This window comes from Mesocricetus auratus, unplaced genomic scaffold (genome assembly GCF_017639785.1).
Source record: "Mesocricetus auratus isolate SY011 unplaced genomic scaffold, BCM_Maur_2.0 Super-Scaffold_100029, whole genome shotgun sequence".
In the NCBI taxonomy this organism is placed as follows: Eukaryota; Metazoa; Chordata; class Mammalia; order Rodentia; family Cricetidae; genus Mesocricetus; species Mesocricetus auratus.
This window is the reverse complement of record NW_024429210.1, coordinates 3,299,592-3,371,680: the sequence shown is the minus strand read 5'-3', so window position 1 is coordinate 3,371,680 and position 72,089 is coordinate 3,299,592.

Here is a 72,089-nt window from a genome sequence, read left to right as displayed (position 1 = left end):
ACTAATGGATGATCTCTGGTTTTGTTTTTCTGAAGCCTATGATCTATATAAACTACTGATACACAGCTGGATATGAGATGCTGCAAGCTGCTGACTGTGTTCACACTCAAACCCATCACAGGCCCCTCATCCTTTCCTTACTTTACTTAAACTTAAAATGTGATGCTTCTTCTTCTACTTTTCCAAGTGAAGAAAATATAAGTCTTATCTTATCACTTTCTTGAAATCCATTCTGCTCTTCTGAAACAAGGAAGTGTTTCATGAAAATCTTTTTTACTCCAAAAAATATGAAATGTTTCCAAACAATTTATGTTGCTGATCTTCCTACTTTGCTATTGATTGTTATGTGTAATCACAAAGGGTTTTTGTTATAATGTTATCATATGAGTGATAGAATCCCAATGTCTGAAATTTAAATTCAGAAATAAAATTATATATAGTCCTGTATACTCAGCCATCAGTCCTCTTCTCTATTAACACTTTTGTCTTTCATATGTACATCTGGTACTCAGATTCCAGATTTCCTCACTTCTCTTCTTTTCTAGGCATGTATCATAATTAATCTCTTTATCTGAAAGTCTCTTGAACAACTTTCCCCTTTTAACAACAGGAAAATCTTATTCCACAGCATATAGTATCCATGCCCTTAGTACTTTTACATTGATGTGACTCAAATAAATAAGAGTATATTTAAGAAGTTAGCATATTTTGCTCATTGTGAGCCCCTAAAATATAATGTTCAAATTAAACAAGGAGATTATTTTCTACAGAATAAAAAGTTATAAATATGGGAAAGAATTATATTGACACACAAGTATGTACATTTAGTTTTATAATTTTTCTGTCATAAAACATTAACTGTCAACTAAAATTTAAAATTTTAGGAATCTTCAGAGAGATTAAATATCTTTGAAATATTTTACAACATTGAAATTTGGAATATCTGAAATATTGAATATATAGAAAATGTACCTTTCATCTTACATATATCATTGTGCTAATATTTTGCAACATTTTAATACCTAAACTATCTAAGTATCTAATAAAAAGTCAATTTAAATATTACAGATTCCTTGGAAAATAAGTATCTCCTGCTATAAAAATTAACATATTTAAATGAGTTTAATGATATATACTTCTATTCAAATGCTCCAAATATTTTGCAAAATTTTCATTAACTAATGTAATAACTATATTTGTGAATGTAGAAATTATAAGCATAGTAGCATTTTATTCTATTATAAGCATCCTTTTCAATAGAGGGTTTTCTTTTGATATCATCTTTGGCTCACACCACTTGGAGAGGGCAATTTATTCCTGTGTGTTTTAGGAAGAATATCCATGGAAAAGAGAAGATGTCCTTCGAAACTTATAGTAGTTTTTGCAGTTAACATTCTTATTTAATTTCATTTTCTTAGACACATTTATTTGTAGTAAATAGTGGTGCATTTTATCTGTCTCATTCTTCATATGGACAAAGGGTGATTCCAAAAACCTGTCAGTATAACAAACCAAAACACTGAGTGTCACCTTGTCTGTCACTATAAACATTTTTTCCATAATTTGATTGAAGTGGAAGATTTTGATGACCTGAGTCTATTTTTCTTCTTCTCCTATTTACATTGCAAATAGTAGCCTCAAAACAAATAAACAAATAAAACCCATGGTTTTACTAAATAAAACTTCATAAACTGCAAGATACCTGCTATGCTACAGGTGTCTTTTCACAGCAATAAAGTAGTTTCTGGCTATTACTATTTACAAATATCTGATCAATTAGAATTACATCACCATACAATAGGTTAGATTCCCCATGGCTTGTGACTTATATAAACTCACATAATAACATCTTTTGTGGTCAAACATTATATCTAACTATAGTAAATTTAGCTTTCTCCAAAATACTATTTGTATTGAAAAATATTTTTAAATGTATGACTTGAGTGTAGGTGAAATGAAGTTATTTATTCACAAAATAGTAGCATGAGTTAGCTTCAAGGTTTCAGCATCCCCAGGGTTTTAAGCAACCTGTATTTGGAGATGTTCTTTTCACTAATGACATAGTGGTTCCTTGCTATTTGTCATTTATACTTAACAAATAGTAATATTTGTAGGAATAACTGTATATCAATGACAATACCAAGCAAAAATGCAATAAATATTTGGTTAATTAGATTAAATGCTTAATTTTTGAAAACTCAGAGTACACAAATTCTTGTTGTAAGATACATAGTACATTTGGAGCATAATTAGAAATTGAAATAAGTTAGATGAGAAATAGTAAAATTAGATAATTTCACTCATCTATAGCAAATATCTAAAAACAACAACAAAAGAAAACAGAAGGCACATTTTTGTCAACTGAAAACTGATGTCTAATGTCAACTTGAACCTGACTCTAACAGTGTGCACTACATCTTAGAGAATCATAATTTCCTCCTCTAGCTGCCAGGCAGGATTTCCCTGTAACCTTCAAGTTTCTGCACCCTTGCCAATATGCCCAGAGTTCCCCATTATTAAATATATTTGTGAATTGTGAATGTACTAAATAAGTGTGCTAAATATTGATCTTGTCTTTTAATTTGCTTTGAATTATTTTATTTTTGGAATTCCCATAGAGGAGAACTGTATCTCTATCACTTCCGCACCACTGACACACACCATGTTGAAACTCCTTGTGTGGGTTACCATTTTCAAAATGATTACCTCTTCTTAAATTATTATGGAGACATGTGTTTTGTGTGTGTGTGTGTAAAATGTTTATTCATGTACAGATTTGGTGGTTTGAATAAGAATATCCCCCATAGTTCCATGTTTTAGAATGCTTGGCCCACAAGGTGGAACCCTATTAAGAAGTTGCAATAGATGTGACCTTGTTAGAGCCAGTGTGTTACTGGGGGTGATCTGTAAGATTTCAGAATCTCAAGCCAGGCCTAGTGTGTTTCAGTCTCTTCTTGAGAGATTCAGATCCAAATATAGAATGCTTATCTCCTTCTCTAGTACCATGTCAGCATGCCACCATGCTTCCTGCCTTGATAATGGACTATATATCTGAGTTGTAATCCAGCCCCGTTTAAATGATTTCCTTTACAAGAGTTTCTGTGGTCATGGTGTCTCTCCACAGCAATGAAATCTTCAGTAAGGCAATATGGTTATGACTGAATATATGTGTCTTCCTGATCGCTCATGTTCTCCTTTCCCCTCCTCTTCCAAGTTGAGGGAGGAACATAGGAGAGCAAGAAGAGAAACAGTTTAGTAGAAGAAGCCATTTTTACATTTAAAGTGTAGTCCGGTAATAGGGAAATGTTCTGAGATCACAAAGAAGACCCCAAATAAGAATCTAGTACCTAGAGGAGAGACTGCCTTAGATTCCTTTCCTCTATAATGATATTGATGACTACATTAAATGCCACCCTAGAGGCATTATCCAGTAGCTGATGGAAGCAGAAGCAGGTACCTACACCTAAGCAATGAGCCACATTCCATGAGTCCAACTGTAGAGAAGGAAAGGGGTCAAGTCTGTGTTGGACAAACTCACAGAAATAGCTGACCTGACCTACTGAGAGCACAGAGACGCCAGTTGTAAGCTGGAGAACCAGTATTGAACAAAACCAAAACTTCTAAATGTGGGTGCCAGTTAGGAGGTCTGTGCAGGCTATGGGACCTCAGATAGTAGAACCAGTATGTAACCCTAGTGTTTAAATGGACCTTGGGAGCCCATTCCCTATGGAAGCATACTCTTTCATCCCTTCTACAAATGATGTGTCAGACTTTGATGATACCCTATGGAAGGACTCACCAATCCTTGGTGAGTGAGTGGGTGGTGGGATGAGGCATTGGGGGGGTCATAGGAGGATAATAGGAACAGGGAACTGGGATGATATTTAAAATAATATTGTTTCTAAAATAAATGAATGATTTTTTAAGTGACTGAATGACGCTCCAAATGACACTGTAGCGATAAACGGCACACTTACTGAAAGTAAAACTAAGTATTTATTGTAGAAATTACTCACAAGATACCAAACAAGTAACCCAGATGAGCCCAGTAGTTTTCCGCTGCTGAACTGGAAGCCGAAATCCGGGAAAAGAGAGACCAAGACTTCCGTTGTTCAGTCTTTTATGCCTTCCCCCATAATGCCCCCTAGCCATGCCCAAAAGTGGGCCTGGCTAGTGACGTAGCTCACTGCCTATGTACGTATACGTCTTTGCATCTGTCTGTATATGTCTTTAGTCATGCCTAAAATGGGTGTGGTTAGCAGTGTGGTAAACTGCTCTTTTATTACCTCATGTGTATGTGCCTCTAGTAAGTCACATGGTTAATGGCGACATACAGGCTTCCTCCTACAACTGAATACATGTGAAAATGCAGTTTCTGTCCAGCCTGGTCTCACAGTTTTTAGCCCCAAATAAACACATGGAGGATTCTATAAATTAGAAATTGTTTGGCTGATGTTTCAGGTTTCTTATTGGCTAGCTCTCTCTTAATTATTGACCTGTAACCACTAATCCATGGTCTTATCTTACCATTGACCACCCAGTGGGAACTATCTTCTCAGTATCTACATGGTGTCTCTCTCACTGCTTCTCTCTGCCTCCTTTCCCCATCATTCTCCTTATCTATTTGTTCCTCCTATACTCCCTGCCTGGCCAATCAGTCAATTAATGCTATATTCATCAACCAGTAAGAGAAACATATATACAGAAGGACAACCCCATCAGCTTTTTTCTGTCTAAGTAAAAAGAAAGGCTTTAGCTTTTAACTTAGTAAAATTGTAAATAAAAACAGCTATCATGCAAGAACTATAGTTTTTGTGAAGTCCATATCATGTGGTGAGATGCCTTGGTCAGTCTTAATGTGGGGTGATGGGGGGTGGCATTGGTCCTGAATCACCTAAATGTGCCAGAATTTGTTGACTCTGCACTGGATGTCTTGTCCTTTCTAATGAGTGGATGAGTATGTGTTTGAGGGAGAAAAAGGATAGGGGGAGGAGAAGAGGGATAGAACTGTGTTTGGTATATAAAATGAATAAAATAATAAAATAAAATATAAAAGTAATTCATTATTTGAAATTTAGTGTCAAGTGTATTTATTTGAGAAGGTTATAACTTTCAGAGCTTATTCAATATAGTGATATATACAAACTGTGGTTATGAGTATATGATCATTTCACATTCAAATATATGAAAAACTAACAAGGAAATTTTAAGTATTTTGTTTGTTCCACCTTTAAAAGGGAAAGTAATATGTGCAGCACAATTATTTATTGTCTCTTGTTTTCTATTTCAGAAATGTATTAGTAGAAGTTCAGCAGTATATCATTTGAAAAGGTAATATTTGAAAAGAAAGTATTTAATGGAAAAAATAAAGTCTTAAATAATATAAATGAGTGATGAAATTGATAAAATTAGCTACATTAAATATTAATAGTTTGTTTTAAAGATACAGTATTAGTACATGAAAAAACATACTACTGAATAAAAAGTGATGCTAGCAATATGGAGAAACAGCAATAGTGGTTTATTCAGACTATAAAAATTACCCGTCAAGCTGATAATAATTCTAAAAATGATAGAAAAATGATGGAAGATTTGGATAGGTATTTTATACTGGTATATACTGAAATATACCAAAGTATGCTGACGTGTTCATGAAACATCAGTGAAGATAACCTCATTTTTCATTTTATTGTCTCAAATGTTGGTTGTGTATCCTTTAAAATCATGCTGTTTGACCTTCACACAATTCTCAGAATAGCACAAGGTAGAAGCAGGATGGCACTGAGTGTTAAGAAAGTAAAGGGCTTCTGGAAGGCACACATTTTTTTTTCTGTCAAGACTGTGTGTCAGTGTACATACTATGGGAGACTGACAATCTTTTGAGGATATACATGTAATATGAAACTAACTTTCTCTAATTCTTATACTAAACAATAATATGTTTATGGATACTGTATTCACAATAGTCTCCTATCACAGAAAAGTTAATAGGTCACAATTATAACATATGGCTATAAAGCTACATTTATAGTGGATAATACCAAGAATCAGCCCTGTAAGCTGGGTGTTGGTGGAGTATGCCTTTAATCCCCACATTTGGGAGGAACAGACGGGTAGATCTCTGTGAGTTCGAGTCTAGCCTGGTCGACAGAGAAAGTTCCAGGACAGGCTCCAAAACAATACAGAGAAACCCTGTTTCAAAAAACCAAAAAAGAAAAAAGAGAAAAGAAATGTACCTATACATTTAAATTAATGATAGTTGTAAAATTTAATAATTGTTAAAGCAATAATGAAGATTTTTAATTATCTTTAAATTTATATGCTTACAAATTATTCTGTTGTATTTCTTCTAAGTTAAGTAGGTCATGAAATATATTTTCAGGAAATATAAGACAAGATCCCCCATAAGTAAATTCTTCATATAATGTGTTACAGTACATCTTTATCATTTCAATCAGATCAAATATAATTCCAGAAAAAAATAACAGAATCCATACCTAGTTAACTAAGAGCATCTAACAACTGCTTTCTAAGCAGTCCATAGCATCCAAGTGTCTTAAATACATTACACTTCTAAATTAATGCAATATTATGACAAGATTACTTCAAAATTACTTGTGGGATCATCAGAGTTAAATCTCAGCCTGTCACACGAAGCAATATGTTTCTTCTCTGACAAACTCAATTTGTTCTAAAATTAAACAGCTCCTTATATAAATTCATCAAGTGAAAATTCTCTTTTTATAGAGACACCTGTCTTTGAAATCCCAGTCACTAAGAATAAAATTACTTATGCCTGAAATGGAGAATTTAACATTTTATCAATACAAAACTATGTGGCACAATTAGAAATAAGCATTAGCATTGTGTTTTAAATAAAGAATTGATATTTGTTTATACAAAGTTCTTTATCATTTATCATGTCACCTTCCTGATTAAAGTTAAAAGTTGTGATACCTATTTTCCTCAGAAATGCTTGTTAAACTAAAGATTGCATTGCATATAATTAAGAATTTCAGAGTTGCTTTTTTGTCTTAGTTATCAGTGAACACACACCATGACAAGGCCAACTCATATAAAGGAAAAATTTCAATTGCATTGGCTTACTTACAGTTCAGATGTTCACTCCATTAACAACATGGCAGAAAGCAAGGCAGCATGCAGGTAGACGTGATTCTAGAGGAGGAACTGGGAGTTCTTGTATATGGACTCACAGGCAACAGGATGTGTTCTGAGACCATGGTTGTGGCTTTACGATATATAAGACCTAAAAGCCCATTTCCACATTGACACACTACCTCTGTAGAGAGCTGCAAGGCACCGCACCCTAATAATGGCATCTACTTCTGCCTTCTGCTAGCCCGACAGCAAGAGCTCTCTGTGATAAACAACTCCTTATTTGGACAAGGCTGGATATCAGGCTCGCTTCCACATATGTGGACCTATCTACATGTCCCACGTGGCTTACCAGGGTTGGCTACCCAATGTCCATTTAAGCTGTGGGTTGGCATTCCCCGGGGTCAGAAGATTTGTTCAAGGTTCCTGAATAAACTGCTTCGAGTGTTATGTCTTCCTTGCTGGTCGAGGTTGGACGTGACATACCTCAAACAGGTTATATCCACTGCTACAAAGCCACAGTTTCTAATATTGAAATTCCTTTGGGGGAACATTTTCTTCTAAGCCATCACATTTGTAATAGGACCCTGTATTGTGGACATGAGCATTGTGAATACCGTAACAATGATTTTGATTCTACTGAAGTAGCAATCAAATTCAGGTTCTGTAAAAGACCCCAACCACTCTGACATTTCAGCATCTTCCTGACACAGAAGAATAACTTGTACTTCAGAATATATCATATGTTTTTCTTTAACATATATTTTCTAAACAAATTATATAAACTGATAAATGTGTGTTGGTAAATACATAAGTATAAATAGTGAAGTAAAAGTAAGCCATTATAGTTTACACAGTAATTAATAATGAAGTAATTGTTGGAGTTATCACAAAGTATAAAAATTACATGTATCACACATATTGTTATATAATGACAAAAATACCTTAGCAGTATAATTTGATTTGCTCAAGTATTTTATTCAATTTCTGAATAAATAATATCAGAAAATTCAAATATTAAAAGAGTAATTAATGTCATTAATTAAATGCAATTACAAATTCATTAAGCTTTAATAATTCACTAGGCCGTTAAACCTTTAATATTTCATTTTAAAATGTTAAAATCACATATATTTCAGTACTATTGAATATGACAAATAATTTATTACTATTTATGAAAAGAATGTGGCATATAATCAACTTTTATACTAATATTCAGAAAGTACTTGAGCTCATAAGATACCGTTTGGACTTGATTGTCATTATTACTATAATCATTATTTTACTAACTAACATTGCCATGTCACTTGAATACAAGCTGTGAAAGGCCCCTAATATATTAAGATATGATTAATAATAAGTAGGATATAAAAGTAAATAATGATGGTGAGATATTATATGCCACAAAGCAATCTGTGAACACTGAAAATATATATTGTTCTCATTATTAATTAAAAAGGTGACTGACTGATGGATACGCAGAATTTTCAGGGCAGACAACATGCTTGAAAGAAGGAAGACAGAGGCAGAGGAGTGTTAAGCCGCAACTGAAAGGAAGCAGAATATGCAAGAGAGGAAATAGTCATGAGCCTCAAGGTTAATCTAAATTGTAAGAGATCATTAGTAATAAGCCTGAGCTATCTGCTGAGAATTTATAATTAATAATTAGTCTCAGCCGACAGTTGGTGGCACACGCTTTAATCCCAGCACTCAGGAGGCAGAGACAGGCGGATCTCTGTGTGTGCGAGTCCAGACTGGTCTACAGAGTGAGTTCCAGGACAGGCTCCAAAGCAATACATTGAAACCCTATCATGAAAAAACAAATAAATGAATAAATAACTAGTCTCTGAACAGTCATTTGAAAAGTGACTCGAAAACAGAAGTGATTGTGTTCTTTATGAAAAACTGCCTTAAAATGGCACACAATTACCCAACCACATATGTCCACATAAAACCTGAAAAAGCTTTTAAAAGTTTCTACACACACAAAAATGGAGACAAAAGCATGTTTCCAGTCTCATGTCTCTCATGTTGGCCACTCTACAAACACACATCACCTGGAAGTTTCCAGAAAACCATAGCTAATCTCACATAGGCTGCAGTACAGACGGGTGTCTCCCAGACACTGCCCGTTGGGATTGAGAAGCAAGCATGAGATCCAGGATGCCAACGTATGACAGGTTTGAATTTTTGCTCATGCAGACAGAAAAGATTACAAATATTTAGTAAAGAGAGATCCAGTTGGGAAAAGAAACCTCTAAATGTGCTACAGTGTATTTTAAAAAGTACAATGACTTGTGTGAGAAAAGTAAAAAGGGCATAAACAATCATAAAACATATAGTTCTGAAATTATAAAGACCTTAAAAGTGGAATAAAATAATATAACATAAAAAAGACATATGAAGATGAGAAATACAGAAAGTATGGATCCTATATGTTATTGTGTTGTCTTTACTTTTTTTCACTTCTCACAACTGAGCAATAACTGATAAGAAACATTGGATTAAAGAAATTCCTGGATTAAATCCACCTATATATTTTAAATTTATCTTGACTTCAAAATGGAAGTCAAATGTTGGGCAGCTTTAGGAGAGAGATTTCTTGTGCTTTTATTTCCCCAAGAAATGAAAAGTTGTGAATTCATTCCCAGTTAATGATGATCAGGATTGATAAAGGAAGACCACCTGAAAATCCTGACTATTGCGATAAAGAAATAATCTTAAAAATACTACAAAACATACAATGTATATTTTACTTGCTCAAACATAAAACAAAAAAAAAACAACTTTGGCTAACTTGTACACAACAAAGAGTCTGTAATTGTACTGATACAGATATGTATGTTACCTTTAAAGCTTTAAGTATTTTCAGACCAAGGGAACCGGAAATCAAGGAAAACAGCTAGCCCGTGTGATCCAGTATCACAAAATGCCTTTGTTACAGTTTCCTTTGAGGTATGCATATAAAACAAATTTGAGGATGAATTCTGGCTGAGATTGTTCACCCTCACAAGCTGCTCCAGTTAAAACAACCATTATCCTAAATTATCTCAAGTTCCCCAAAAGATCCTAATGCCCTCAAACAACAGGAAGTAGCCTAGAGAATAGTGCCCACATTTCCAAAAGCCAGATTATTGATATTTATAATTATTTAAGTAAGATGGGTAACAACATTTTATTTGTCTTTGTATAAAAGAAAAATTAACAGAAAGTTAAATTCAATGATATGAAAAATGGTAGATTATTGAATCTACTTTAATAAAAACAATTATTAATCAAAAGATAATTTTCAGTGGTATAGATTTTGGCTCATTGATACAAATTTAAAGTTATACTTGCTATGCTATATATATGTTTCTCTTCTTGTTTGGGGTATTGCACTTATATAACCCTTGAAAAATATAATGCATACTTAAGAAATGTAAATAAGTAGTTAGTCATTCTTAACAACCAAACTTATAGTCATATTAGGCATGTTTTTAGGCTTAAACAGATGTATTTAAGAGGGAGATGATATTCAAACACTTTAAGACCTACAAAATATGACATTTAAAATGTCTTAATGACATAAGTCTTTCTTGACAGTGAGACATAACTGCTATTGTCAGCAACAATTTACTTCAGAGAAGAAAATGGATACTGAAGAATCTCCCTGTGGAAATTGCTTTCTTTAAAGCAATATCTAGCCATTTGGGAAAAATGTAATTGCCTCGAATGCTGACTATATGTTGTCCAAACTACACCAGCAGGACACACAAAAATAGACTGCCAAACTTTGACAAGACAAGATATGACGGTCCTTCAAAATTCACCAATTCCAGAAATGTCTGACAAATATACTAGGCCTGGAGGCAAAAGATGACTGCTCCAATGTTAAAGAATAACTTGGGTGACTGTCAAGGCAGGGAAATGTCCTTATCTTTAGTTAACATTTCATCCCTCTGCTGTCTTTCATAGAGTTGAATACTGGATAGTCACAGTTAATTTTTCTCAGACAAGTTGTGGTTAAAGGTAAATTAGGTATAAAACTTTAGACTCACAGTGATAAGATAATTGAGTATTTTCCCTAATTTTGCAAATACTAATGGACTGGGTTCTGTAATTGTAATTCTTTTTTTTTTTTTTTTGGTTTTACAAGACTGGGTTTCTCTGTATTATTTTGGAGGCTGTCGGTCCAGCCCGGCCTCGAACTCACAGAGATCTGCCTGCCTCTGCCTCCCGAGTCCTGGGATTAAAGGCCTGCACCACCACTGCCCGGCTGTAACTGTAATTCTTACTTGATAACTATTTTGCTGTATATAATTTTGCTATTTTAAAGTTTAAAAAAGTCTTATTTTGAAAAATTTGGGAAATGCTGTGGAACAATCTTTGAACAATGTAAATTTTTATACTCTGTTGTTTTGTTTTGTTTGTTTTTTGAGACAGGGTTTTTCTGTGGCTTTGGAAGATATCCTAGAACTTGCTATTGTAAGCCAGGCTGGTCTCAAAATCACAGAGATCTGTCTCCCTCTGCGTCTGCCTCCTGAGTGCTGGGATTAAAGGCATGCACCATCACTGCTTGCCATGTATATTGTTATTGTTAATAAAAAGATGATTGTCTGATGGCTAGGCAAGATTTCAGGGGCAAAGAGAATGCTGGGGAAAAGAAGGATGGAGTTAATGGAGTTGGTAGCCAGACAGAAAAGTAGTAGGACATGCAGGAGAGTTAAAAGCCTGAACCTCAGGGGAACACCTAGATTAATAAAAATGGGTTAGTTTGAGCGTAACCACTTGTTAGTAAGAAGCCTAAGCTATCAGGCAAATATTTATAATTCATAATAATTCTATGAATGGCTATTTGGGTAGCAGTTGACAAAACCGAGCTGATCATATTCCTTATAATAAACTCTACCTATATTTATAAACATAGGTTTCTCTTACAGCATGCTGCAGTGTAAGTGTTACATTTACACCCACCCCAAACAATGTGTTAGAGGGCTAGCTAACAATTTGTGAATCAATTAATTGATAAGTGATTGGATATTAAGTGAGTTGTCCTGGTAAATGGAAATATCCCTCAATTGCTCCATTATATGATAGACGCTTCTGGTATCAGATTCTAAATAGAGGTAGCATATCTTTGAAGACATGTCCCACAAAAGGCCTTTCTTCTGGTGCATTCCTCTCTGTGTCAACATATTTCTGCTTCCAAAACACTCTGCCTCATTACAGCGTAGGAACAATAGTGCCAGATAATTATGGATGACCATGATACTATAACTCACCATAGCTCAAGAATGAAAATGTCAAATAACCTAGGCCAAAACATCTGAAACAATGAGCAGGATCTTTTATATGGTTTCTGTCTGTCATTGGTCACAATGACCACAATATTATTATACAGGTTAGAATCAATAATTTTAGAAGAAATCAGGACCCAAGAGTAGAAATAAAAGTAATCTGGGATAACATTTTTTTAAGTTACCCTAAATAATGGTATGAAAGATAATATCCAGACTAACATGAGACAGACATTCAAAACTTCTTCCTGTAAATAAACCTTTACTAAAACACTGTCACTATTAGAAAATTGTGACTTGTCTGTGGAAGAAGAAGGAGCTGAAAAATTTTCCACATGGCCTATACAAATGTAAATTCACAATTTTGCTCTTCCTAAATATGTTAACAAAGATTAAGAAAAAAAACTAAGTTTCACTGAGGATTAATGAAATTAATGATTTTTCTGACTTAAAGATGGTAACGTATAAATTCCTGCACATGTGAAGGCAAGCTGAAGAAGGGAATCTAAGTTTCCTGAATAAACCTGCATACAATTTCTCATATGAGTTCTCATGGACTTCACATCAACTACGTTAAAAAATGAAAATGGTGAATTATTTTTCAAACTCTGATTAAATTGTACAGTAGCTTCAATTAAGATTAAATTATTCCATTTCCAAATGGTTAGCTTAATGTTTAAATGGATATAAATTTGAAGGAAGTTAATCAAAGGATCACATCAAATAATAGTTTAATGTTTAACAATGACTTTATAATGATGTCTGTAATTGAGCTGCACAAAGTGATGATTCATTCATCAAGCTGAAGAAATGCCTTAAATTGTGTAAATACAACATACTTTAGACTGAATAAAATTAAGGTTCATCTTTCCCATAGACTGCTTGTCATGTGCTACCCTAAAATCTTCTGCAGAGTAGATCTGAAAAATATCAATTAGATATTAATTTATTAATACATATTTGTAAACTGAAATGGAGAAACCTTAGTTTCTTTTCTTACCAGTATTGTTTCTGCTTGTTCTAAAACTTACAGATTTTCTTAATTTTCACCATGACTGATTCATTAACTTGTTAAGTGAGAAAAAAAGTAAATCTTGTTTAGTTATAATAAATTTGGTTGGGAGCATTTTTAAAGACTTTTTGTTGTAAATGCATCAAATGTCAAAATGGAACTCATGATAGGATTAAAAGGCTGACAGAGGAATAGATCAAGGCTTTGTATTTGAGATCTCTGAAGAAAGGGAAAGCAGCCATCAGCATTTTCACCAAGAATGCATTTATTTTTTTTCAAAATTTATTTATTTTTTTAACATTTTTTAAATTTTAAATAACTTGTTTTACATGTCAATCCCAGTTCCCTTTTCTGTCTCCCCAGTATTACAATGATTGTCTTCACTTTTCAGCAGAATATTTATTTATTCTTTGCTTTAGCTACAGCAAGTTAAGTTAATTCTATGCATAGGGTTAACTGACAGTGTTTAGAAGAGTTTAAAGCTTGTTTAAAATAGAGATTTGTGTGTCATCCATGATTTTACTCAGGTCTTTCCTGAAATGTGGCTTTTATAGGAATCAATTTATTTCATTAACATTCAATACAGATGAAACACAGCAGTCTTACTCAACCTCATTTTATAGTTTTCTTTCTGTAACTGTGGAATATTTATTTATTTTAATTATTTTCAAAATATTTACTAGTAAATTGTAAATTCTTCTAGCCACACAGCAAAAGAATAACTAATAAGTGGATAACTAATAATAAGTGAAATCCTAGACAAAGATATCTGTGTTGGTATATGTACATCCTGACATGGTTATGATAACTGATCAACCATGCTGTGGATGAATTTCTGTTCCTTCTTTACTTTATGACACTAAACGTTATCTTTTGTTTGGTTACTCTGTGTATGACTGAAGAATAATTTACATTTTGTGTAATAAGCAATAAAAGATAATATATACTTATATGTGTTAGTTATTTCTATCTGAAAGTCTACATATTAATGGGTAAATTTCCATCCATTTTTCTACTATACTCTCATTTGTAGAATTCTTTGTGTACTCCCAAAACTAACTTTCCTATGAATTAAACTATGTCAAGCTGATATCATTTATTGATATATTATCATAATGTCTTTTCATATTCAGTTATACTTCATGATTTTTATATAATTTTGAAAAAGACTTCTTCCATTGTGACAATTGAAATACTTGAAGCATTTCCTATGTTTTTCTAAAGTATGTTAATATTTCTTTCATATAAATTAGTATAACAGAAACACATTTTGAATAATATATAATTTTTGCAGTATGTCACAGTATTAATATTTTACAGAAGTTTTTAGGTTAGGTTTATTTTTTTACAGTTATGTGCTTACTTGGGTCATGCATTGGAGTGTGACTATGTGTGTGGACATGCACGCATGAGATGTTTCAGATGATAAAGTGCATGCATGAAATCTGTTCTCTCTTCTACTGTGATGGTTGTGGGATCAAACACATGATTAAACTTGTTGGCAAGATCCCTTGAGTGTTGAGCCATTTTCTTATTTATTTATTTATTTACTATTGGTTTTCTTGTGTATGTATGAGTAATGCACATTCTTCCTGTCAGCTTGTTCCCAGAGCTGTGTCAGTCCCAAATAAACACACAGGACACTATATTAATTATGAAGTTGCTGTCTGTTTGCTTGGTTTCTTATTGGCTAGCTCTGACTTAGTTATTAACCAATAACTACTAATCTGAGTATTTCCATGTTGTCTTCTCTTACCATAGAAAGGGTCTAGACCTCTTACTCTTCTGGCATCCTACATCATGACTCACTGTATATCTCTGTTCCAGCATCCTCCTCGAATCCTAGTCCCACCTATCTTGCTTCACTATTGGCCAACATTGCTTTATTAATCAACCAGTAGAACAACATATACACAGAAGTACTTCCCACATCATGTATGTATACCTGCATGCTTGTATTTGTACCATACGTGCAGGAATTCATGGAAGCCAAAAGTGCACATTTGATGTCATGGAGTTAGAAGCCCTTGTGACCTGCTGTGAGGGTGCATGGAGCTGTAATGGAGTCCTCTGCAAAATCTGTCAATTGACTTGAAGACTGAGCTACTTTTCAGCATCCAGTTTTCTTTTATTTTTAAACATATGGAGGATTTTATATGTAGATGTGACTATTTTAAAATGTTTTCTACTAAATGGTCTATACATATTGAAAATAATACTTTCTCATTTTTGTAAAATCATGACAATAAATGTCTTTTGGAGAGATGGCTAAATGTTTAGGAATACTTTCTGAGACTAAAAAGAACTTGAATTTGGTTCCCAGTACCTACATGAAGTACCCATGGTAGCTGAAAACTGCCTGAAATTCCATTTCCTGGGGATTTCACCCTGACTTCTGGACTCCACTGGAACAGGACAAGCACATTGCATGCATACACATAAACAAAAAAAACATAAAATATGAATGAATAAGGTTAAAGATAAAATAATTGCCTATTTTATTCTCTGCAACAGAAAGAAATGCTTTTTGGAGGACAGGGATTTTGAGACAGGCTTTCTCTATGGCTTTTGAGGTTTTCCTGGAACTAGTTCTTGTAGACAAGGCTGGTCTTAAAATCAAAGCGATCTGCCTACCTCTGCCTACTGAGTGCTAGGATTAAAGGCATGTGCCACCACCACTTGGCCAAAACAAAATATCTTAACATACACATGTATAAGTTCATGTACCCATAATTATGAGTCCAATGATACATATGAAACAGAAAATATATTTTGTTTGAACTAATTGTATATATTCCTGAGTGACCATGTAACTCTAAAACTAATTTTGGAGAATTTTGAGTTGATTTGCATAAAAAATAAATAAACCAATTACTAAAGCAATAAAAAATAACAAACTGAAATCTCATACACATTTAAATAATACATTCACTAACTTATTTAAATATCTTAATGATTAATACATTATTTTACTTATTGAATTGCTAGATTATGATAGATTATTTAATTTTTATAATCAGTTTCACATACATAATATTTTGCATTTTTTGCAATAGTAATATACTAATCTCTACTTTTATAACTCTAAAAACTGTTCCATTTTAAAATAACATAAAATCATAATTTATGAATATTGAACTTAAAGTTTTCTATGAAATTATATTTCTCTTTACTCTCTTGGCTCATTTGAAATATTAAGTTATTACTTTGATTTTATTGTGACTTGGAACACATGCAATTATTCATTGCTGCAATTTGCCAGATTTTAAAATAGATAAATATTGCAGTCATTACACATTCTTTTAATATTCCTTCATGAGGCATTTATTTTCTCTGTTCTTTGATTTTTTGCTCATTTATTTTGTTTCATTTTGATATGGAATTGTTGATGAAGTATATTCAAACAAAATGGAAAAAGGAATATATCTAGAGAATTGGTTCTGCATTTGGACCACCACATAATTTCTGGTGTAAATCATTCTCATTTCCTGTGTTTGTGGTTTGTGTAGAGATAAGTCACATTATTGCTAGTTTTCTTTTTTCTTTTCTTTTTTTTTCTGGTCTTACGAGAGAGGGTTCCTCCGTATTGATATGGAGGCTGTCTGTCCAGCCTGGCCTCAAACTCACAGAGATCTGCCTGCCACTGCCTCCCAAGTGCTGGGATTAAAGGCGTGCACCAGCACGACCTGGCTTATTGCTGGTTTTCTAAGAGGCCTGAAGTCATTCAATCAATGGGAGCTGCAGTTGTATTTGCTTTTAAACTTCTGAACCTGGTTACTGGAAAACAAACACAGATCCTTTTCAAAAGCAGTTTGTTCTCTTACTCACCAGGTCCTTTCTCCAGTTCTGACATATATTTTAAACCATGTTTAATTCTATGATGTGTTTTCTATTAAAAGAAGAATTTTCCTGGAGATTCACATTACCTGTAAGTTCCAGTATAATCAGACCTTTTAATTCTGTGCATTTTCTTTACTCTGTTTCTACAAAAAATGAATGTTCTCACTTGAATTTGGTTTCTAATTCACTGTGATTAATTTTTTGTGATTTTGACATTTGTGGCACCACTGATTTATATAGTCATTCACCATTTCTATGGAGAGCAAGATATGTTCCTCGTTTCCTTCTCTCTACCCTTCTGCTATCCATTTCTTTCAGTCTCTTAAAAATAATTTCTCTTCTGTAATATGCTTTTTCAGTAGTTACTTCTCTGCTTTTTATTTCATTTCTCTTTTAAAATTTATACACTCTCATTGAATTTAGTTAATAAATATTGAAAGATTCACAAAATGTCTTCTAAACTCATTTCTGCTTTTTAAATTCTTTGGCACACATTTTATAGGCTGAAAGTATGACTGCAATATGCTATGGTTAAGGGTAGGCTCTTTTTACTGTAGATATGAGAGAAAGAACAGCCAGAAGCATTTGCAAAAGTCCAAAGGAAAGAAAGAAAAATAGTAGATAGCATGGCTATCAGAGTGAAGTTGGCCAGGGGCAAAGCAGGAAGAGAACAGAGTGAAATAGAAAGGGTACATGGAAACACAGGGACAGAGAGGAAGAAAAGAACACCTAGAAGGAAAGACAAAACCTCGGGGGCAAAGAGTGAGTATATCTGAAATAACAGTTGCATAGGGAAAACTGAGTAGATGCTGGAAGGGAAGTCTATGAGTCAGAGAAGTTCAGGTTAGGGTGAGAAGATCTTGGATTCAGACTTGGACTCTGAAATGTACATCAGAAACTTGTGAAACTGAAGGAACCTGGAAATCTGCATGTGTTTGATATGTTAATAGGCACCATGGAAAGACATTTTGCGCTTATATCAGTGGTAAAGAAAATGTCTTCTTTCAGTATACAGAGACTAGTTTCACAAGTTGTTGAGGAATTCTGGCCTTTATATAACCACCAGAAGATAGGAAAATGGAGTTTCCTTTGAAACTGAAACTCATGACTTTTGCTATAGATAAAATAAATAAATAGATAAATAGATAAATAAATAAAATTAACATGTTGATCACCTAACAATGAGGTTTTTTTGGGGGGACACCTGTGAGTCATTACTGTGATTTTCAAATTTTGATTTTGGCACTGTGAAAACCACAGGAAACAAAAAGAGTTTTCATGGACTGATTCTGCTCTACAAGATTTTAGTTGTGGATAAAGTTTTTATTCAGTTACCTATCACATTTTACCCTCCCCCTCAAAAATTAATTAACCTTTTAAAATACAAAAATAAAATTTGGTTTGATAGAGATATCCCTTTGAATAAGCATGTGTTGATTTATGATAATTACTCTATTACAAAGTCTCCTCACACATGACTGTGTCTCATCCTTCTACTTCCTCAGGAGTAGAAAGTTGATTTTGTGTTAGGTAAGGAACTTGTGTTCTGACTTGTCTATTTCTTGGTATTTCCTTTAAAAGGCACTGATATATTTAGTATTTAGTATTCATTTATACATTTATATGTTTATACATTAAAAAACAGTTTGTAGGATGCTATATTTATTTGGTAACACCCAGAATCATTGATAAGTTAACCTGTTTTCCTTGTGATTACATGTAAATGAATAATACCATCACTGATTATTCATTTACTTTTTTAAATTGAAAATTATAATACAATTAAATAATTTATCCTATCCTCTTTTGTCCATTCAAACCCATCCTTGTATTTCTTCTTTTTATTAAATGCATAACATATTTACCTATGTGCATATTACATCTTTTTTTACTTCACAATAACATATTAATTTACTTATGTATTGTATTATTTTAATTTGAAATAGCTTGTTTTACATTTCAATCCCAGTTCCCTCTCCCTCCCCTCCTCCTGCACCCCCCCCACCATCCCACCCAGCCTCCCACCCTATGGCCATTTCCTTCCACATAGGGGATATCTAGAGTCTGTCATTTCACTCAGGGCAGGGTCCAGGCACTCCCCTAAGAGTCCGGGCTGAGAAAGCATCCCTCTTTTTGTTACGGACACACAATGTCTGTTTGTATGCCAGGGATAAACACTGATCCACTGCCCAGGGCCCAATAGGTTGCCCAGGCCTCCTCACTGACTCTCAAACTCAGGGGGTCTGGTTCAATCCCATGTTGGCCTCCCAGCTGTTGGTCTAAGGTCCAAAAGAAGAGGAATGGAGCAAGATCTTCTGAACAAATTGGGAACATGACAAGGGGTGTGGGGAGAGTGGGAGCTGGGAAAAAGAGAGGGGGAGGAAAGGAAGAGAGAGTAGGTAATGGGGGAAAAGGAAGGTTGAGTGGGGGTAGAATAGGGGGAAGATGGCGTCATAGGTTAGAAGACAGACCTGGCACCAGTGAGACCTTCAGTGATCTAAAGTGATGACACCAACTGGCAAGCTAAGCAATAGTGGAGAGACCACCTTAAATGCCCATTCCTGATAATGAACTTGATGTCTATAGCCATCCTAGGACCTTCATCCAGTAACTGATGGAAGCAGAGGCAAACACCCATAGTTAAACACTGAACTGAGTCCATGGAACCCAGTGATAGAGAGAGGATCAATGAGAAAATTGGCAAAGAATGGCCTTGCAAAACCAGCAGAGACAGCTGATCTGAACAAGGGGGGGCTCTTGGACACCAGATGGACAGCTGCAAGGCCAGCATGTGACTGACCCTGACCCCCTGAGGTGAGAGTCAGTGAGGAGGCCTGGACAACCTATGGGGCCCTGGGCAGTAGATCAGTGTTTATCCCTGGCATACAAACAGACATTGTGTGTCCATAACAAAAAGAGGGATGCTCTCTTAGCCGGGACACTTAGGGGAGTGCCTGGACCCTGCCCTGCATAGAATATTAAAGTATGATTGAAGACAAGCAAAGAGTCAAGGATCCTGCTTAGTGTTCACAGTACTATCCATAATTTAAATTGTGGTCAAATTGAATTGCATCATATTATATTGTATTATATATAAATTTGTGTTATTTAAGTTCTGTCTAAATTTGATGTGATTATAGTCAGAATAATAAAAAATATGAAAATGAGACAGTCATTGGGGATCAAGCTGAAGATCAGAGAAATAAAGCAGCCAACCAGTAGAAATATCTCACCTTTACCAATGCTCAGACAAAAAGGGAATTCTGCTGAACCTCAGATTGCATCTCAAGGCTGCAATGCTCTCCACCAAATCTCAGAACCACAGGCTGTTCTGTGAGACTGAACTGACCTCCTGATATACTCTCTGGTGCTGTGATTAAAGGTGTGAGCTTTTTTAGACTGATTTACTGTTATATAGCCAAGGGTAGTCTTGAACTCACAGAGACCCATTTTCCTCTGTCTCTTGAGCCCTGGGATTAAAAGTGTATGCCATCACTGCCAAGCTTCTATAGTTAGCTAGTGTGGTTACTTTGTATTCTGATCTTCACTGACTTTCTCAGATTATAAACTATATGTCAACAAAATGTTTCTGTTTTGTCTAGTACCAAAAGAAAGGCTACAATTAACATAAGAAACACTATATAAAACGAGGCATTGGTGGGTACATGCCTTTAATCCCAGCACTTGGGAGGCAGAGGCAGGCAGATCACTGTGAGTTCGAGGCCAGCCTGTTCTACAGAGCGAGTTCCAGGAGAAACCCTGTCTCAAAAACTAAAAAAAAAAAAAAAAAAAACAGAAACAGTATATATACCAATACATTTGGATTTGACAAATTCAGAGAAAAAAGCACCATTATTAGTCCAAAGTCTTGTAATTAATTTACTTTCTCTTCTAATTTTAATTATCAATTTATCTTTTAATGTTTCTCAACCTTTTATACTTTACACCTCTTTAGTGAGTTTCTTTTCTCAGTTTAGTAAACAAGAAAAATTATAAATGCACTACATAGAATTCAAGTCCCTCAGAGATCTGAGAATCAAAAAAAAATTAACTGCCAGCAAGTGATTTCCAAATAATGTGGAATTTTTTTTGACATAAACAAGTGGCTTCTTAGACAGTCACCAAGGTTCTTATGCAATATTCTGGCATTCTTCTTTGACCTGTATGCCTAGCATAACTGACAGACTAACAGACTTTTTCTGTGAAGCAGAATTTTTGAAGGACTTTCCTTCCTTGTCTTGGCAAGGTCTACAATCTCTCTCTTTGTGTCCTGTTTGTTCAAATTAGACAGCACATTGTCAGCAGTTGTGGAAATGGAACTTTCTTGCTAGTTGGCTTACTTTTGCTTCAAAGAAAATAAACACCATCTAGAGTTTCTTCAATATCCATAATGTTCTCTGAAGTAGATTGTTGCTTCCAGGAGAACCAATAAATAGAGCCTATGCTCATAAAAAGTCTTAAATGCTATATTCTGAAGCTGTCTGAATTGTTTGAAGACAACCTATTTTCCTAAAATATACCTCAATTTGAATTGTTGATATACCTAACATGATTACAACTTTGATTGTAATAGGACACTAATTACTAAACTGCATTTTCTTATTATCCTACATAGTTGGCAATAACATTCAATGACTAGAAATTTATATTACACTGTTAAATGAGCTCTCTAGGTTCAATGACTTGAACAAGTTTAGAAATGTATTTAAAGTATGTTTTAACAAAGTAATCTCAAAGTTGTATCAATACATAATATTTGTGTACAATATTCCAAGGTCCAACCAATGTAAAGTATTTAAAACTTGTAGTTCCTTTTTAAAATAGATTCAGCCTTCTATCTTATCACTTATATCTATACCCTCTCTTTTTCTCTTCAGAGTACATTCAATAATCTACCCTTTCATCCTACCATATCTGTATAAGCCCTTTTATTTTGAACACAAGAACTTTGAATATAATCTCCTTTGTTTACAATTATTGTTGGTGACCATTGCAAATAACCGCTTGTAACCAGTTTCCAAAAGAATGACAAATAACCATAACCCAACAAAAGGCCAATAACCACTTACCCCACCTTTTTGGAATGTGGCCATTGTGTTCTTCAAGTTACTTCCTGCTGTCTGGGGGTGAGATAAGCTTTAGAGGATCGTGAAAAAAATTGGGCTAATTCTTTAACCCTGGAACAGATAAATATATCATTTTTCCAGTCTCTTCATAATGGGAAAGTATGAGTCTTGTCTCAAGTGTTGGCTAGAGTAGTCTGAGGCTGAATCTTATCTAGCCACCTAAAAATATTTCTGAACAGTGTAGATAAGACTGGGTCATCTCATCAAGCTGAAATTGTTATGAACAGTTTTTAATCCAAGGCCAATCTTTAGTTGGTGTTGTTCAGCTTTATGATGTTATCATAGTCCTGGTGGAATTATCATCTGTGGGTTTCATCTTCTTTTTGGAGACTTCAGAGACTGCAATAGGTAACATTAGTCTTTTTCTTAATAATATTTTCCACGTACTTTTCCTACTTCTGTGGATACTTAATTGTCAAAAGATCTTTACATTCCTTATGATGTTTGTTTTTATTTTCCTGAAAAGACAGAAACAAATTCCTTCACCAATCCTAACTTTTGGAGGTGTTCCTAATATAGTCTTTAACAATTTTGATTAATGATTTCCCCTGAAATACTTGTTTTATCTTCTAAAGCTCTTCTGTCATCCAGAGTAATATGGTTTCTTACAGCAGGCATGTTCTGTGAAAAAGTGTTCAGGTTGATGGGAAGTAACCAACCTAGATTTGGCATAGGGGCCTGTGAGAAGCCGTTCAGAGAGTTTCCTGATGGTAAATGTTTGCCTTGAATGTCTCTTTTTTACCTACATTCATTAGTCCATTGCTAGCCATACTTTCTGCATAACCCAGAAGTAAGAGGAATTCTTTTTGGATTATTAAAAAAAGCATTTTTCTAGTAATTATATGTTTACAAGCTCATTTAAAGTGACCTACTTTGCTACAAGTAAAACATTTTTTCCTCAAAATCTCTTGAAATCAATTCTCCTATCCTAGCATCATCATTATCATGGCATTCAATATTGATTGTATCTTCGATCCATTCCTCCTATGGTGAAGATCATTCCTTAAATGGATTGTGGCTTCGGAATCTGGTACTATTGTATTTACTTCTGAAGCCAGTCTTTGTAAGAAATCCTTGAAGGCATCCTAGGTCCCTGTATAGCTTTTGTAAATGATTCAATTTTCTTTCTGATTTCTCCAATTCTATTCTATGTATCCAAAGCTGCTGCGTGGAATAAAGTCATAGCATGGACATTGCACAGAGATTGTCTCTCTATAGTAGCACATTCTTCTTTAAAAATTTCATCCTGGCAGATTTCAATCCCTCTAGCTCTAAAGCATTGGTCAATATTCTTAGTTTCTTCTTTCAACAAGATAACCCATTGTAATTGTGAACAAGGCTCTACGAAATCATAAACCAAGTCTATCCAGTCTTTAGCGAGAATTATATTACAAATTGACCACAAGTCTAATATGTGCTTCACAAATTATGAATGCATGCTATATGAGAATACTGCTTCCTAAGATTGCCTAAATATAACATTGTCACAGGTATCAACTTAAATCTTACAGAACCTCTATCATTTGGCACTCCTTGTAAGGTTACTATATATATTAAGATTGATTTTCTTAAGATGATAGACTGTTACTTTTTAATATTTTAATGCAATACTGAATTTGGTTCTCCATTAAATTCCTATGTCTGGATTTGAATATCTTAACCACTAAGTCATCTCTTCACATGCAAGTATTTGAATATTTTCATGATCTGCTTTAATAAATTTTTCTGAGGACTGTGTTTTGGCATGGATATCAACAAATAATTTTATAAATAAACCAAGAATTATCAAAGAGAAAGCAAAGAGTATCAAAATGATAATTAAGAGTATGACAATCCTGGTTATATTTTTAATTCCTTCTATTAATTGTTTCATTTTCAAATTATGCATTGTGTAATCATACAGAAACCTAATGCTTTCCATTGTAATCATATTTCCCATTTTAAGTGGGAAAAACTATCTTATAATGAATTCCTTCCTTTAAGAATTCCCATTGATTTACAAAATCTGCTGACAGTGTTAGTGAACTATGAGGCATAGAACTTCTGATTCATGAACTAGCATGTGTCTGTGAGCTGAGTGGCAGCAGCCTTGGGAGAGGGCCTTTAAGGAAAGCCTGCAACCAATTGTTGTAAAAGGGAGAGGGAGAGGGAGATTGAGGGAGAGGGAGAGGGAGAGAGAGACAGAGACAGAGGCAGAGACAGAGAGACAGAGAGAGAGACAGAGCAGAGAGAGAGAGAATGATGGATCTCTAAAAACCAAACACAGGATCGTGTGAAAATACAGTGATCTCCACCAAGCCTGAAAATCCTAGACAGTTCTCTGAGACTGCACTGATCTCCTTACACATTTTCTCGTCCAGGGGTTAAAAGCATGAACCCTTTTGGATTGATTCAATCTCATATAGCCCAGGGTGCTATTGGACTCACAGAATTTCTTCTTCCTCTGTCTCCAGTGTGGTGAGACTAAAGGTGTCTGTCACCAACACCCACCTTCCATAGATAACTAGTGTGGTTGACTTTGCATTCTGATCTCCAGTAGCATTATTAGATCATAAGCAATATGTCTCCACATGGAATTAAGTTTAAAAATACTTAACAAATACTGAAAATAACATTGACTTACCCATGATATGTTTGTGCTGTAGTCCAAACAATATACTGAGCCCTATATTTTCCAGCTGCATTGTTGTACTCAGAGGACTCCTCTCCTTCCAAGATGGCCTGTCGTCATAAACATACTGTACCTACCAGGAAAGCAGCAAAACCAAAGAGTACTATCTCTCCACAGATTTCTCATAATTGAACCTTTAAATTTAGCCAATGATTCTTATATGAGTTTGATACCATTTTGAGCTACCATTTGTTTTTTTGACTAATGTTTAACTTTGAAAACTAATACCAAATTCAGTAACCACTATGATCATTAAAATGCATAATGTAGAGATAATATAATGTGTATTTTCATATATACATATATATGTATGTATATAATTTGTTCTTGCCATATGGTACCAGCAAAATGACCTATGTAATGGAAACATTGGGAAAATCATTTTTCCTGTCTTGACGAAGAACTCTGTTATTTCGTATCATAACAATTGGATATGGCACAAGGATAAGTTTGTAATGAGGTTATTCATTTCATTTTGTTTCATTGACATCCCATGCAGTGCAACATGTAATGTGCCCTGGCTTACCTTCCATAACAGAGTATACATGCCATGTTCATGATGTTGTACTACTATCTGCTTCAAAATGATTGGTTCTTATGGATGGTTTATTAGTGTTTCTCAATCTTTGGATAGGGAGCCCTTTGAGGTTCACATATCAGATGTTCTGTAAATCTAATATTTATTGTGTTCCATATCAATAGCAAAATTATTGTTATGAAGTAGCAACAAATTAATTTTGAGATTGCGGATCACTACAACATGAGGAAATTAATTAAGGGGTCACAACATTAGGAAGGTTGATAACAACCAGATCCTACACACAGGTATTATATATCAAAGAACAATTTGTGATATAAAGATGCTCTTTTATACCTCAGGAAGTAAAGCAAAATGTATAGAGATCTTCAGCATTTTGTAAGGTGTCATAATGTGACAAATACAGAAAAAAAAAACAACTTTCTCTAATGATCTGTCCGAATTTGCTTCTCCTGTGAAAGCAAAAGTTGCTCTTTAGGAATAATGTCAGAGACACTGTGGAAACATGTATTCAGTCTACACATTACTGGGTGTCTATAGATAGAACAATAAAAACTTACCTATTACTGCTGAAGTGCCTGTATGAAATACCCAAAAAAATGAAATTCCTTCTTTACTGTAGTGAAGAAGAGTGTAGAGAACAGAAGAACATGAGCCTACTGGGAATTCTATGGGTAGAAGAGAAGGTGCACTATACATCTGCATATGTCAGAAACAGAGATGTTAAAACACCAAGGTTCACACTGAACACTTCACATGTATATACATTTTACCACAAGAAAACAAAATAAACAAAAAAGTGTCTGTGCTAAACAATTAAACCATTCTTTCTCCCACAATGTGAAATCTATACAGTTACTATTTTAAGAAATACCAGTAAGTATTATAAATGTGCTGCTTTGGTTTGCATGAGGAGAGATGGATGTTCTCTTATGGGACTCAGGATTGATTTTCTGCATCCACATTGCTGGTTCAAAACAATCTGTACTTCCAGTTCCAGGTGATTATATACACTCTCCTGGCCTCTAAATACAGTAGGCATACACACAGTACAGAAATATCTATTTTGAAAAAAAAAACCTCTGTAAGCAATGATCTTTCATGATGTCTGCTTCATTTCTCACCCTCAGTTCCTGACATGTCTGTCTTCTTTCTGTGATACATTGTAACCTGAAATTTATAAGATGAAACAACATTTTGACTCTTAAATTGTTTCTGGTCATGGTATTTTATCACAGCAATGGAAATCCTAATAAAAATATTTTCTGAGGTGACAGCCAGGTGTTGATGGCACACACCTTTAATCTCAGCACTCGGGAGGCAAAGGAAGGTGGATCTTTAAGTTCGAGGCCAGCCTGGTTTACAGAGCTAGTTCCAGGATAGCTTCCAAAACAATACAGAGAAACCCTGTCTCGAAAAACCAAAAATATATTTTCTGAGGAGTGAATATTCTGGCCAACTGAGAGCCTTGCAAGTTGCAAGACGAGATTCAGGTACAGAAATGTCATGAATCATCTCGTGTGCTGGAGTGCTGTCTAAACAACCCTTCATTCATGCTGCTGTAAGTAACTCCAGTAAACTCACTGGCATGCTAAGCCAAGCTCGTGTAGAACTGCCTCTTTAATTTATAATTGGTGTATTTCCTGAATTAAGAGATGTTTGTCTAAAGTTTCATAGGAAGAGTCACAGATGAAATTTTATTTCTCCACTTCTCCAGGCAACAACAATAGAAAACTGCTTTCACATTATCAGATCGAGAGGAGCAGATTGTAAAGGCCACACCAAGGAGAATGTAACACGCAGCTCTCACAAGTTAGATAGATCATAACTGGTTTTACAGTCTCTGAGGCCCACTTATCTCCTCATGATAATTGCCTCCTATAAGAGTAGACCTCCATGATGTCATAATCTGATTTGGTAGTTCTGTGGTATTTCATTTGTTACTGGTATTGTGTCAATACTCTTGGGAAATGAAAGTGTTTACTTACTGAGCAGGGTTCTCCTGATATGGTCAGTGGAAACTGAAACCAGCTTGGGTTTGAGAGAACTCAGCAAGACTACCTTTATTGCAATCAATTAGACTTTTTATACCCTTATCAGAAACTGAATACAATGGTGTTTGGCAGGAAGAATACAATTCCCATAATACAGTGTTGTTTGCAAGCTATTCAGAGGATATAAGATGAAAGTCTAAGAAAATTTTTTTCTGCCAGTTTTATATACACAACCCTGACTTCTCAGGAATGCAGAAATATTCAGGCTGCATGAATGCCCTACTGTTTGAGGAAGTGCTTTGATTTGTCAGGAACAGAAAGGCACAAAGTGACCCAGGAGCCCTCAATTCTAAGCTGAAAAACTTTTGACTCATGCTTTTTAAGGAGATTATCATCATGGTCTTGGTTGTTTAAGGTTTCCAGTAAGTTCCTAATTCAATTCACTAATTTACTTAAAAAAGACATTTATTATAGATGTATGTTTATCCATCTTTAAGAGCTGAACAAGATAGCAGTTTCAAGGGGAAATAAAATATTGAATATAGAAGATAAGTTATATTCTTTTGTTTGTGTGTATGAATGTCAGTGTTTTCCATAAAAACAAAATGAAGGTATTAGCACATTTTAAAGATTATTAAGTCACTAGTGAAAAACAAGAAAGGTATTGAGTATATAACTTAGGCAAACATATTTGACATTTTTGTGTAAATAAAATTCCATAAATATAGAAAGCAGAACTTAGTCAATATTGTTCTATACAAATTACCTTATACTAATACTTATATTGTTATTAGGAATTCAAAGAACATTCTAGAGTGTGAGAACCAATCCACACAAAAGCACTTCAAAGTAAATGGTAGGAAGCTGTTTGTGTGGGGTGGGGGTGGGTGTGCATAAGTAAACAAGCATGTGCTTCCTAGAGTATATTTTATGAAGGCATTTACAGATATAATCTTGAGCAAGTGCAAGCTTTTTTTTTATTGTCGAGGCAAATGAAGCATGCCTTCAATTAGAAACTTCTGAAAATACACTGTGATAACCTACTGAGAATGGAATTGCTTTTCTTCACAGCATCACACCCACCTCTCTTTAGAAGCACATAGCATTGGGTATAAGTGTTATAAGTGCAATATGCTCTTCTTGAGTCATTTTAGTTCATTAAATGCATTTTATACTTCAAATACCATCTCGAGATTTTACATTTGATATCTCAAAACATATGCATGCTACATTTAGAGTTCAGCATGTGGAATCACAGGAGCTCAAAAGTCTTAGAAGTCATGTGCTATGCAAATGAATATGCAAAATGTCACATTATGACTTTCTGAAACACCTGAAACATTACAAGCCCCACTTCCCGAATCGGGGATTATTCTGGTTTCAGGAACTATTGTTTAATTTTCTGTGACCCATTGAAAAGAAAGGAAAAGTCATCCCATGCCTTATATTAAATATAAAAATGAAAATATTTCCTCATGAGAACACACAAGACTGAGCATGCATTTTAGAGATAGTTATATAATAAAATTTTAATCAACATCTTACATTCACAACTTCTTAGTTTGATGCTATCAAAAACCATACAGTTTTTACAAAATTCTGTATTCACATTTGAATCACTAACATTTTGACTTAGGGTTTATTTTTAACATATGATTCATGTACCCTGGAATTTAAGCAAAGCTTAATTGTTGCTTGTTAATGCTTTGCTGTTTTCTGGAAACAGAAGGAAAACCTTTACTGGTCCAGTGTCATACAATTAATTTGTATGTTCTTTCCTCATTGCACACTATTGCTGATTTTGTGACAATTTCTCTTTAGAATTATTACACATAAGGCAATCCTCATTTGCATCTGCCTTTACTTAATTCTAATACTTTATTTTATTGGTGAGTTCACATCTTATTTTATTACTATATGGAACATTTTTTGAACATTTATTAGATGATAGCATTCTTGTCAATGAATCAGCTCAATGCTTGATGATGCCAAACAGTCTATTTTAGAAAACTACTTGTGTTTGTTGAGGGATACTGATCCCATGCTTTTCCCTAATCTGCCTATCACAAAATATCAGGAGTCATGGGTAGAATTAGAAATCATATAACTCATTATTGTCAAAACCGACAACAGGAAAAATCTTTGCTTCTCACAGATATGGATATTGTTTTTCTGGTTTTTTTTAACAAAAAGAAGAATGCTTCTACCAGCAGAACCTACAATAATTGCGTTGGTTTAGATAGTCAGACTAGCATGCTATTGTGTAACCTCTCAGCCAGTTAAAAATGGAGTTGCATCTTTTGAGATGACTGATTCTAAATACATAGAGAAATTTAAATACTACTCACCATTGGAGGCAATAAAGACTCTGGCTGGAGCACACCAAGTCCTTGGAGGAATTGAGTGATTAAAGTCAATCTACAATCACAAGAATCATGTTCTGGCTGATCTACCACAGTCAAGACTGATTTCAGGTGAACAAGTGGATCAACTTGAAAAGTTAAGAAACTTGACATTGAAAAGGTAAAGAAAAATGAATATAGAAGTAATTTATGGATACTGTCCAAATCCATGAAAAAATTGCAGAAACAATGGTTATAATTTGCATGAGCACATTCTCCTTAGTTGTTAAAGCACATATTCGTGTGAGTATAACTTGTGTTTATTCCTTTCTCATCTGTCCCTTTCTGGAAAAGAGATGAATGTATTTTTAGCTGTGTTCAGGGTAGTTGTTCATCTTAAATGATATTATGAATGTGTTATTCACTACAGCCCATTAAATGCAATTAGTGCTGCCCATATGTGCATTGGTATGGGTACATTAATACCTACCATGGCCTATATCCCCAATGAAGAGTTTTTCTCCATCAGTTTTGATTGACATAAATACTATATATTTTATATACATGTGCTGTCATGCTAAAATACATTTTCACTTAGGTAATATTATTTACTTTCTCATTCTATGAAAATTTCTTAATAATTTTTCAAATTTTAATTGTTATTCATACTCTGCCATAATATATTGAGACAAAATAATTTTATTATTCTGTGTGTGTGTGTTTACAAGCTTAATTTTAAGCCAAGAAACTTTAAGAACAGAATAATAATAATGGTATGTTAAATACCATTAAATAAAAACTTGACTTTATTACTCAAAGAAATTAAGTCAATAATAAGAAAAATTACCAGTCATGAAAGCCTTGCAATGAAAAATACAGATGTGCAAATGATTTCTCAGATATGATCTAAATTTCCTGTGACTTGCTACTGTGTATACTCTCATAAGAACAGTGAGGACAACATGTTTCCCTACCAAGACAGTCCTAAGGCTACTTCATGATTTTCAGTCGTTTCTATGAAAGCTCATAATTTTACTATTTTGCTTTTTATCAAATACTTTCTGGACAATGTCATTGGCATGGGTAATAAATGTAATATATACCTATATGTTGTGAATGGTGCCATAATTTCAGCTGTTTGTAGATTCATTGACCATATATTATATCAATGGTCAGTTAAAATGATTCTCTTGTTATACAAAAGCTTTTCTTTTTGTTACATTTTAGTTCATGGTATTTACTTGTTCTCTTTGTCAGTGGAACTAAATCCTCCAAACTTAAGCTAGTTTTAAAAATAATTCTCATAGATTTATTCCTAGATAAATCCACTCTTAATATTTCCCTAATTTTTCATTGACTTTCATTTACTTGCTTGCTGAATACATGCATAGATTACTATTTTTTCTTCTAAATAAGTAGAGAAACTATACATCAGTTCATCCATTTAAGTACCTCTGTCGATAGTTAATCTTTTGTTGTAGCAAGCAAAGGAAGCTGAGCGAATGAGTTGCTCAGAGAATATGTGCTGTTGTTGAAATTGGCACAGCAAATCAAAGACCATAGACTTGAGAACTTGGAAATATGTCAGAGTCCCTCCCACACCAAATAAGGATCAGAGAAATGACAAAGCCTTTTTAGTGGGACTAATTTGGATTTTGATATGGTATACACAAAAAATCTGCCATAGCTTTCTCACTCCAGGTATTTACGGCTGGAAGACTGCTACACTACAGAGATTAACAAAACTTGTCACCTTCATCCAGATAGAAACCCTAAATTCTGCCTCCTAGTTGATCAGTGTTTAAAATCCTGCTACAGGCTGTAATTCTCTATAGCTTTTCCATGTGAGAGTCCAGTGCACCAAGTTCAAGCTCTTCTGTGTATCTGTTTGTATTTTACATTCTTTAATCCTTTTATTTTCAAAAGGTGTCAATGGCTCAAGACAGTCTTGGATAGGACGTTTTTAATTGTTTTGTAATTCAAATAGGAACTACATAAAATAATTGCTAATCACAGCTCCTGAGTTTCCTTTGCTACTTGCAGGTTTTAGACTCTCTTTGGCATGCACAATATTTGTAGTATTGAAAAGGTCAATCCAACTTTTAAAAAATTGCAGTAAGTTTCATTATTTAGTGTTACATTCAAAATATTCCCTCTGGATTTTAGCAATCTTTATCATATTGAATAACACTGTCTTTATTATGTCCTTACTGGTAAAGGTACTTTGGAAAAACCAACTTCATTTTATCAGTTCATCTAAGCCTTATTAATTCTTCCTCTACCTTACTGCCTACTCAGACAGGGAAAGTACTAGGCAGCCTTGGCCCAGATTTATGTGCATGGAACAGAATGCGGAGAGAGAGGGACATACATTCAACAAACACATCGAATACCATGAATGAATTGTGTGTTATAAAAGAATATGTAAAAGGTTGCTAACAGAAGTAGGCATTGGAGTTGCAGGCCTTCCCTAATGAGATGACTTTTTAATTACAAGTTAAAGCATTGGAGGGATGAACTAGATAGAAAGCACTTTTGAAACTGGGAAAATAAAAACAAGAGCCACAGCATAGCAGAGAGGGTAAAGACAACAAGAGCAGTTGCCTGGCATTTCATCCTCAGTGCAATTTTAACTGTGGAAGTGTTTAGTGACAAAAGTCCCATGATGTAATCTGAGTTCCTGTTATCTTTCATTACCCCCATGATGCTTCCACTTACTTCTTGTTGTCTGAAGTTCTGTGTCTTAATCTATAATCATATCTCCCTTACAAATATTAATGATTTACATATTTTAAGGAAAGGTTTAGTTTTACTTTTAATTTCTATGTTTCATTTGATTATGGTGTGAGTGTGTGTGTGTGTGTGTGTGTGTGTGTGTGTGTGTGTGCGTGCTCATGTGTGCTTATGTGTGTACCTCACACAGGAGCTTGCAAACATGCCACTGGAGGTCAGAGAACAATGTTCTGTACACAGAATTCTCATTCCCACATTATAAGATCTTGGAACTGTATGCAGGTGCTGAGGCTTTATATCAACCCCCTTAAATAATGAACCATCTCATCAAGCCCAGGATTCATTTTAAGGTAAATTAAAAATGAATGTTGATGAATTCTGAGCATCTATTTTGGAAATAATGAGATCTTGCTTGGCTTTCTTTCTATTTCTTGCTTTTATATATTATGTAAAATATATTTTAATCCCATCCAATCAGAAGAAGTCAACAAGACTATTAAGACTCTATACAATCCAAATCAGATTTGCCAAATCAGGTAACTATACATCTGTACCAAATCCATTGTCAGCTCTTCTTTGCTTCCACATTCATTCTTGAAATCTTTCCATAATAGACTCAGAAGAGCTACCAAGGCATCCTTGGTTATGAGTGACAAGTAGGTGTTTATTCAGATAGACTGACTTTATATTGATTTTTATCACTTAGACTTGTCCATATTTCTCCCTTGACTGCTAATACATTTTATATGATAGAATTCACAAATGCCTTTTTTTCACTTCTTTCAAACTCAGTCCCCAAGAGGCCTGAATAAGACGAAGCATGGCAAAATAAATACTTGGAGGCTATACCATGTTTTACATGCCCTGTTGTTGTCCTAAATTCCAGGAGGATGAGATACTGTTCTCTGTCACAGGAAGCAATGAGAGTAGGTATCACTTATGAAACATCACTAGTTTCTTCCCTTCCCTCAGTAAACTGTGTGGCTAGTGGGTATGGCAGAGAGTGAGGAAGGTCCTGATTCTTGCCGATACCACCTTGGGAGAAGATATAGAGAACTGCATGCTTCTTCTCTTGCCTAAGGGATAAAAAGTTAACTGCATACTAGGTTTGGCAACAATATGGCATTGTGCAGTGGAGTTCTGACTGGATGTCATGGCTGAGGGAAGAAGTTTGCAGATCACCTTGAAAGTCTTTACTCAAGCCAAGAAGGAGTGCAAAGTAAATGGAAAAGTTCTCCATGACTCTCTCTCTCTCTCTCTCTCTCTCTCTCTCTCTCTCTCTCTCTCTCTCTTTCTCTCTCTCTCTCTCTGTCTCTCTCTCTGTATATATATATATATATGACATATAGATGATATAAATTATATATAAATTATAAATGTAGGTGATATATAGATTTGTCATGTGTGTTTGTGGTATGTGTGTGAGAGAGAGACAGAGACAGAGACAGAGAGAGACAGAGAGAGAGAAAGAGGGAGAGAGTTTGGCTGCTGTAAATCAAAGATTTGTATTTTCAAAACACTCTTTTCTAAGTCCATTTTTTAACAAAACCTTGAGGTAGGATCTTAAGAGTCTTCCTCTTACTTTGTTTACTATAGACTATCTTCTTCACATTCTATAAAAAAGCAAAAGAGGACACACAGGGACATTTGCTAGCAAGAGTAAAATATTTGAATGACTTTGGGAGGAAGGGAATTTGTATTCCCCTAGATTAAGATAAACTTTTCTGCAGGGCAGTGGTATGTCACAATGTGGAGGTGATGAGGAGCAGGGATCAAGTTCATGCTTTAAAGGAAAACACGTTAAATAAGGAGAAGTCTAGAAAGAAAAATATCTATTTCTCTCTCAAAGTTTTATGTTGCAAATTGTTTTGTTTCTCTTTTGAAAGATGGTTTACTTTCTCTCTCTCTCTCTCTCTCTCTCTCTGTATATGTGTGTGTGTGCATGTGTGTGTGTGTGTGAGAGAGAGAGAGAGAGAAGAGAGAGAGAGAGAGAGAGAAAGAGAGAGTCTTTGTGTCTGTGTATTAGGCTAAGCATGAAACCATTAGAACATATCAGATAACCTGTAAAATGTAGATAAATATAAAATAGTTATGATGCAGCACATTTAAGTAGTTGCTTTCTCACAGCATCCAAAACAGGAGACAAAGTGTCTGGTGTCTGATCTTTTAAATGCCTTTCACTCCAAGACCTATGTGAACAACCAAATGTGGGAGAGAGGAAATTGGGTACTTCAAAATGACTCTTTTAAAGAGCTTTTCTCTAGCTCCCAAAGAGATTTGTTCGTTTCTAAGAGATTTATTTTGTTATTATCACATCTGAATTGTGCCAGGAAGAAAGAAAAAGACTTTTGTTAGCTCAGAACAATAGTAAATCTGCTCTCCTAAGAGCAGCTCCGTCATAAAGATTTATTTTGTTTTGTTATAATTGAGATGAGTCAAGGAGACAACAGTATGGGAACACTTTTGATACTGCATCAGGACAAAGGTCAGTAGCAAAAGATCCAAGGTACTTAGAGTAAAAGCATTGTCTAAATCTCTGTTGATAAGAAATGTTTCCTGAGAAGGATCACAGCATTGTTAGTGGGCCTACTATCCACAAAGTATCAGAAGAAGTGAGTTTTGGGAAATACATTTTATGCTATCTTCTTTTTTGTACCTTGCACCATTTAAATATACAGAAGAATGAAAGATTTTACTAGGATAATCCACTTAATGTATTTAAGATGGTTGAGGTTTTGTAGCAGAGTGACTTTGATTTTTTACACAATATCATTGATCCTAAGAACCCATTCTCCGTAGAATTACACAGCAACTTGGTTTTATTCAAAGTTATAAACTGGCAACTTGACATATCCTCAGATAATTACTACTGAGAATGAGCAGAGATCAGATCTTAACAAACTGACTTATGATCAGCTTCTCAGGTTTTGATTTTTTAAACACATGATAAGAATGATGATTACCCAACAGGGTAAATTTATCCAGAGATGTGTACCCATCCATGAGCTTCTGGACTTGAAAAGTGGATATTGTGAACTTTCAGGGTCAAATACTATATAGTCCCAACAAGTATTTTGGAACCAAATATTTGCTATAGAAATTAGATAATACAAATTTATGAGATGCTCTTGCGGTTAATGTTTGAGGAAAGAATCAGGAAGAGTTTGCATTCTTTCTGTCTGCAGCTACAACCTGCATGAAGATGTTACACTTTTTATAAAACTTCAGTGATATTTTTCTATCACTGAACTACAATTTTACATAATTATATGAGAAAAATGACCAAGTTTGGTGATAATGCAGACAGTAATACTGATGAATGGAGGTAGCAACTGAGAAAAGGTGTTAAATGCAGAACTGAGGATAAAAAGATATACAGCACACAGACTGAACATAGAAGCTTGCAGGAACACTGGACTCTACCTTTCATTTTTCTTTTATTCAAGTTATTTTCTAGCCAAGTCTAGACAGATTCCATCTAGAGGAACATAGTTTCACAACATGTACATGCACTCTAAATTCACAGATAAATAATTTTGAATAGTTTGGAAATGAGAGTATAGATAGTAATATAAAAAGTAAAATAAGTGCATGAGAAGGAATGCTCAGAGGCCCATGCTATTACTCCTAGCACTTCAGTGACAAAGGCAGGTGGATCTCTAAGTTTGAGGCCAGCCTGGCCTACAGAGTGAGTTCCAGAACAATCAGGGCTATACAGAGAAACCATTTCTGAGTAAACAAAAACAAAACAACAAAGGAATATATGCATGAAAGTGAGAGTGCAATTTTTTGGGGAGAGGAGAAATTAGAAGAAGAGGGTAGGTTGGAGACAATCAAAATAGGAAGCCATAGTTGACATATCTACAGCAAGATTCCTAAACTTAAGTCTTCTAATTATTACAGGAAAGATACACACATGAATTATCTATGGCTACCTAAACAAGACCTGAACAAGGAACAAGGCATATTGACGAAGTGTCACAGGGTTTCACACGCAAATAAAGAACTATATAGATGATTAATGTGTGATAAGGGAGTCAGGGTTAGTTGTCATTAAGGAAGAGCCCTGTAATTGGTTCTCAATTATCAAGTTGTCAGAGCAACACTTACATACAGGAAACACTAAAAGGAATGCATGTTGTATTAGATATTAATTTGCTTACATATACATATATGTATAAATAAATATATACATACAGAAAGGTACTAAGTCACACAGAGAGGATTAGAGGGATGATAAGGAGGAAATATTGTGATTATACTTTCATTAAGATAAAAAAGAGAACATAGACAATCAAATGCTAACAAATAATATTTGGATGCTTTTTTATAGTGCAAGAAACTTTCTATATGTTGTTAAATACATTCCAGTGGTCTGAAGTACATACCTAAATATTTGGTGCTATTCTTAAGGGTGAATATGTTCCTTTAAAACATGTGTCCTATAATACAATGATGATTTTATATTTCTGTTTGTATTTCATGTAACACCACATCTTTTTGTTTACGTAGGGAACAAAAATAATCTTAAACTCTGAGTATTTTTTAAATCACAAACTTCTCTGTTCTTTCTCAAATTTATAAGATTCACAATAATCTTCTCGTATAAAACCCATTCTGTCTTTTTGCACACATATATTAAGTTTATAAATGTTTTTCTCATGCCTTTATCTTCATTAGATAATTCAGTAATATTTGATTTTGTCAAATTATTTATATAATATAAATTTAATTTGATATAATATGAATTTTACTTTTTAGTTGTCTTGTTATTATAATTTTGCATTTTGTAAAATTGTTGATAATTCATATATATATATATATTCACTTCCAATTTTCTTCTATTATATTGTTAGGAATAAGGCAGAGTGCATTGGGAACATGAGTAGCAGGGTCCCAATCTGAGCTTGGTCCTCAAGGATCATGGTTCAGGGGCAGCTGTTGGATGGTGGGCAGATGGGGAAGCATATACCTGTAGATGTGACTCATAATGAAAGTTTAAATGAGGGGGAGGTAAGAAAATAAGGCAAAGAGACACAGAGACAGAAGAGGACAGAAGACAAGAGGGGGACAGGAAAAGTCCTGTTTAACCCAGGGAACAGAAGGGAAGAAAGAGTAAGTGGGCAGGAAGGGGTCTGTGTTTTAATGGTGTCCTTTGTACTTGCATGTAGATTACATAGCTATGGAACCCTGGACTGAAGAGTACTGACTGAGTGCCTTTGACAGATAACAGCACAGGCTAGCATAATGCGTGAATCCTTACATATACCCCTTATATTCTTTTGCTTGTGTGTTTGCTTTTGATTTTTGTTTTTTGTTTGTTTTATGAGAAAGGGTTTCTTTATGTACCTTTGTAGACTAGACTGGATTTGAACTCACAGAGATTCACCTGCGTCTCCCTCCTGGATGTAGGGTTTAAAGACATGTGTCACCGATGCCCAGATGTCCTTACATTCTTACAAAATCATGTTTCCACAAGACACTCTCCTACATTTATATTCACATTTTTCTTTTGATATTTATTATCCCCTTTTAAAGTTGGATTTATGTAACTTGAGCAAGGGAAACTAATTTAATACTATAACCTTGAGGAATATGATTCCTTTTCTCAGGAAGCTTTAACTGGCTCGAGTTCCTCAGGTAGGGATGAATCCTCATGTGTCCTTATCCAATATATGAGGAATTTTTAACAGTATTAGCCATAAATAGTTATTCAAAACTCATGTAATTTCACATGTACAGCTGTTACATTATGTCCAGAAAAGTATGTTTCCCCATACTTTTTGTTTGCTGTATTCTTTCCATACCATCTCCAAGACTGTTACTTGAATATTACAGGTATTTGTGTGTGAGGGGGTTTATTAACAATGTCATATGGGATTGTGTCACGGTAGTCAACTATTCCTGACTGTTTGACAAATTTTCAATTTCTAATTTTGATTTTTTTTGTTTATTTGTTTTTAGGTCACATATCTATTACTATGTTGGTTGAAATGGTCACACTAAAAGTGATTTTTAAAACTGGTTATTGTTTTTTTTTAGTTTAAATTTTGTTTCACAATCTAAGCAAAGTTCTCACTGCCTCCCCTACTCCTGTGCCCCCCAACCACTCCTCCTCACAAGGCAAGGGCTATCAAGAGGAGTGAACAAAGTCTAGCACAAAAGGTCGGGACAGGGCCAAGCCCTTCTTCCATGCATCGAGGCTGAGTATGGCATCCCACCAAAGGAAATGGGCTCCAATAAGCTAGCTCATGTACCAGGGTTATATCATGGTCCTGCTGCCAGGGGCCCTCAGAAACCCAAGCTTCACAACTATCTCCCACATGTGCAGGGCCTAGTTCAGTTGTTTTGAGTCTCCACAGCTGTTGGTCTGGAGTTCATGAGTTTCCATAAGCTTGATTCAGCTGTCTCTGTATATTTCTCCACCATGATCATGACCTCCCTTGCTCATATATTCCCTCATCCCACTCTTCGATTGGATTCCTGGAGCTTTGCCTAGGGCTTGCTTGTGGATCTCTACATCTGGTTCCATCATTTATGGCATGAAGACTCTATGATAATATTTGGAGTATTCATCAATTTGATTACAGTTTTAGAACAGTTTTGGCATCCTCTCCACTATTGCTAGGAGTTCCCAAAATATTTAATCATCAAGTATATGCCAATTATCAATTTCTAGTCAACTGCTGTCATAAAGAAGTTACTCATGTATATATGAAAGATTATACTAAATTCATTTTAACTATGGATTTTTGTGGAGCACATTATGATTTTTCCATGAAGTGCCATACATCTAATATTCTATCAGATAACACATGGCTACCTTGATGACTGGATTCAGATTAAAGAACCTGATATTAATCCATACACCTATAAACACCTGATTTTTGATGAAGAATTTTAAATTATACAATGAAAAAAAGAAAGCATCTTCAACAAATGGTGCTGGCATAACTGGATATTGACATGTTGAAGACTGCAGATAGATTCATGTTTATGCCCAAGCACAAAACTTGAGTCCAATTAGATCAAAACCCTCAACATAAATTCAGTTACACTGAACCCCTTAAAAGAGGAAGTGGTAAGTTACCTTGAATGAATTGTTATAGGAGACTACATCTTGAACATAACACCAGTAGCATTGTCTCGGGGATCACCAAAACTCCAAATGATCCAATAAAAATTGGTATAGAACTAAAAAGAGAATTCTCAATGAAGGAATCTAAAATGACTGAAAGACAATTAATAAAGTACTCAGTATTCTCAGCTATCAGGAAATGCAAATCAAACAACACTGGGACACAATCTTACACTTGTTAGAATGACTAAAATCAAAACTACCAATGAGAGTTTATGCTAGAGAGGATTGAAGAAACGACAACACTCCTTCATTGTTGGTGGGAGTACAAAGTTGTACAGCCACGTTGGAAATCAGTATGGTGGTTTCTCAGGAAAATGGGAATCAGTCTACCTCAGCATCCAGCAATTCTACCCCTAGGCAGATACCCAAAGGATATGAATTCATACCACAAGGATATCTGTTCAAATATGTTCATAGCAGCATTATTTGTAATAGTCAGAAACAGGAAGAGTGGATAAAGAAAATGTGGTACATTTACAAAAGGCAATACTACTTAGTAGAAAAAAATGTGAAATCTTGAAATTCATTGGCAAAAGGATGGAACTAGAAGAAAAAATCCTGAGTGCAGTAACCCAGGCACAGAAAGACAAATATGGTATATAGTCACTCATAAGTAGACAGAGCAAGGGGTAAACATCCTACAATTGAGAACAATACAGAAACTAGGAAACAAGGAGGACCTTAAGAGAAACATGCATTTTCTCCTGGAGAAGTGCAAAAGGGCAAGATCTCCTGAGCATAGAGGGAGGGGAAAGACAGGTAGGAGAAAGAGGATGAGAAAAGAAGAGGGGAAGGAGAACCTGAGGTATCAGAAAGATTAAGTTGAGGGAAGAATAGAAGAGAGCAACAAGAGACATACCTTAATAGAGGGAGCCATTATAGGTTTAAAGATAAATCTGGCACTAGGGAAATGTCCAGGGATCCACAAGGATTACCCAAAATAAGAATCTAAGTAATAATGGAGAGGCTATCTTAAATGGCCTTCCCCTATAATGAGATTGATGAATACCTTAAATGCCATCATAAAGCCTTCATCCAGTGGCTGATGGAAGCAGAAACAGATACCTACAGCCAATCATTAAGAGGAACTCCTGGAATCCAGTTGTAGAGAGTGATGTTTAAAGGGGCTAAGACCATACTGGGTAAATCCACAAAAGCAGCTGACCTGAACAAGTGGAAGTTCACAGACCCCAGTATGACAGCTGAGAAACCAGCAAGAGACAAAACCAGGCCCCCTGGACATTGGTGTCAGTTGGTAGGCCTGAACAGTCTATGAGGCCTCTGGCATTGGAACTAAAACTTATCCCTAGTGCATGAATGGGCTTTGGTAGCCCATTCCCTATAGAGGGATACACTGTCAGCCTACACACATGGGAGAGGGTCTAGGTCTTGCCCCAAGTGATGTGTCAGACTTTGATAATTCCTCATGTGGGGGGTGGGCTCAAACTCCCTGGAGAGGGGATGGGGTTGGGGTAGGGGATTAGTGGTGGTAATGGGGAAATAGAGTGAGAGTGAACTGGGATTAGTATGTAAAATTAGATTGTTTTTAATTTAAATAAAAATGGATTAAAAATAGTAAAAATTTAATGTAACTGAAAAAATATGGCTTCCTTCAAAACAGTCATAGTACTATTAGCACTGCTGTAATCAGAGTATGCAGCTGGGTAAAATCATTGAATACTCTCCTTCCACATCAACATTCCTAATATCTTATGGCACTATGAACACTGGCCACCGGAAAGTCTCCAGCTGAGTTACAACATAATAACTCTATATAGTGCATCAAAACTCTGTAGTATAATAGGAATATTTTATCTAGTTCTTCTGAAAATAAATTAAAATTACAAAAGCCTCCAATTTCTTTGGAGTTTCTAAGTATCCAAGGCAAAAACAGATCACATGTCACAATTCACTATGATTTCATTTAAAAAATCATGGGTTCACTCATAAATCAACAACTATTAAGTTTTTTAAAAATGATACTATAACATTTTCTTACACAGTGTTTTCCATTGAACTTTTTAAGGTATTTTTTAGTTGATAACCACTCCCATTATTTTTGCACTTGCCCTAATCCTTTATCAAACTATCCAACCTACACTTGCCTTTTCCTCTCCTTTCATATCATATGTCTATTGCTACCAAAAAATCTATATATACTATATACCCATTTTAGGTGTTAAGTACAAATTAAATATCCAAACCTATAAATATGAAGTTATAATGGTCATATAGGAAAACTTATGATTGTACATTTGATCCAGGATTACCTCACTAAATATATTTTACAGTTACATCTGTTTTTATGGGTATAATACCATATAAGTTTGATTTTGTTTCACTGGAAGGTCACATATCCAAGAGTATGGAGATGCACAAATTAGACTTCATAGGTTAAAAATGAAGAAGAACATGCATAGTTAGGCAGGTTGGGAGGGTAATGGATCTAACAGAAGTAGAAGGGACATGTAAATATATTGTAGTCTCAGTTAATGTTCCTCTACATGCTATTGAAAATATATGTTTTACCTGTACTACTATTTTGATATTAACTCATTTGTTGGTGGATCTCTAGGGTAATTCAATATAAAAGATACTGTGGATATCAATAGGAATGAGCAGTATTTAACAGCTATATCAGTTGTAGAATGTAGAATCCTTTAGTTATATGGCCAAGAACAGTATGGAGGAGTATATGATATTAAATTTGTGTTTGTTAATAAACCTCAGTCTGATTAATATAGTGTCTGCTCTAATTAATATTTACATTAACACTGAATAAGCGTTTCTATTTCTTCTCCTTTCTTGTTATTTTTTGTTCCTTCAAGCTGAGTAAGTGGCATGTAAAATGGGTTTCTTAATTGGTCTAGACAATAAAAACAAGAGTCAGATATAGAGGGAAATGCTGAGAGATCAAAGAAAAGAAGCAAGCCACAGCATACCTTACCTCCTAAGTGTCTCATCAGAGAAGAGAGCAATTTCCTGTGTGTCTCTGTATATATACTGTCTTTACCCAGGTATGTCACTTCCCATCTGTCTGTACAGACCTCCAAACCTCTATGGTTAGCTAGTGGCAAGCTCCATTCTCTAAACCACAAATAGAATTTATTTGTGCAAGAAATATATCACCACAATGGCATGTTGTTTCTAGCTATTTGGGAATGTCATGCAATATATTTACATGTCCCTTCTACTTCTGTTAGATCCATTACCCTCCCAACCTGGCTAACTATGCATGTTCTTCTTCATTTTTAACCTATGAAGTCTAATTTGTGCATCTCCATACTCTTGGATATGTGACCTTCCAGTGAAACAAAATCAAACTTATATGGTATTATACCCATAAAAACAATTGAATGTCCATCTTCCAGCAGTTAACAGGTATCAATAGCTCCTCATTTATTTGATGCACAGCTTCCTAATCAATGATGAGATTTTCATTTCAGTTGGCCTTTTACATGTCATGTTTCTGTTGTCACAAATCTGGTGAGTTCATTTGTGTAACACTGTTTCCTTGTAGTCATGTGCAGTGACCCTATGAAGATGCCTGGTATGGATGTAATATTTATGTCTAACCTTTCTACACTATTTTGTTCTCTGTACATTAATCATCTATGATTTCCTTGTTAATCACCATCTAATATGGGAGAAGCTTCTTAAATGAGAGTTGAAAGATACACAAATTAAGGCAAAATTATAAGGCATTATTTGCCAGTTTAGCTATACTGACTGAGGCTAGATCTAATCACAAAAAAGTTTTACTTCCTTTATTTAATAACTGTGGACACTGAAGATTTTTGTAAATATTTATTGATCACTTTTGTAAAAATAAGTGTATCTTTTGAATATTCTCTCTTCACTGATGCAACCCATTTTCATTAGATTATTTGTTCCATATTTCATTGTAATGTTTTGTGAGTTCTTTCTATATTCTGAATGTCAAGATTTGTCCTCTATTCTAGACTCTTACTCTTCACTTGCTTACTTATTTCATTTGCTTTACAGAAAATTCTTAATTTTACCACTTCATATTGGTCAAGCATTGGCCTTATTTCCTGATCTACCACAGTACTAGTCAGAAAATCTTTATGTTTTTCAACTAGCAGTTCTTACATTAAGTTTGATGAGACATCTAGAGTTCTTTCTGTGCATAATGAAAAATAGGTTCTGCTTTCACTCTTTTACATGTGGATATGTAGTTTTGTCTATGCTGATATTTTTTATTTTGAAACTTAGACAACAGGTAAGTTTTTAAATGACACCCTTAACTTATGACCTGATAAAATTATAAAAGTATGTCTTACAAGACCTGATAGTTTTATAAACGTTTAAGGGAATTTTTCTGTATTCTTCATTCCGATTCAAAAAGACACTTAATATTCAATAAATGTTTTCAAATTTCTCATTCCAGACAAAAGTGATAAAATGAAAATGACAAAAGTTTAAAATATTATCCCTATGATGCCAAAAATTTATTAGCATTGACAAAATCACATAATCAAACACCCAAATGTAATCATAAATATTGTTTCTATTTAAATAAAATGAAGTATCCAGAGTAAGCATGAAGCTGAGGATGTAATTATATCACTAGAACAAGATAAATGATAAATGGGTGTTTATTGGGGACAAATACACAGAAAAATACAAAGAACCACCAGAGCTTTTCCCTGATCTTCCTACCAGATCCTCTGACTCAACAGAAAAGAGTGTGCAAAGTAAAGTCATGCCCCAACCTCCTTTCTTTCCTGTTTTCTCTGCCTAAGACACACACAGTAACAGAGATGGAATTGAAATGCCTTGACTAGAGGTGGATCTGTGAAGTACAATATGATAAAGTATCCTATGTTTTATGAATATATAAAATGTATATCTAAAGATAGTTTTATATTTGCGTGCAAAACATCATAAACACAAAGAAGACCCTACTTAGTCATCATACAATTATCCAAAAATTTATCTATAGTTTCTAAACTATATATAATACTTTCTAAAATTAGTTCACAGGAGATATGTTAATTTATGTATACACCATCCAAACCATACCCTTCCCATCCTGTTGGGGAAGTCCTGAATATATGTCAATAAACACTGTTGGCCAGTAGGGAAGCAGGATAGGTGGGACTAGGAGTCGAGGAGGACTCTGGGTAGGAAAAACACAGGGAGTCAAGATGTAGCCGCTTATGGATAAGAAGCCCGGAAACTTCTCTGGTAAGAGAAATACTTAAATTAACAATTATGTGATAAATACTTAAGTCAGAGCTAGCCAGTGAGAAACAAGCAAGGCCAACAGCTTTATAATTAATATACCCTCCTGTGTCTTTAATTGGGACTGATGCGGTTCTGCATCAGTCAGGAGCAGGATTGAATTTCCACGTAGAATGACAAAAGCATTAAAGGGGTTTTAGAAACAAAAGAACAGAGAAAAGCATGGGTTCTTGGTGGCAGCATTTTCTCAGGTGGGCTCTGTTTTGCTAGAGACAGAGACTCAAGGGCTTGCTTAAAGGAGGCTTCCTGACACAGCATAAGCAAAAAAAAAAAAAAAACAAAAAAAAAACAAGGTTCTTTTGAGAGACTCTGGTAACAATTGAAAAGTTATACGTACAGCTGGAAGAGGCAGTGACCCCATCTCCACTGGATGTCAGCATGGACTGAGGCGGTAAGCTGGAGTCATGCTTATGCCCGCCATCTTGGAAAAACTGCAGTTTAAACAGCTGTGGTTGTACAGATAAGACGTGGCCAGAAAAACATAAAGATTTACATTGGATGAAGAAAAATATCTAAAGATTTACATTGTGTTTAATAATATACATAGGATTAAGAGAGAAAAAGGAACATCATAGTGGTAAATAAATAGAGAAGCCGGCTATGGTGGCACATGCTGGAAGGATTTGCTGCAGAGGCAGAGGCAGGCAGATTTCCAAAGAGAAACCTTGTCTCAGAGAAAAATAAATAAAATTAAAAGAAATAAAGTACTAATAAATAAATAAATAAGCCACATAAAGATGAAAAATACATAGAAAGTCAGGATACTGTATACTATTGTGTTTTTCAGTTTTTTCATTGCTAAGGAACAACTGCTAAAGTATACTTGATTATAAATGCTGCTAAACTAATTCAACTTACATCCTTTTTTTTTTTTTTTGGTTTTACAAGACAGGGTTTGTCTGTATTGTTTTGGAGGCTGTCGGTCCAGCCCGGCCTCGAACTCACAGAGATCCTCCTGCCTCTGCCTCCTGAGTGCTGAGATTAAAGGCATGTGCCACCACTGCCCGGCTCAACTTATATCTTTTAAAAATGCCTTGACTTCAAATTTAAGTATAAGGATATGTTACTTTGGAAAAGAGTTTTTGTTTATGTTTCCATAAAAAATACAAAGCTGAGGATTCCTTCCAGGCTTCTGTGGTTTGATGAGCCAAGACCCCCGGAAGCAATGGCCCAAGTGATTCAACATTAAAACAGCTAAGATGATGCAGTCTTACAGACCCTGAAACTAAGGACCTATACAAGTTTCTGAGTTTCTGTCATGGTCCCCATGGTATGAACAGTGCCCACTTCCAGCACAAAGCAGTTTGGAATGAGCTACATCATAATTCCCATCTTGTTTACAAATTTTTGTTTTCATTTAAATGGGGTTGTTTATAATTGGCTAACTATCACAGCCAATCTCTTTTTAATGGTAAAAAGGGGAATTATGGTATCGGTATGTTTTTTCATTTATTGATGCAAATTCAAGGTCAATTTTGTGATGCATATATTTCTCCTCTTGATTAATTATTGTGCTTATGTTGTTCTTTTTTTTTTTTTTTTGGTTTTTACGAGACAGGGTTTCTCTGCATTGTTCGGAGGCTATCGGTCCAGCCCGGACTCGAACTCACAGAGATCCGCCTGCCTCTGCCTCCCGAGTGCTGGGATTAAAGGCGTGCGCCACCATTGCCCGGAGCTTATGTTGTTCTTTTAAAGCAATGCATAATTACATACAGATTATAGATAGTTACTTGTAATCGTCAGAATTTATATTTAGGTTAATTAGGTTTTCTAGATATACAGAGATATATTTGAGATAGATAGACAGTCTTCAAACCTTTCAAAGAACTTCAGAAAATGGCAATTAAAATGGTTTAGGGTTTTTCTTGACAATGAGAAATGTCTGCTCCTGGCAGCACCAATTACGTGTAAGAGAAAGATGGGCATCAAAGAAACTCGTTATGGAGTTTGCTTTCAACATGGCAAGATTAGCCATTTGGGCAAGAATCAACTACCAATATCCCATCCATACAGTGGTAAATTATAGAATGTGGAAACTGTTTATGAATCATTTCCAATGCTTTTAGCACAAAATATTGGCACAGAGTGTTTAATATTCCTTCTTGCAAGACTTTCCATTGATATCACTTGACCAGCTGATTTTTATTGTAATTAGGCACCATGAAGGCCAATTTTTCCTTATCCCTTTCTTTTAAAGGTATAGTGAAGAAACAATATTTTAAATCAATAACTATAATAGGCTGTTCTTTTGGTATCAGAGAATGTAAGGCATTCCAGGCAGTAGATAGCCCATCAGCTGAATTACTTTATTGATGGTTCTCAAGTCTGAAAGCATTCTCCATTTTCCAGATTTCTTGTTGATAACAAACACAGGAAAATTCCAAGGGATGGTATATTCTTTGATATGTCCATCATTTAGCTGTTCCTGGATCAGCTTTTCTAGAGTCTCTGACTTCTAAGTGGTCATAGGCCATTGCTCCATTCAGACAGGTTAATTAGTTAGCCACTGTAAGGGTAGGGCTTTTGGTTCCTCTGTTAGTTTGGTACTTGTATTCTGTTTTTGTACAGCCTGGATAGTTAGTGTCTATTTTCTTCAATGCCTTACAATTTTTTTCCATAACCAAGAGTTTCTCTATGGTTCGTAACTGATACTGGAGAAACATTAATTTGAGTATTCCATTGCTGCAATAGATCATGAACCCGTAGCCCCATAAATTTATTGCTACATCAGTCACATATGGCCTGATCTTTCCTCTTTTTCCTTTTGGCCCTATTCATCCAACCCATCTCATGCTCTGTTTTACCTGAGATATGGTTCCAATCCCTAACAACTGAAAATTTACCTCCTGCAGAGGCCATCTTGGAGGCCAAGATTTATGAGTTATATTAGTAGCATCATGACCCTTTGGTCACCAATCGCCAATGATATTAAAGTTATTTATTTGTACTATTAATTTCAGTATTTTATCATTTATAGAAGTCTGCCAAAATATGTGTTTTCTTTCCTTCATGTATGTTTAATTCATCCTCCAAAGCTATTCTACCAACTAGATCAGTATGATTTTTACAATAGGCACTGTATTTTTTTAATTGTTCTGGAGAGGACTGTATTCCAGAGTGATTAGGAATGACTGAACTTCTTTTGACGTGAAGGCCATCAAGGGGGTCCCTCAAGGAGTTTCCTGATGGTAAAAGATTTCTTTCCTTGTCCCTAGTTGATCTACATTCATTGGTCCAGTGTCAACCTTTTCTGCATCTTCTACATAATCCACAAGTTTGGGGCCTTCTGTTTGAGTTATTCCTATAAGAAGCATTATTCCTAGGAATGTCTTATCTATAATTTCTTCTCAGAAGTCCTATTCTACCACAATTTAAGCATTTGGTAGTTTGATGTCTTGTCATACTTTTGGAGATAGCTTCTCCTTCCCAAGCCTCAGTGTCATAATCATTAGACTCAATATTGGCTATGTGCAGGAGGCATTCATCCAATGCCTCCTGGTCTTTAAGGGACAAAGTACTTTTATGTATTATGAATCAGCATTCTCATAAGCTTGAGATTCTACAAGTATTTGTCAAAATTCTGGATCTTCTACCACTATTTGGACCACTCTAGTCAATCTTTGTGAAAATGCAGGATAATATTCCTTTGAGTCTTGTAACAATTAGCACAGCACTCAATTCTTTCCCCTTCTTCTTGAATCTTTTCTCAAGTATTCAGGGCTATTGTATGACATAGGAACAAGATGTGTTCATCATATGCAGCTTGAGTCTCTGCATCAGAATAAAGACCTTCACCAAGAATGTTTATACTGGGGAGCCTTATAACCTTTATTTTGACCTTAAAGCTCAAGTTCTTTGGTCTCTTCTCTCCATAAAGTCCATCAATCAATATGATATGCAGTTTCAAAGTCAGCTGAGATTAATTGGCACCAATCTTTAGGGATCACTCTATTTCTTGTTGTCCATAACTCTACTAATTGTCTCACATATGATAAATGCATGCCATAGGAGGCTACTGCTTCCTTTATACATTTTAAATTTTTCATACATATTGGCTCCCAAAGACATTCAACAATTTTTTTTGTGTTTTTTAGTTGCTGTTTTTTTCATTAACCATAAAGGGGTAAACCATGGGGGATGACATAACGACCTTAGGTAGGTCATCCCTGACTCTAAAAGATACTTGTAATGTTAAATCATTCTCATTCTCTATGATTTGTACCTATGCTACTGGTGTATCAGCCTTCAGTTATTCTATGGCCTGTAGTCTATTCAGCATTGTTTTTTCTGAGTGTTTGAAACCCTGGACAGTATAAATTTCTAGGGACTTCATTAAATCAGTCAGTTTCTTGTTTTCTTCATTCATATATGATTCTAAAGATTTAACATTCACATCCTTAGAGATTATCTGAATCATATGCAATTGTCTTCCAAAAGGATGTTCTATCTGCTGATTTGTCACTAATCTCAGACATGGAACAATTTTTTTCTGTTAGCTGGTTAGTTTTGTGTTCCATGTTTGCATTCTCTTTGCTAAATCAACATTAATATTTTCAATGTTCTGAATACTTTTTCGTAGCTGACATTATGACTCTATAAAGTTAGAATGGTTTCTATAAGTTCCTCATTCTCAGCTCTATTTTCAAACCAGTTCTTTAAGGATTTTATATGGGTTATATATGGATTATGAAACTAGTTGCTACCATGAATATATTTCCAGATAGGTCAGAAGCAGAAGCCTCTTCTAAAATCCCATCCATATAAGAAGTCAAAAGCTTTTTCACTTTCTGTATTGTAATATTATGTACCATTGCTATGTGTCATTGTAATGATAAATGGCACACTTGTTGAGGGTATAGGTAACTGTTTATTGTAGAAATTACTTACAAGAGAAAACATGCATCCAAGTTGAGTCAGCAGCTTTTGCCACAGAACTGGAATCTGAAAAAAGAGCATGCTTCTCTCCTATAGCACCTTTTATTAACTCCTCCATAAATCCATGCCCAAAGTGGGCATGGTTAACAGTGCAGTCTTAAAGTCTCTCCTTACAGCTATAGATAGTCAATGTACCTTAAGTAGATTCCTCAAATGTAGAGATCTTGATAATTATTGGCTAATAGGGAACCTTGCAGCTTGGCAGGCAAGTTGATCAGAAGAAAAACCATTTTGATTCAAAGCTTTGGGCTACTTTCCACAGGCATGCGTGCCTGCAAATCCAAGGCACAGTGAATAACCAGCATTTCCCCAAATGGGCCCAAGAAATTGTGCAGTCAACTCATTAGCAGAGCAAAAGGCAAAAGCTGCTTGCTGTACAGCTAGTTACAAGGTGATCAGGGGACATACCCAAGCAAAGGATGGATGCCAATTGAAGGCCAGGATGTAATTATATCACAATATCCAAGATAAATGATAAACGGGTGTTTATTGTGGACAATTACACAGACAAATACAAAGCACCACTGGAGCATTTCCCTGCTCTTCCTCTGGAGCTGCTGACCCAAAAGAAAAGAGTACACAAAGGAAAGCGTCACTTCAAGCTCCTCTCTTTCTACTTCAATCCAGGTGAAGCCACACCCAAAGGGTTGTGGCTGCTCTTTCAGGTCCACAGACCAGATGTCTATATAAGCAAGTCAACAATGCATTAGAATTTCTTGTTTGAATGAATAAGAAATAATGTGTTAAATATGGTTTTAGAATAAATATGAAAATGGTAATCAGCATTATTCATATATCTGAACCTGAAATAAGAGTCCAAAAATTCAATTAGAAATGTAAGACTCAAATGAATATAGGTTGCAAGCTAAGTTGTTATTATGGAAGGCACTGCTATGTGACAACATATTAAGAATGATCAACCAGGTAGAGCAAGGGTAAGAGATCTTCCATTCCTTGATTTTGTAGAGAAAAGAAAAAGCATAAAAGAGTTACAATTCAACAGACATTAGAAGGAAAATAAATGTGGTGCAGTGTTTCAGGTAGAATTGTCCATGGTGATACATTGGCTATTATTTATAAAAGTCAATGGCGATTAAAATAGAAAAGCAGTCATACTAGTCATCCATAGAAGCCAGGTATTCACATGTAACCCTCAAGAGCAAAAAGTAGACAGATCTCCATGAGCTCAAGTCTACTCAGGAATACATGGGTTAGAAACAGTTTAAAAGAATAACAGATGTCATGCTTTTAATCACAGGACTCGTGAGAAAATTTTAAGACAGCAACAGGGTCTCAAAATTGATATTCTGAGATTGATTCACCAGTCTCAAAGAGAGGAAGGAACAGTCTGAGGCTTAGTAAGAGCTCATGGAGATAGGATCAGCCCCTTTAGTCTGAGATAGAGGTAATAGCTAGTGGCAAGCTTCTTTGTTTCTCTGATCTTTAGTTTGAAGCTTGAACCCAAATATCAGTCTCTGGGTATTTTATTTATCATGCTACAGTTGTCTTTAGATATGGAGTACACCTTTCAAGAAAAATCCTTCATGATACTAAGTATACAATTATAAAAACACAAATAGGTATTTTTGAATAAGCTTGTTATATGTGTTCATATCCCTTTAGGGACATTTTTATTTACAAATTATGAATTATAATTTCAAATGCAATGTTCTATAAGGTTGTATACATATTTTAAAATGCAGTACAGTCACCTCCATACCCTGTGGTTCTAAAGTCATTGTCATTTAAAACCTAACAACTGAAATCAGGAAACCCAAACCTTACCACTTGAAAGAAAATTCTATTTTTCTCTAGAAATGAATATGAGTATACATTTGTGATTGCTTTTTTCTAGTTTGCATATATGGAAATAACCTGTTTTTATAGGAAATTTTTCTTTTAGCTTTTAAAAATTCTTGTTCATACTATCTTTTGTAAAGTGAAAAAATCGCACAAATAAATGTGTTCTTTATGTAGGTGAGCCTTAAAATGATAATTTTATGGTAAATAGATGAATGAATTTTAATTTATATAATATAGTCTTACAGAAATCAATTAAGAAATGGAAATATACAATGGCATAAAATTAAGGAATATGTGACTGATGCTTTATTTTTATTGTGGTGTATATGAATATGAATTCCAAATGCTATGATTAAGTGTGTAATGTGGCTGTTTAAGAAAATTAAAATAATTTTAGATGCTTTTTAATTTTTATTTTATTCATATTTATTTTGCTGTTGGCCATGTCAGAGGAACACCTAGTTGCATTTGAAGTTCCAGGTGTCACCTCACCAGGAGAGAATTCTCTAAAAGCTCAATTTCATTTAGGCAAGGCAACAGGCCTGCAAACAGTGGAATGATTTTTGCTGCTGATGTCCCTTATATGTTGCTGCAGCTCGATATGGGGAGAACGCCACTGCTTGTAACACAGTGTGCTTATTTCTTAGAAACTTCCCATTCTGCTTGGTACATTTACCTGTGAATTGTAAAGAATATAACCCTACCCCTTAAGCTGCACTACCTAATATTGATTCATTATACAGAAATTCGATAAATAAAAATAAATATAAGCATATGTTTCACAGCCAGGGCCTGTGATTTTCATCTAAGGGGTTGCATGGATTGTATCTCAAGTTAAAGGTTTACAGTCAAGTTCCAGTATTCCAGCCAGTTTAAATTCGTTTAACCTTAATGTTGGGAGAGTATCAGAGCTGAAACAAAGCTTTGAAAACAAAAAAGGTAGATGAATATGTTTTTGTTAAATAACTCTGAAGTAAAAATCCAAAGAAGACAATCTAAAGTTTAAGAAGGCACATAGTTGAATGTGAAACTTTTTAAGTTAAGGGAACAAGAACAAAGCAGTCAAATTATTACTGCCTGAGGTGTTCTCCTTGTTAAGTTTGACATATGTCCATATGTAAGGATTAAAACCTTATACCCATTTCTGCCCTCAGTGTCCTGATATTAAAAAAATAGTAATGAATGGATATATTCCCAAAAGATTTAAATTATAGCTGACTGATTCTTTTCACATATAAAAGTTTAGGTTTGTGATTCCTTTAAAAAATGTAATTGGTCCTTTCTTTGTAACTACAAAATGCAGCCAGTCAGTAAAAGACCAAACAAGAACACCTTACTTGCCCACATGGTTAATCTACAACAAGTTACTAGGTATGAATATATGTGGGTTCTTGTGATAATTTATTTTTCACTGTAATATATAAAATATTTAGTCATGAGAGGGAAGCAAAAAAACATGTTTTTACCCTATTATCCATCACTTGAAAAAAGGAATGTCAACATTTTGATTCTTGTACTGCCTGGAAGATTCAGAATATACAAGCTGTGAAAATCATGAGAGGAGTGTTTGAGAAAGAATAATGAGACAATAAAGAAAGAATCATCAAGATAGTATATGATTGCCTTTTTCACTACCTCCTCAGATAAAAAGTCTAGCTTGCTGACTCTGGGGATTTCATTGGAAGCTCTGTACTGCTGGGAGGAGACAATGGAAGGGAATCAATGAAAACATACACTGTGGAAGATATGTATTTTCCATTAAAAATGTAAATGTAACCATTAATAATACCAATATAAACTGCCAACATACTTTTACAAATGATCCAGACATATTCTTGATCTAATGGCATTAACAACAAATATAATTATTGATCATAAGGCTGGTTTACATTCTAATAGTGTGTTTATACATTTTTATTTCCACCTTTAATAGCTGCACATTGTGATGCTTTCCTTGGCTTCTTGTGAAAGAAGTTTGTGAATGGTTTATATCAAATGTAATTGTACTTGATGAATTGTCATTATGGCATATTCTGTTCTATGCATTTATTTTCATTCAATTATTCTTTGTTATTCATAATAGATACCATAAATTTAAAAATTACATTATGTAGATATAACTGAACATTTGTGATCCACCTGTACTGAAATATTCATACTGTACTGAAAATATCACAGTTCATTTCATTGGAATGCCTGACCACTCTATAATGTGACTCTGTCTTCTTATATCTTAACTGAATATGTCCTCACACATTGAAAATCACTCAGCCACATTATGTACAGGAAAAAAAATTATTTCCATCATATGTTTTAATGTCATCCTCCGTCCTATTGTTTGCCTTCCACAAATACCTTTGTGTTTCAGAATACCATTGCCTTCAAGGTTACCATTTGTTTATGTTGTCTTTCTGTTCTCAGTTCACATGCCTTTTTTTTCAGTGTTCATATTCACAGGCAGCATCATTTCCCTGAAGGATTTTGTTGTCTTTCCAGTCGTGTAATATTCTCTGAAAAATCATACTATCTTTTTTTACTATTTGTTGTTATTCTCTTACTTATTTTCATATTATAAAATTGATTCCTTAGATATGGCATTTGTAATCACAGTTATATTACTGGAGCCTAGAATTTTTAACTATAGTAAAGCAATATCCCCTTAATTACGTTGATTCGATTTAGTTACTTATTCCCCACATTCTATAAGTGTAAATGAAGGAATATAAAGTATAAATGATAAATAAGTTATCTTCTATAAAAGATAGCACGTAGATCACTCAATGCATGTTCTTACCGTTCACTAAAAAAGACATATCAATGACCTTTTCAGGATGTTATATCTTCCTATTACTATGATTATATTGATAGTACTCAAAGAAATATGAATATGTCCAAATGTCTGAATTAATAGTATACAGAGATATGGCAATATGTCCAGTCTGACTTAATGCATTCCAAAACATGTGCAATTTATTAATGTCATGGATGAAATAACACTAAGAAAGGTACTAAATGAGGAAGTAAAGAAATTGGAAATCATTATCTGCTGATGGACATATTATATCTAATTTCATTTACATCAATACATAAGTCAAATGGTGATATGCTAGTTATTTCAGTATCACCAAATACCAAAATAAAATAATTGAATTTTAGTCCAAATTGCTCCATTCCAAAGATAACTGGAACTAAACATAATGTTTCCATGTTCTATATACTGTATTCATGAGTTAAGGCAAATGTGCCTGTGTTTCTGCCTCTTTTGTTTGATATCAGCAATATCATGAGCCTTCACTTGATGGGAAGTTTTATTATTGTGTTAACTAAACTCTATGGATGAGTGCACACACACCACACTTGAATTTCCAATATTAAAGTTTTTGTTAAATTTTACTTTTAATGAATCACAAGGAATAGAAAAGATTGAATTTCAAACTGCCTCATCATTTACAGGACATTTGTGGCATTCCATTCACTCAGATGATGTGAAATAATTCAGTATAGAAACAAGAAAATTCTTTACATTTTCATCATTTTCTTTCATTTGGTATCTGTCAGCAGGTGTCTTGTTAACTTGTGTTAACTACAGCAATTAGAATCCACCTAGGCTTTTTAATATTAAAAAGGTCAAAGCAGACAGATCACTTAGAATTATAAATATGACTTGTTAGAACAGCCAATCTGTCATCTTTTATTTTCTATGAAGAAACTCCAGTTAGCAAAAATTTAAATAAAAGAAACTTTAAATGCACTAGAAATGTGATCACTTTTATAGACTTCCAGATATTAGTCTACCAATGACTTACCAGTGAAGTCATATGGCTTCAAGTAAGTACAGCAAGCATCACTTGTAGCCTCATTCCCTTTATATAATATCTAACTTTTTGAAATGATTTCAGTCTCGAAAATAAAAATAACTTGAAAACATCATTTAGTATCAATTTATTAAGTTTTATCTTATTTTTCTTATGTTTTGATGCTGTATATTAAATTCAGGACTTTGTACATGCTAGATAAGTAATTTACCACAAAAACACATAACTAGGTCTCATTGGTTGTTGTTGTTGTTTTTTCTTCTTCCTTCTGATATCAATGCAAGTGCTCTCAGTTTACCTTCTAAGAAATTTAATTTACTATTGAATCAGTTGCCAGCATGTCCTCAGCTTGAACTGATATTGTGCTGTTAAAGACAAAGTACATTTCATATATGGCCCTGAGGCCTTAAGCTAGAACTGGTCTTTATTCCTTTATACATGAAAAATAGATTTATTGGTATCAGCAAGCACCATGCAATCTTGAAAAGTAATGAAGCATCCAACAGTCATAACCAGAAATCACAAATCTGAACCACTTGACTAGAATGGCACGACAATCTCTAAGGGTACTGTAGTGAACCTTAGTGGTAACCAAGTCTCTAGTTGAACTCAAGGCCCACTCAATAAGAGTAACCATATGTTTGATTCTGTAAAGCTAGGAAAATAAGCAGGACTGATTAAGTCTTGGATACTGGAGAAAAGTGTTCAACCACCACTTTACTAAAACAGCACAATTCCTAAATATATTCTAAATGTCTTTCCACCTAGAGACAGGCATAGCTCTCACTCCTTGCCAAGAACCTTCTTTTTGCAATAGAGACCAGTATAGAAAACTAGAAACAATCAAAATTGATAAATGCCTACACCCAAGCTTTGGAAAACATTGCAGAAAAGGGACCAGAAAGATTGTATGAGGCAGAGAATCAGGGAGTTTGCTGTGAGAGCCCAACTTCCTAATTTAAGAATCTACCAAATTTCTGACTAAGCATAAGCTGAACACAAATAACTATATTCCACGTGCTAAAGTGATGGGAATGGGGGAAGCACCATGATGGCACAACTCTGAACAAAGAACTATAGGAAACTAAGGAATACTGAGAGGGAAATGAAAAAAAAAAAACGTGTTTTCCATAGAAGAGGAGTTCAAATGGTTATCTAGGACCAAGGGGTCACTTCTGCAAACAAAGATAAAATGGATATTATAAGTCTGAACAGGCTACATTTAGGAATATGGTTATATTATATATATATTATATATATGCATATAGCAAGAATTAATGAAAAAAGAGATAATGAATCTGAAAAAGGAAAAATGAGCATATATGGAACATTATGGAGGGAGAAAGAAAACAGGGGCATAGGGTAATGACATTACAATCTCAAACAGAAAGGAAAAATCAATGGCAAAAATTACATAAGAAAATAAAATAATTTTTCTACAGAGCCTATGACATTTTAAAATAAATCATTATATTCACATAAATATCACTAATATTATTCGATTGTAAACAAGAGCAAAATAAATAAAAGTTAATGAAAAATAGGATAAAAAGTTTAAAAGATGATGTAGGGCATGTGACCATTCAAAAAATAAAGGAATAATAGACAATTCTTGATGATACCTGAAAAAAACAAAATTAAAAAGTTCAAAGAAGCCTCCTACTACCAGTGTGTGTGATTTTATGTGTGATTTGAGCTTTGGTAATGTTTCTTTTATGAATGTGAGTGCCTCTGTATTTGGGGCATGGATGTTCAGAACTGAGACTTCATGTTGATGGACTTTTCTTGTGATGAATATCAAATGCCCTTTTTCATGTCTTTTGACTGATTTTAATTTGAAGTCTAATTTGCTAAATATTAGGATTGGCACACCAGCTCATTTCTTGAGTCCATTTGATTGGAAAACCTTTCCCCAACCCTGTACTCAGAGGTAACATCTGTCTTTGATGTTGAGATGTGTTTCTTGGGTGCAGCAGAAGGATGGATTCTGTCTTTGTATTCATTCTGTTAGCCTGTGTCTTTTTATAGGCAAGTTGAGACCATTGAAATTGAGGGACATTAATAATCATTGATTTTTTTATTCTTGTTTGTTTTGGATTTATTGGTGGTGGTGTTATTGTGTGTCGATCGCCCCTCTTTTTTTTTTCTTTTGGTGTTTGGTAAGTGGGATTATCTATTGCCTATGTTTTTGTTAGTGCAGTTATGTTCGTGGGTTATAGTTTTCCTCCCAGTACTTTTTGTAGGGTTGGATTTGTGGATATGTATTGTTTAAATCTGGTTTTGTCATGTAATATCTTGTTTTCTCCATATATTGTAACTGAAAACTTTACTGGGTACAGTAGTCTGGGCTGGCATCTGTTCCCTTAGCATTTGTAAGACATCTTATCCGGGATTTTCTGGCTTTCATAGTTTCCATTGAGAAGTCATGTGTAATTCAGATAGTTCTCCCTTTATATGTTACTTGAACTTTTTCTTTTGTTGTTCTTTATACTTTCTCTTTATTCTGTAGGTTTGGTTTTTTAAATTATTATTTGGTGAAGGGACTTCTTTTGGTGGTCTAGTCTATTTGGTGTTCTGTAATATTCTTGTACTTTCATAGGCATATCCTTTCTTATGTTGGGGAAGTTTTACTGGAGATACCAGTAGAAATAGTTGACCTGACCTAATGAGAACAGGTTGAACTTAGTTGTAAAGCGGGGGAACCAGCATTGGACCAAACCCATCCCTCTGAATATGGGTACCAGCTAGGAATCCAAGACTGCCTATGGAGCCTCTAAAAGGGGAGCCAGGGTTTATGCCTAGGTAACAAATGGACATTGGGGGCCCTTTCCCATTGGAGGGATACTATTTCAGCCCAGATATGGAAAGGAGGCCCTGGGTCCTCCCCCAGATATTGTGAAGGGCATTGATGATATCCTCTGGAGGGTCTCACTCTCCATGGAGAATGGGTGGTAGTTGGGTTTGTGGGTTGATGGGTAGCATGGGAGGGTTGGAGGGCAAGGGATTGGGGGTATGGATATGTAAATAAAAGTGTTTCTAAAAAGAACACAGAAGAAAAAAGTAATGGAGACTAAGAACCCTTAAAGACATGTTGGCTATTTTAAAGAGATTGAAACTTTTTGAAGTGTTTGAATTTTTAAAAGGTTTTTGGACTTCTTAAGTTACTTATATTTTGTATTGTGATATGGATGATAATATGAGATATTGAGGCTAAATAACAATAAGTTCTGGTTGAATCGTGAAGTATTGGTGTGGTAATTTGATAAGGGGTTAAACACTCTGACAGAAGCTAGAGTTTCTGGGAAGAATAAACTCAAATGAAAAACTACTTCCATCATATTTCCTATAGACAAATCTATAGAGAGTTTTATTGATTAATGATTATTGGATGAGGGACCAACCTACTAGGTTGTGTGTCACCCAGGGAAAGTGGTATTAAATTGTATAATAAAGGGAGAGCAAGACATGAGTTGGAAATTACTAAGAGTGCCTCCATCCTCCTTGGCTTCTATTTCAGTTCATTACTCTGAGTCCTGACTCGAATCAGGGTCCTGATTGCCCTTCATGACACACTTTGACCTGGAAGTTGTATCTCGTTGAGATAGTTGTAGGAATAGAAACCTGACTAGGATCCTGTGTTAAATAACTGTGACCAAAAGCAACTGATAGAAGAAACAGTTTATTTGAGCTTCTATTCCCAGAGGTTAAGTTTCACCATGGTGAGGAGACATAGCAGCAAGTATTGCACATGAAGCTGGGGATAGGAAGCTAAAAGCTCACATTCTGAACTGCAAGTGTGAAGCAGGGGAGAACATATATGAAGTGGGGTGAGACCATAAGTACTCTAAATCTGCCCAGACTGACATAATTCTTAAAGGGTGTATCAACTAAACCTACGAAACAGTGCCCGTTAACTTGGGATCAGTTGTTCAAATTCTTGAGACTATGGGAAATATTTCCTATAAATTTTCAATGTCAATGTCAAAATTTTCTTTACATATAACTTATTGTAAATATAATTAGCAGTTTAGCTGCATGGAAAGAAGAAACGTTTCCAGACAATAAAAATACACACAGGAAAAAAAAGTGCAAAGAATTTCAAGTGTGTTTCAATTGTAAAAGCAGAATTATTAAAAGAAACTCAATACTTATAAGAGCATTAGTGGTACATGGAATGAAATTTAAAACATTTTATTCAAAGTAAGCATGAAAAAATAGAGAAGACAGGGACACATCACTTTTCAGAAGATAAGAGACAATATTAATTTTTAACATTGGAAATGCTTTACTTATGTGCTGGAAGAGGTATTTACATATTTACAAAGAAATTAAATGAGAAAGTTAAATAAATATTAAATAATTCAGCCTGCATTTAATCAGAGAAGGCTTTTTCCTTACACATGGAACTATACATAACTGTGTGAAACCTAGGAACAAGAGAGGTGGACTTCTTCAGGGAAGAACACACCAGTGTGGGTCCAGTGTAAAAGCTGCATGCCTGAAAACATATGTTCAGTTACATTAGATAGATTTACTTGGCTATACTAAGAAATATATAGGCATATGTATGTATATATATATGAATATGTGTGTTTGTGATGCATAATATCTTCTGCATCATATACATATATATGTATACATATATATACATACACATGAACATGCATCATATACACATTGCATATACATATCCACAATATGCATATACACATACATACACCTAAACATATATGAATGCAAAAACATTAATGAAAAGAGGCCATAAACTTGGACTAGAGTAAGGAAGGGTATGTAATAGTGTTTGTCTACAGAAAAGGAAAGGGAGAAATGTTGCAATTAAATTATAATCCCAAAATTAAAAATAACAGAAATTAGGTTCATTAATAGTAGGGAAAAAAACTGGTATGCTGTCAGCTTTCCGTAGTGCAGTACTCATTGAAGTAAGAAAAATGTTGTATCTACTATGGTCTGAGAAATTGTGGATATAAACCAATTGATTTCTTAAGAAATAGTATTATTCTGCTAATATTTTGTTCATTTTTGAAGTGAAGTATATTTTAGACAAATGAGAAAATTTACAATACTTTCTCAGTTAGTAAGAAGATTTTATTTATTAGAAGCCTGGTGAAAATAGAGTGAGGTTGTGTTGTAAACATTGCAGTAGACTTGACAACATAAGAGTGAGCTCTAAAACAAAAATAATCAGAAGAAAATACAGTCTTTGACATATTATGATGATGTAGAAGCAGTACGTCAAAACAGAAGAGTGAAAAGGTAAATGTATGTGAGTTTCTGGCTTAAATGAATGCTAAAACACTAGAATATTGAAGGTGATTAGTCTAAAAGTTTGCGAAACTCAAAACGGGTTGTTTTGTAAAGGTGCTTGGGAAAATGTCCATAGAAGCACAACATAAGGGAAGCTGTGATGCCACAGTAGCACCTCATATGTTTTCAGCAGAACTAAAGGATTGAGTACACTGACTTAAATTTGAGCAGTAATTCTGAGATATCTGTGAAAAGACTCATAGGGACATGGGGCTGAAGTGCTACAAACAGAGTGATAATTTACTGAGAACTTTAAAACAGTTTTCCAGAGTTAGTAATTTTCATACAGATTAAAAATAATACTTCCTAAACCTCTTCTTAACAAACATTTTGTACATTGCCTGCTAGTCCTGAAAACAGAACTTGGCAAATACATTCACAATGAATCAGAGAGCATGACTCATAAGATTTGGTTTTTATTTTTTTCTCTAAAACATAAAAGATGCATAAGCAACATTTTCGAGACATGAATAAATGTTTATTTGTTTTCAAGCTGTTGTTTTAAACCAAAGTGAACCATATCCATGTCTCATTGTCTTCCTGTACAGTATAATTGAAATGAAAACGATTGTTTATTTTTAAATTAAAAATATTTTTCTTAGAATATATTCTGATCATAAATTTCCCTCCCTAATCTCCTCCCAGATTTTTCCAAACCTTCTACTCATCAAACTCAATTGTTCATTCTATTTTTTGAAATAAACCAGAAAAAAACTGAAAGTGAAAGAAAGAAAAAAGCACAAAAACACAAACAACATAAAATGTAAAATAGGAATAAAATCCAGAAGACCAGAAAGGTAAAAATGTAAAAGGTAAAATATGAGATTTTAAAATATTTTCCAAAGTATAATTGAGTTTGTTTGTGTTGGCCATCCAAATTTGGGCAGGAGGCCTACTCTTAAAAGTGGTTTGTATATGAAGTGACACTCCATATGTGAAAACTAAATTTTCTTTTGCAAGTGACTGTCAGTTAAGGATAATGTCTTAGTTAAGGATGAGAGCTCCATGTCTGATTTCTCTTCTCAGACACTGTCTGGTTTGGACCTATGCAACTGAAGACTAGTTTATGTGAACAAATATACTACTACATTAAAATATTCATTATTAGTTAAAAGAAAAATAATTTAAGCAATTCTGCTGCAGTTAGATTATTCCAAGGAGGCGGTAGAGAGATAATTCAACAGTTAAAAGCACTTACTGCTCTAGTTGAACATGGGTTTGGTTCCCAGCACCCATATCAGTGAGTTTACAATTACATGTAAATCTAATTTCAACGTATTCAAAGTTCTCTTTTGGCATCTGTGGAGTACAGTGATACATGTAAACTGAAGCAGGCACACACACACAAATACATTGTCATGAAAACAATAAATAATTTTTGAAAATAATGTCAAGGAAAATTAAACCAAAATAGATTATAATATTAAAGCTTTTTGAGGTAATTACACAAACAATTATGACCAAACATATTTTATACCCAGGCAAAGTTTCCAGCAGTGGTATTTGATCACCATCCCAGCAACAAATGTGGACCTACTGCTGGTGCCTGTCAGATTTCAGAAAATAGGCAAGGAGTAGGTGAAGGAGTAAGTGACCCAAGTCATGGTAGTGGTGAGAATCTTGCATCCTGATTAATTAGCAGTCATAATGCTTTTTATTTATGTATACATCAGTAAAATGTTGTTACAGAATATTGATTATATCATTTTTGTTTCTGGATACATGTTTAACTTTTTCTCTGGGGTCATAAATTTAATCATCTTTGATTTATAAACTATGACAGAACAGAGTTATCTTTTATAATCACTTTTACTCATTAACCTCAAAACCCAGCAATTTAAGAATCCAGAGGCATACGACAACCTGTTCTAAGCATCCTTGTGGCTTCAAGGATGCTAAATAGAAGTAATATCTGCAAGCCAACCTAGGCAGGTTGTCATGTCCCAAGTAGTATATTATTAACTCTTAATGACCAGAATGTCAATAGCCCCTTCCCCCCATAAAAAAAACCCTCAGGGCAAATATGCTGCAGTTATTATTCAATTTATGTCATAATATAGTTTTTACATTTTACATCTTTTTAGAATATAATTCTGGCATTCTTTTATTCCTCGATCGTACCACACCATAGTGGTTCTGCACAAGCTAGCTTTTCTAACTTTATCATCTTTTCACACTGTTCTTTTCCCATCAATGTAAGTCCCTGTGTAGTGTAGAGTAACTTCACCTAATCTACCATGCTTGCTGCATATGCCACATAATTGCTTGAGCATATAGTAGAAAGAGACTTGTAATCTGATCTGTGATCAATTCCTATAGCCTACTGAATCTTGTTTTAAGTTTACTTTGTGTTGATTATCTGGTTCCTGAGTAAGTATGGGGCAGTTATTTTAAGAATTTTTCAGAGCCTCATAAAGAGACATCTGGCTTCTTTATGTATGTCAGAATCTCGAAAACATAAGGAAGAAATTCAAGTACATAAGGTGATCTTCTTAAACACAAGAGGGCTTAGTATGTTAAGGACTTTCCTGGGGAATCTTAGAAACAGTACTCATAGGAGTAAGGATAATTGGTTCATAAGAAAGTTTACATCAAACCAATATCCCAAAATTTTACAAATATTTAAATTCCTCCAACAATGCCACATGTGGAGATCAAAACAAAGACTGACACAGTAGCCATCATGAGGCGCAGGTTTGTTGGATCTTTGACAAGCAGCTGTAGCTTTATGACTTTTGCTGTTTCCATCAGCTATGACTGTGCTAACCTACCACTTGTTCTGCCTTCAGTAAAAGGAAAAAATTGTATCCAGGATGCTCCTTGAAAGCAATTATGTGTGAGAACTTATATTAATTCTATTCAATATTTTAATAATTGTCATACACTTTATGTTTATTAGAAGTATATTATTCCAACATTGTGTCTAATATAGTACAAAATGAAACAAAAAAGCTTTCTTTTCCCACACTCATCAGATTTGGATCAGAATTTAATAATATCTTTCAGGGTAGTCACTAAACTTTCCTTTATTTCTTTTTCTAAGGACATGCAAGACAATTTAAAATTTATAATTCCAAATTGAATTGCTGTCTTAGTTGCTCTTCTAATTAAGATATTTTTATAACATTTTAATATGAACTTCATGTGCTGGAAAATAACTATACAATGGCATTCTTAAGTCTGAAGCTAATGAGGCCCTAATAATTTCTATTATAGTTATGGATTTCCAAATAAATTGGAAAATATCATAATTTATAATTCATGTTAAAATATTACATTATCTCTCCTGAGCAAATTGGAAAACAGGCTAGATTTCAGATAATCACTAATATTTCATAACATACAAAGGTAATTTTGGCTTTTACTGAGAAGAAATGAATTTCTCGAGCTCCTCTGTAATGTGTGCATGCCATCAGCTACATTCAATTCCCTAATGCAGTGCATTTAATGTGCACCTCAATGCCTTCATTAAGCAGCTGCCCTCTTTACAGCTTATGCCAGACCATGTGTGATTGTATTATAATAGCAGTCTCTCCACATTTATCATTTTAAGTAGACTGAGGCTCTGTCCCTTCTCTCATGGCTTTCATGCCCTTGCCCTGAGCAAAACTAAGCCTGTCAAATCTGTTTATAAATTCACTAGTGGAAAGACTCTTAGGACATGTAAAACTTATCTGCAGTGAACTAATTACCCAAACACAGACTGGCTTTATCTACATCTCTCGGACAGATTGTCTCTGGGTTGAAACACTGCTCTTTGACCTAATTCATTGATTCACACTAGTTTTACAGAAAACAATTGAATCATTTTGCCCTCTTGTTTCTTACGAACTTTTTTGTTGCTTTAAAGCAAACATTACATATCGTTTGGTGTTATCATCAAAGGTTCAGAAAATCAGGGGGACTAAAATAAGTTAACTTTCAAGAATGAAAATATAGTACATTTGATAATGATTTTAAACTGACTATTGAAAAGTGACATTGTAATAGGATGCAAATCAATCAACTGCCAACAGTTCCCAAGTTAAAGGGGAATTCATTTGTCTCTCTCACTACTTACTGGAACTTCTAAATATCTTGATCGTGGGCTGTTCTTGAGCAGGTAACCATAACTGCTATTAGTTCATGCACACAACAGCCAGTTCATACATAGAGGACAGGCTTTTACAGCATTCTTCTATTTTTTCCATTTACAAAAATATTAATAAGAGCGTGAATTTAAAGGGAAATGTGTTGGTGCTAAATAACAAAAGAGTTTTAAGGAGGTTTAGGAGCAGATATTAAGATGCATGGGATACATTTATCAAATTTTCACAGAATAGATTCTAAAAATGAGATGCACATGATATTTTATATGACGGTTTTTAGACTACACCTTACATGACACAAATACAGACATTGTGCAGGGAATGAATCTTTTAGGAGATCAATCTGAAATATTGAAAGAATTTTTAGAAGCATATCGGAGAGTCAGTATTGCATTTCAATTCTTACATTACGGGAAATAGAGCTGTCACATTTGCAGAAAAGTCTTTTGTAAATGATTCATTTGAACACTACCAATTAGAAGAACAAATGAGCTGGACAGTGACGACATGTGCCAGAACTCAGAAGCCAGAGGCAGGAAGATTTATGAGTTTCATGCCAGCCTGGTATATGAAGCAAGTTCCAAGACAGTCAGGGCTGCACAGAGAGGTACTGTAACATTTGTTAATTGATATAAAAAATCAAAAAGGAACAAATTAAAGTGTGCTTTAAAGAGCAACATATAGTAATTATTGTGAACACATCACCTTTTAATCACTTTTAGCAAAAGTTAAACAAAATTCAAAAAGAAATCTTTGAAAATAAGTCAAACAACATGATACTTTTTCTGAGAAATGTGATATATTATTTATGATTTATTAAAGCCACTGAAGATCAAAATAGCAAAACAACCACACTAGTTAGTTATAGAAGTTATGCATTTAACCCAAAGACCCAAGATTACGAGGTAGTTGGCTCTTTGTTAGTTCAGGGCTGTACTGTCTACATGAAATTGATACAGTCCTTAAGATAAATAGCTCACACAAAAGGATCTCAGCACTTGGGATCAAAAGACTTTAATTCCAGCACTGGGGAAGTATAAAAAGCAAAGGTTCTCATGTGGGGATTGATTCATCAGCCTCACTGAGGAGAGGAAGCAGTCTGAAGCTTGGTAAGAGCTTTTTGGCTCTGAGGATTCATGGGGACCACATTGCCATTTCAGGTGATCAGAAGTAAGATATACCGGATTTGCTGCATTGGTTCTCTGATCTTCATCTGGAAGTTTGAATCCCAGTATCGGTTTCCAGGTCATTTACTATTTATGTTGCATAATGGTGCCCACCGTTAAGGTGGGGATTCACAAAAAACAACTTTCAGTCCACTGGCCTGAACTACAAATGGGACTCCTGCCTGAGTCCCTCCCACTTTTGACTTTCCCAACCGCTAAAATTTTCTTTTGTTTTCTCCCCAAATCTTTGTGCAAACTTGAGCTTCTATGATTTTAGCTTTACTTATCAGCCTTTATCTGAGACCACAACTATGGAGGTTTTTGTAGTCTTCCTAGTGCCCCTCTCCTTGGTTTGATATTCTAAGCTCACAGCCATAAGCTAGTTCTCTGATTCAAACTTGCTACACCACACAATTCACGGACATTGTGAGCAAACTTGGTAAAGTCAATTGGGTATTCTTAGAGGAAGGGATTAATTTAAAAGGCAAAGTTTTACTCACACTAAAAAATGGAAAACACTATCAAAATGGAGGAATTATGTCTCTGTATTATTACATAATTAATTCTGTAAAAGTGAAACAAGTAAATGAAGGGCACTCCCCTTAGAGTCCAGGCTGAGAGAGCATCCCTCTTCGTGCTATAGGCACACGAAGACTGTTTGTATACCAGGATAGACACTGATCTACAGCTCAGGGCCCCATAGGTTGCCCAGGCCTTCTCGCTGACACTCACATTTGGGGGGTGCACATCAGTCCCATGCTGGCCTCCCCACTGTCGGTCTGGGGTACAAGAGCACTCCCCTGTTCAGATCAGCTGTCTCTGCTGGTTTTGCCAGCCCATTCTTTGCCAATTTGCTCATCACTCCTCTCTGTCACTGGGTTCCTTGGGTTCAGTTCAGTGATTAATTGTGCTTCCATCAGTCACAAGATGAAGGCTCCCGGGTGGTTATAAACATCAAGTTCATTATCAGGAATAGGCATTCGAGGTGGTCTCTCCACTATTGCTTAGCTTGCCAACTGGTGTTATCCCTTTAGATCACTCGAGGTCGCTCTGGTACCTGATCTGTATTCGATCCTATGATTCCCTCTTCCCCCTATTCTACCCCCACCCCCTCAACTTCCTGTTCCCCCATGACCAACTCTCTTCTACTTCACCCCCTCTCTTCTTCCCAGGTCCCACTCCCCCCTACCCCTCGCCGTGTTCCCCATCCATTCAGGGGATCTTGTCTCCATCCTCTTCTCTTGGGTACTATGCATATATGCATATCTTTTAGGTTCTTTCCTGTTTCCCAGACTCTCTATCAGTGGAAGTGCAAACTGGCACTATCCTGATCCATGTCTAAAATCCATATATGAGTGAGTACATACCATGTTTGTCTTTTTGCGACTGGGTTACCTCACTCAGGATGGTTTCTTCCAGTGCTATCCATTTCCCTGCGAATTTCAAGATTCCATTGTTTTTTTCTGCTGAGTAATACTCCATTGTGTAAATGTACCACATTTTCTCTATCCACTCTTCAGTTGCGGGGCATCTAGGTTGCTTCCAGGTTCTGGCTATTACAAATAATGCTGCTATGAACATAGTGGAACAGATGCCCTTGTTGTATGACCTTGTCTCATTTGGATATATGCCTAAGAGTGGAATTGCTGAGTCTAGTGGTAGATTAATTCCGATTTTCCTGAGGAATCTCCACACTGATTTCCAAAGAGGCTGTGTGAGTCGGCACTCCCACCAGCAGTGGAGGAGTGTTCCTCCCTCTCCACATCCTCTCCAGCATAAATTGTCTTCGGTGTTTTTTATTTTAGCCATTCTGACAGGAGTAAGATGGTATCTCAGAGTTGTTTTGATCTACATTTCCCTGATGGCTAAGGATGTTGAGCACTTTCATAAGTGTCTCTTGGCAATTTTAGCCTCCTCTATTGAGAATTCTCTATTTAGCTCTGTACCCCACCTTTTAATTGGATCCTTTGGTGTTTTGGAGACTTGTTTCTTGAGTTCTTTGTAAATTTTAGAGATTAGCCCTCTGTCAGATGTAGGGTTCGTGAATATCTTTTCCCATTATGTGGCCTGCCTTTTTGTCTTTTTGACTGTGTCCTTTACCTTACAGAAGCTTTTTAGTTTCAGAAGGTCCCATTTGTTAATTGTCGATCTCAATGCCTGTGCCACTGGTGTTATGTTTAGGAAGTGGTCTCCTGTACCAACTCGTTGAAGAGTATCTCCCACTTTCTCTTCTAAAAGTTTCAGTGTTGCTGGATTTATGATGAGACCTTTGATCCATTTGGACTTAAGTTTTGTACAAGGCGATAAACATGGATCTATCTGCATACGAGTTCCCATTTATGCCAGCACCATTTGTTGAAGATGCTTTCTTTTTTCGATTGTACAGTTTTAGCTTCTTTGTCAAAAATCAAGTGTTCATAGGTGTGTGGGTTAAAATTAGAGCTTTCGATTCGGTTCCATTGGTCTACCTGCCTATTTTTGTGCCAATACCAAGCTGTTTTCAGGACTATAGCTCTATAATAGAACTTGAAGTCAGGTATGGTGATGCCTCCTGAAGTTCCTTTATTGTATAGAGATGTTTTAGCTATCCTGGGCCTTTTGTTTTTCCATATAAAGTTGATTAATGTTCTTTCCAGGTCCTTGAAGAATTGTGATGGAATTTTGATAGGGATTGCATTGAATCTGTAGACTGCTTTTGGCAAGTTTGCCATTTTTATTATGTTGATCCTACCAATCCAAGAGCATGGGAGATCTTTCCATTTTCTGGTATCTTCTTTGATTTCTTTCTTTAAGGACACAAAGCTCTTGATATACAGGTCTTTAATTTCCGTGGTTAACATTATCCCCAGATATTTGATGCTGTTTTTGGCTATTATAAAGGGTGATGTTTCTCTGATTTCTTTCTCAGTCACTTCATCATCAGTATAATAGGGCCACTGATTTTTTTGAGTTTACCTTGTATCCTGCCACATTGCTGAAGGTGTTTATCAGCTCTAGGAGTTTTTTGGGTCACTTATGTAAACTATCATAGTATCTGCAAATAGTGAAAGTTTGACTTCTTCTTTTCCTATTTGTATCCCCTTTATCTCCTTTTGTTGTCTTATTGCTGTAGCTAGAACTTCAAGTACAATATTGAAGAGATATGGAGAGAGTGGACAGCTTTGTCTTGTTCCTGATTTTAGAGGAATTGCTTTGAGTTTCTCTCCATTTAGTTAGATGTTAGCTGTTGGTTTACTGTATATTGCTCTTATTATATTCAGGTACATTCCTGTTATCCCTGATCTCTCTAGGACCTTTATCATGAAGGGGTGCTGGATTTTGTCAAAGGCTTTTTCAGCATCTAGTGAGATGATCATGTGGGTTTTTTTTCACAGATTGTTAATATGGTGGATTAAATTGATAGATTTTCTAATGTTAACCATCCCTGCATTCCTTGGATGAAGCCTACTTGATCATGGTGGATGATTTTTCTGATCCGGTTGATTCCGGTTTGTGAGTATTTTATTGAGTATTTTTACATCAATGTTCATGGGGGAAATTGGTCTATAGTTCTCTTTCTTAGTTGTGTCTTTGTGTGGTTTGGGTATCAAGGTGATTGTAGCCTCGTAGAAAGAGTTTTGCAGTGAGCCTCCTTCTTCTATTGTGTGGAATACTTTGAGGAGTATTGGAATTAGCTCTTCTTTGAATTTCTGGTAGAATTCTGCACTGAAGCCATCTGGGCCTGGGCTTTTTTTGTTTGGGAGACTTTTGATGACTGCTTCTATTTCATTAGGGGTTACAGGTCTGTTTAGATTGTTTATCTGTTCTTGATTTAGTTTTGACAAGTGATATCTATCCAGGAAATTGTCCATTTCCTTTAAATTTTCAAATTTTGTGGAGTACAGATTTTCAAAGTATGCCCTGATGATTCTCTGGATTTCCTCAGAGTCTGTTGTTATGTCCTCTTTTTCATCCCTGATTTTGTTAATTAGCATGCTCTCCCTCTGTCTTTTGGTTAGTTTGGACAGAGGTTTATCTATTTTGTTTGATTTTCTCAAAGAACCAACTCTTTGTTTCATTGATTCTTCTCAATGTTTTTCTGGTTTCTACTTGATTGATTTCAGCCCTCAATTTGATTATTTCCTGGCGTCTGCTCCTCCTGGGGGAGTTTGCTTCTTTTTCTTCTAGAACATTCAGCTGTGCTATTAATTCTCTAGTACGACTGTTCTCCAGTTTTTTCATGTGGGCACTTAGTGCTATAAACTTTCCTCTCAGCACTGCTTTCAAAATGTCCCATAAGTTTGTGTATGTTGTGTCTTTATTCTCATTGAAATCGAGGAAGTCTTTAATTTCTTTTTTTATTTGTTCATTTACCCAGGGATGGTGCAATTGTGCATTGTTCAATCTCCATGAGTTTGTAGGGTTTCTGCGATTTGTATTATTGTTGAATTCTAATGTTAATGCATGGTGGTCTGATAAGATGCAGGGGGTTTCCCAATATTTTTGTATCTGTGGAGATTTGCTATGTTTCCTATTATGTGGTAAATTTTAGAGAAGTTTCCATGTGGTGCCGAGAAGAAGGTATATCCCTTTGTATTTGGGTGGAATGTTCTATAGATGTCTGTTAAACCCAGTTGGGTCATAACTTCTATTAGTTCTTTTGCTTCTTTGTTAAGTTTCTGTCTGGAGGTCCTGTCTAGCGGTGAGAGCAGAGTGTTGAAATCTCCTACTATTAGTGTGTGAGATATTATGTGCATTTTGAGCTTTAGTAATATTTCTTTTACGAATGTAGGTGCCTTTGTATTTGGGGCATAGATGTTTAAAATTGAGACTTCGTCTTGATGTATTTTTCCTTTGATGAATATGAAGTGTCGTTCTTCATCTTTTGATTGATTTTAATTTGAAGTCTAATTTGTTAGATATTAGGATTGGTACACCCGCTTGTTTCTTGGGACCGTTTGATTGGAAGATCTTTTCCCAACCCTTTACTCTGAGATAACGTCTGTCTTTGATGTTGAGATGTGTTTCTTGTACGCAGGAGAAGGAAGGGTTCTGTCTTCGTATCCATTCTGCTAGTCTGTGTCTTTTTATAGGCAAGTTGAGGCCGTTGACATTGAGGGATATTAATGACCATTGATTGGTGATCCTTGCTTGTGCTTGATTTATTGTTAGTGAAGTTATTTTGTGTAGTTTCTCCTCCCTTTTTCTTTTGGTGTTTTGTAAAGTGTGATTATATATTGCCTGTGTCTTTGTGAATGTAGTTATCTTCCTTGGCTCTAGCTTTTCCTTCTAGCATTTTCTGTAGAGCTGGATTCATGGATACGTATTGTTTAAATCTGGCTTTGTCATGGAATATTTTGTTTTCTCCATCTATGGTAATTGAGAGCTTTGCTGGATATAGTAGTCTGGGCTGGCATCCTTGTTCCCTTAGTGTTTGTAGGACATCTGTCCAGGACCTTCTGGCTTTCATCGTTTCCATTGAGAAGTCAGGTGTAATTCGGATAGGTCTGCCTTTGTATGTTACTTGGCCTTTTTCTTTAGCTGCTCTTAATATTTTCTCTTTACTCTGTAGGTTTGATGTTTTGATTATTATATGGCGAGGTGACTTCTTTTTCTGGTCGAGCCTATTTGGTGTTCTGCAAGATTCTTTACTTTCATAGGCATATCTTTCTTTAGGTTAGGGAAGTTTTCTTCTATGATTTTGTTGAATATGTTTTCTGTACCTTTAAGTTGAATTTCTTCACCTTCTTCTATACCTATTATTCTCAGGTTTGGCTTCTTCACGGTGTCCCATATTTCCTGGATATTTTGTGTTAAGGATTTGTTGGTTTTGAGATTTTCTGTGGTGACGACTCTATATCCTCTAATGAGTCTTTAACACCTGAGATTCTCTCCTCTATCTCTTGTATTCTATTTGG